This window comes from Peromyscus maniculatus, chromosome 5 (assembly GCF_049852395.1).
Source record: "Peromyscus maniculatus bairdii isolate BWxNUB_F1_BW_parent chromosome 5, HU_Pman_BW_mat_3.1, whole genome shotgun sequence".
Lineage (NCBI taxonomy): Eukaryota > Metazoa > Chordata > Mammalia > Rodentia > Cricetidae > Peromyscus > Peromyscus maniculatus.
The window spans coordinates 115,687,071-115,757,668 of record NC_134856.1 but is presented as its reverse complement, the minus strand read 5'-3'; the positions used below and the strand labels follow the sequence as shown (position 1 = coordinate 115,757,668).

Below are 70,598 nucleotides of genomic sequence, written 5' to 3'. Positions count from 1 at the left end.
AGTGCTCTGTATAAATAAAATGCTGATTGGCTAGTAGCCAGGCAGGAAGTATAGGCAGGACAAGCAGAGAAGAGAATTCTGAGAACAGGAAGGCTGAGTCAGGAGACGCTGCCAGCCACCGCAGCATGTAAGATACTGGTAAGCCACAAGTCATGTGGCAAGGTATAGATTAATAGAAATGGGTTAATTTAAGTTATAAGAACAGTTAGCAAGAAGCCTGCCATGGCCATACAATTTGTAAATAATATAAGTCTCTGTGTGTTTACTTAGTTGGGTTTGAACAACTGCAGGACTGGCAGGTAAGAGAGATTTGTCCTGACTGTGGCCCAGGCAGGACCAGGAAAACTATAGCTACAAGGTGTGGCAGTTACCTGCTGTCACACTAGGAGCAGTGTTTCAAAGTCAAAGCTGGAACAGCTACCCACTACAGGGAAGAACTGTAGAGAATAATGGAGACAGCAAGATAGCAATAGAGACCAGAGGATAACAAGTGAGCAAAAGAGGGCGGGAAGCGGGGGGGGGGGGGGTGGGTGGGGGGGGGTGGGGATAGACGAATCATCTGGATTATAAGGAGGATGAGTAGCTGAGGGGATGCTGAAGGGCCAGGATGCTAGCATAGACTTTGAAATGATGGTACTTGTGATACTGAAAGTGACTAGAGGCCTTGGGCTTTGATATGCTGACAGTGCCACAGGTATACCTCAATGGAGTACCAAGGAAAATGACTCCTTTAAAGGCCAGAACACCAGTTCCTAAGGAATTCTAGCTTTTATCTAACTGCTGGAAATCCTTCAATAGTACATATTCAGTTCATTTCTGGACATATGGATGTCCTAAGACCTAACCCTGGCAACTTACCTTGTCTTAACCAATAAGAACTCTGATCAAATTTTGATTAATTTAATTGAAAAGAATTGGAAAACTCATAGTAGTTGAGGTGAGAAACTGGCCCAAGCTTTTGCAGCTCTGAGGCCTCAGTCACCTGCAGTGTTAGTGAATTCAGAGACTGCCGACTCCTCCACCCTGTCTCAAGGCTGTCCTCTGCAGTTGTCTATATTTGCCTTTCCTTGAACTGAGGGTTAATCTTCCCAGGGTAAAGTGTCTTCTAGCTTTGTGTCCTCACCAGGGTGACACCACCTCCAAAGTAGGGAATGCTCATTCTTCTGCTCTATCCTGGAGCCCATTGTGTCTGCTGTCATGACTTTCTTAATGACCAGCCATTACTTTTAGCCTTATTTTGTATTAGAAAATAAAATGCTAGCTCACTCAACTTAGAAACCAAGAGAAGCATATTCCAGAAAACTAGCAGAAAAACAAAAATTGTTCTTCCCACTCAGAAAACATGTAGCTTATCTCCTAAAAAAAGAGACTCATCAGATATGTGAAGAACATTGCTTAGAAAAAACCAACAACTGAGTATGTGACTTTCTTAGTTAAAATGTCTATTGCTGTGGGATGAGCATGAACAACCTGAGGAGGAAAAGGTGTAATTTTGCCTTACAGGTTGTAGTCTAATATCCTGGGGAGTCAGTGAAGGAACATGGAGGCAGGACCCAATGCAAAGGCTATGGAAGACTGCTGCTTACTGGCTTGCTCCTCAGACTTGCTGCATATTGGCTCAGCTTTTCTTATAGCACACAGGACCACCACCTTAGCGGTGGTACCACCCCCAGAGAGCTGACCCTTCTCACATTACCAGTCAAGAAAATGCACCACAGACTTGCACATAGGCCAATCTGATAGAGGCATTTTCTCAGCTGAGGTTCCCTCTTAAATGACTCTCACTTGTGTCAAGTTGACATAAAACTAGCCTGTTGGTGATAGTGATGTCAAAAAGCAAAAGCTGGGATCACCAAATTATGGCCAGAGGGAGGGGAGAAGGAAATGGAAGTCACAGGTTCACAGGGACAGAGTTCTAGCATTGAAAAGACTTCTGGAGACAGGGTATGAACCAGTGTGAAGGATTCTAACGCTACTGAGCTATACATTTAAAATGGCCAAAAGGGTAACCTTTGTGTCGTGCTTGTTTTACCAAACAATAGCCATCAATACTCATTATTCATAAATGCTAAATTTTCCTTAAAACATCTCCACTTAGGGAAATCAGATGGACTTAAACTCAAGCTTAGTTTTCTGAGAGCTTTTCTATCACATCTCTTCAGTATGTGAAATTTACCATTTCTATCCCTGTTGCTTAATCTTGATTGTCAATGAGATTGGATATAGAATCAGCTAAGTGTCACATACTCTTCTTGACCAGTATTTCCAGGAAGGATTATCTGACAGGAGGCAGACCCACATCTAGAGCAGGCATTTTCTATCCAGGGGGGTTCAGGTATTAGAAGGAGAAAAACTTTCTTTACGGCTGCTCTCCTTTGGCCCTGATATGAAGAGTGTATCACTTTGTTGCTACAGCAGCTGTGGCTGCCATCCTCCACTTAGAGCAGAACTCGGTTTCTTGGGTCTTCCACTGAGGACTGAAGACCAGGGCTGTATGGGAATTCCCTTGGCCTTCCTTACTAGATAGATAGGACCTCTGAAGCATCCATGTCCTGAGCAGCTATGGAACTCTTAGTCTTGTGTCTTTGTATTGTGTCTGCCAAGCTAATGAACCCATTTTGTAATGTATGTTCTTTCTATCAATTCTGTTTTCTAGATGATCCAAATACGATATTATATTCTTCTATCTAAATTCAATTTTATATAGATTAGTTTGTTAGCATTAAAATAATAGGTGATTTGAGTTCTGACACTATATTTTCTAACATTTTAGAAAAAAAAAGTATTGCCTCCCAGAAACACCTCATGTTTTCATAGTAATTCTTGTTCTTGACTCTGTTTACTCATGATAACAGTCAGCAGGTAAATAACGATGGTCATGAGTCTGAGTCCTAGCTCTGGGGCCTTGATAATGCTGTTCAGACTCCATGCTTCAATTCCATGTCAGTAAATAGCAAAAAAAAAAAAATTCTGTAGCTCCAAGGTAATTGTAGACTAGACAACACTTGTGTGCTGTGGGATGGTCTGTATGTCAAATTGCTCTGATTGGTCAATAAATAAAACACTGATTGGCCAGTGGCCAGGCAGGAAGTAGGTGGGACAAGGAGAGAGGAGAATTCTGGGAAGCAGAGGGCAGAGGCAGAGAGACACTGCAGCCACTGCCAGGACAAGAAGCATGTAAAGATGCCGGTAAGCCACCAGCCACGTGGCAAGGTATAGATTTATAGAAATGGGTTAATTTAAGATATAAGAACAGTTAGCAAGAAGCCTGCCACGGTCATACAGTTTATAAGTAATATAAGTGTCTGAGTGATTATTTTATACATGGATTGTGGGGCTGCGGGGCTTGGTGGAACCTGGAGAGAAGCTCTCCAGCAACACTTGTGGACAATTGTGGCTCATTGACGATGCTGAGCTTAGCTTATTGAACTTCAGCATTATTATTATTTTTCAAGATTTATTTATTTATTATGTATACAGTGTTCTGCTTGCACGTGTCCCTGTAGGCCAGAAGAGGGCACCAGATCTCATTATAGGTGGTTGTGAGCCACCATGTGGTTGCTGGGAATTGAACTCAGGACCTCTGGAAGAGCAGTCAGTGCTCTTAACCTCTGAGTCATCTCTCCAGCCCGAACTTCAGCATCATCAACTCTTGCTAATGTTGCAGAGCAAAGATGTGGACCCACAAATGAGATCCTCTTGTGTGACTTCCTGGAACTGACACTGATGGTAACTTACTGTCCTACTTTGTATAGCAAAAGGAGCAGAGACCTGAAGTCCACAGCCAGCTCAAAGCCTGAGCTTTACTCCAGTGCCCTTTGCACCTGGCACCCAAGAGATGAACAATAAATACCAACCTTGCAAGTGATGCAACACTTGAAGTGATGCAACAATATGAAGCAGCCTATTGACCTATGGTTGAAAACAACCCTTTAATACATTAACTCCATCTGCCCCATGTAATTATGAAGTCTTTGTAAGGCATGCCATTAAAATTATGAAGATTATTTTCAGTAATAATTTGGCTTAAAATCTTGAAAGGTATGAAATGTGTGCTAACTTTCTCCCCATAGGACTCTACAGATACTTAGGATTAAAAATAAAGACATTATTTAAGAGAATAACCAGTAATAAAGTATAACATTAACTGGATGGGACTTGTGAATTTTCAACCAGTTAGTCCACCATTCTAACATGATTCAAGTCATGCGTCATAACTGAAGAAGACACTATTGGAGAAGTATCGGGGACTATAGGGGGTCCAGCCCCTCAATAGTCCCCTCCCAGGGTCCAGGAAGAATCTACAACCAGATGATAATTAATCTTTGATGAGAAGAAATGAATCTATGTACACAAAACTCCTTAGTTCATACACTTTATTATTCTGTGATAGTTCTCTCTCTGCACAGCTTCTATTCTGCTCTCATGTCTAGCTCCTTTCTTGTCTGATTTCTCTCTCTATTTATCTACTGTCCCCTCTAGGTTCTATTTTAATTCCTTCATCTAGTTCTGTCCCTTCTAGGTTCTTATCTGTCTAGTTCTTTCCCCTATCAGCTCCTCTCCCATCTCCTTCTCTCTCCTCATCTCGTTCTTCCTCATCTTGTTCTTCCCCATCTGGCTCTTCCTCATCTTCCATCTTGTTCCTCTAGACCTCTCTTCTAGCCCTTCAATCTAGTTCTTCCCCGTCTCAGTTTGTTCCTCTCAAGTTCTTACCCGTCTAGTTCTTTCATTCTCTTTTCTCTTCTCCGACCTGTGCCCTGGAAGTTCCGGTATATAAAGGGAGGGTCCGAGCTAAATTGTGTAAAGCTATTACTTAACGTCCACCTCTCCTAGGCGGTGTCTCCTTGTGGAATTTACCGTAAGTCAGGAGACTTACATGTGGGCTGTTATCATTGTTAGTCCTCGGAAGTTGGGCGGAAGTTGGGCGCCCACCTGGGTGCCGTTTCCTGTAGTCCTTGAAAGTGGCTAAGGGAGATAATCTGATTCCAGAGAAAGCCGTTCCTGAGGCTGTTCTCCAAATACCTGGAATGTGTATGTCCAGAGAGTGATCAGTCTATACTGTTAGTCCTTCTTAGGGGAAAGTCAATTGGAAAAACTATGAAGGCACACATGATTTTCATAACAGAATACAGCTGACATATAACAAGCCAAGTAACACCAAAAACTCCTTGGAATTTGGCTTCCTCTGGAGGAATTCCCTGATCCCTCCAGGTAGTGACTTTGCTATAACCAGCTGAGTTCTTATGATATATTCCTGCGGCCTGCAGCAGAGAAGATTCATAATTCAGCTGGGGACTCAGATCATGTCTCTGGTCTGACACTGTCAAGTGCAGAACTGCCCTGTGCAGGTTTGGGCAGTGCAAAAAAGGGAGTCCCAGTGCAGTCAGGAAAACCTGAGGAGTCAAGTACAAGAGACCAAATCTATCAGGTGCACGCACGCACGCACGCATGCACGCATGCATGCACGCACGCACACAAAACAAACAAAAAACATGATTGGATTCAGTAATATAAAACAGCCTGTTGTTTATTCTGTGGCGCTGCCCCTCATGGCTGGTCACTGCCCGTGGCGGCCATGCCAGCAAAGGAGCATGCTGATTGAAAGAATCAAAGCCATGGTTACCTTTTTAGAGCTTTATTGGGAGGAGAGGGAGAGAAAAAGAAAGAAAGAGAGAGAGACACGAGGGGGGGAGAGGGGGAGAGGGAGAGAGGGATGCCTATGGGAGGAAGGAGCGGAAAGGAGAGGAGACAGAGAGTGCACAGAGGGCCCACCCACTTTTTAGGCTGGGACACCGTTGAAGGTTGATGACGTAATTAAGGACTGAATCCTTACACAGCCATTTTCATTTTCCTGTACACAATGTAAGTGGGCACACTGAGCTGGAGAAACATTGAGGATGTTAGCTGAGAAACCGTTACCTTAAAAGAAAAAGGGGGTGTTGATGAGCAGGTGAGTGACCTGCCTGCCAGCTGGATTGCACCCACTCCCTGGATTCTGTTCCTCCAAGATGCACGCCACCACCCCAACCCCTCCCACCTTACCTTGACCAGATGTCTTCCCTATACTGATTCCCTGCGGGTTTCCTTCCACCTGAACACTCACCAGAGGTTCTTTGTTTGGGTATCCTGCATTTGGTGTAAACAGCTTGAATGCAAGAATGTAAAACATCTGCAGTGAACTTCTGCCCTTGGGGGTTCTCCCATTGTGTTGTAAGCCTGTATTTAAGGCCTCCTCCCTCCTTCAATAAATGGCATTCGGCATTCTGCTGAGACAATGGCACGCTGTCTTGTCTCTGTTCTTTAATCCACAGCCCCTGGCTCAGACATGGTGAATAGGTGGTGGTAGCTCAGGCATTGCTGATACACTTACCATCCTCTCCATGGCTACTCCTTCCCCACAACTCAGGCAGACTCCATAGACCTAGTTACAGTCCACACCAGTCAGAAGAACAAGTAAGTGACCTGTCCCCCAGCCAAGCTGCCCCACTACCCAGATCATGATCCCCAGGGCACATCCCATGGCCTTCCCCCTTGCCCACAGCCCTGGCAGCTTTACCAGCAGCCAAGCTAGTCCTGGGGACCCTGGGTAAGACAACAAACACTGCCCACTGACTGCTAACACTCCTTAAAGCCCGCCTAACAAACCTAGACTGCACCCCTTCTCCTGGGCTCCACATTCTGGTCTACAACTTTGGAAGAAGACTTCGGGTTTACCAGAGACTAGACTGGATTTAAGGGCCCCAAGGCCCTCCAAAAAAACCAGCAGAGACACCCTACTGGACCTGAAGACTCACCAGTCACCAGAACCCTTGGCCACTTAGGCCAGAAGATCAGAGAGGAAACAGAAACCAAGGAATAAAACACCCATTCAACAAAGACAAACACAGGAATCAACACCTAGACCTATAACCATCCCAAACCCAGAGCCTGAACACCAGTGTAAGAACACATTCAATAACAGAAAGGGCAATATGGCACCACCTGAACCCAGATATCCTATGACAGCAAGACCTGAACATTCTGATGCAGCTGAAGCATGAGAAAATGACCTTAAAAATAACTTGACGCAGGTGATAGAGGTCCTTAAAGAGGAAATGTAAAAAATCCCTTAAAGAAATTGAGGAAAAGACAAACAAAAAAATTGGAGGAAATCAATAAATCCCTTAAAGAATGTCAAGAAAGCCAAGAAAAAACAAACAAGTGAAGGAAATGATTCAAGACACAAAAATGGAAATAGAAACAATAAAGAAAAACACAAAGCAAGGGAATTCAGAAAATGGAAAATCTGGGTAAGTGAACAGGAATTACAGATGCAAGCATCACCAACAATAATACAAGAGATGGAAGAGAGAATCTTAGGCACTGAAGATACAATAGAGAAATTAGATTCATCAGTCAAAGAAAATGCTAAATCTAAAAAATTCCTAACATAAAATATCTAGGAAATATCTGAGACACTATGTAAAGGCCAAACCTAAGAACAATAGGATTAGAAGGAAAAGAATCCCAGCTCATAGGCCCATGTGATAGTTTGAACATAATGGGCCCCCATAATCTTATCGGTAGTGACACTATTCAGAGGTGTGGCTTTGTTGAAGTAGGTGTGGGGACAGGCTTTGAGCTTTCCTATGCTCAGGATACCGCTCAGTGTTTTAGTCGACTTCCTGTTGCCTGCAAGATGTAGGATTCTCAGCTATTCCTCCAGTGCCATATCTGCCTGTGTGCTGTCATGCTCCCCGCCATGATGATAATGGACTGAACCTCTGAAACTTAAGTGAGCCTCCTCAAATACAAGAGTTGCCATGATCATGATGTCTCTTCACAGCAATAAAAACCCTAACTAACAAAGCCCAGAAAATATATTCAACAAAATCATAGAAGAAAATTTTCCCAACCTAAAGAAGGACATTCTTATAAAGATTCAAAAAGCTTACAGAACACCAAGTAGACTGTAGACATCTAATAGACAAATTGAATGATAACTGGGTCAAGATAGAAATAAAGAAATTAAGACTCCTTAGAATTCAATGAAAATGAATGCACAACATACCCAAACTTATGGGACACAATGAAAGCAATGCTAAGCAGAAAGTTCATAGCATTAAGTGCCTGTATAGAGAATCTAAAGAAGTCTCATGCTAATGACTTAACAGTACACCTGAAAGCTCTAGAACAAAAAAGCAAACACACCCAGGAGATGCAGATGGCAGGAAATAAGCAAACTGAGGGCTGAAATCAATAAAATAGCAACAGAGAAGAATACAATACAGAGAATTCTCAACAAAAGATTATCAAATGGCAGAGAAACACTCACAAAAATGTTTAACATCCTTAGCCAACAGAGAAATGTAAATCAAAACAGCTCTGAGATTCTATCTTATACCTGTCAGTATGGCTAAAATCAAAACCACAAATGATAGCTCATGCTGGACAGGATGTAGAGCAAAGGGAACACTCCTCCACTGCTTGCAGAAATGCAAACTTGTGCAGTCACTTTGAAAATCAATATGGAAGTTTCTCAGGAAACTGAGAATCAATCTACCTCAAGACCCAGCTATACGCTCTTGGACATATACCCAAAGGATACTCAATCACACCACAAGGACACTTGCTCAGCTATGTTCATAACAGCTTTATTAGTAATAGTCAGAACCTGGAAACCCTAGATGCCCCTCAGCTGTTAAAAACAATGACATCATGAAATTTGAAGACAAATGACTGAAACTGGAAAAAAAAAAAAAATCACCCTGAATGAGGTAACCCAGACCCAGAAAGACAAACATGGTATGTACTTTCTTTTTTCTTTTCTTTTCTTTTCTTTTCTTTTTTTTTTTTTTTTTTTTTTTTTGGTTTTTCGAGACAGGGTTTCTCTGTGTAGCTTTGAGCCTTTCCTGGAACTTGCTTTGGAGACCAGCCTGGCCTCAAACTCACAGAGATCCACCTGCTTCTGCCTCCTGAGTGCTGGGATTAAAGGCGTGCGCCACCACCGCCCGGCAAGTATGTACTTTCTTTTAAGTCGATATTAGTTGTAAAGGATAACCAAGCTACAATCCACAGAGTCTAGGTAGCAAGGAGGGCCCAAGGGGGAATGCATGGATCTCCCCAGGAATGGGAAATTGAAGAAATTGTGGGTGGACTGGGGAAGGGTAGGGATGGGAACATGAGGTATCAGGTTGGTGGATGGGTGGAAGGGGAGAGTATTGAAAGAGATGACTGGAAAGGTAGGGGTGCATTTCAGGGTCAGATAGAAACCTTGTGTAAGGGAAATTCCCAGGAATCTACAAGGATGACCCCAGCTAAGACTCCTAGCAGTAGTAGATATGTAGCCTGAACTGGCCATCTCCTGTGACCTGGCAAGACTTCCAGTGAAGGAGTTTGTCCTGCCTATTGGATTTGCTGGGGTAAGGGTGGTGCAGAGATTGTGGGAGTGGCCAATATATGATTGGTCAGCCTGAGACCCATGCCATGAGAGTGAACCCACCGTTGACACTGCCTGGAGTGCCAGGACCCAGAGGCTAGATGGACCAAATACCTAGGATAGAACCAAGCGTGACTGGAGAAAAAAAAAATGTTAATATAATGATGTCTAATGATAGTCGGGTATACCCATAGATTGGTGACCACCCCAGTTGTCATCAGAGAGCCTTCATCTAGTAACTGATGGAAACAGGCTCAGAGACCCACAGCAAACATTTGACTGAGCTTGGGGAACCCTGATGGAAAGAGGGAAGAAGGGTTGTAGGAGCCAGAGAGGTCAAAGACGTCACCAGAAAACCCACAGAAGCAACTAACCTGGATCATAGGAACACACAAAATCTGAACCAGCAACTAGGGAGCCTGCATGGGACTGACATAAGCCCTCTACATACATGTAGCAGTTGTGTAGCTTGGTTTATTTGTGGTACTCCTAACAATGGGAGCAGGGCTGTCTCTAATGCTTTGGCTGGCTTTTGGGAACCTACTCCTCACACTGGGTTGACTTACCCAGCCTTAATACAAGGGGAGGTACTTAGTCTCACTGCAACCTGATATGCCATGCTTTGTTGATACCCATGGGAGGCCTGCCCCTTTCTGAACAGAAACAGAGGAGGAGTAGATTTGGGGGGGAGTAGGAGGAGGAAAGGGGAGGAAAGGAGGGAGGGGAAACTGAGGTCAGGATGTAAAATAAATAAATTAATTAAATTTAATAAAAAGCAAAAAGAAATTGAGAATTAAAAATGAGACTATCTCAAATTTAAATAGGCACAATGCAGGCACCACAGCAAGTGGAGAAAACAAAAGGTGTCATCAGTAAACTTGAAAATTGATCAGTAGAAGTTAGTTAATCAGAAAAAAAGACAACAAAATAATTTTAAAATGGGTGAACAGGCACAGGAACTGGAGGACATCTCATTATCATTGTACTCAGAGAGTCAAAAGAGGAGGACATTGAACAGACAAAATAATTAAAAATAGAGTGAGTAAACACTTCTCAAAACTGATGAAAGATATATAACTTCACAAATGTAAGTTTAGCAAACTCCAAGCAAGATAAACTTAAAGGAAATCATGCTTATATATATCAAAACCAACCTATGAAAAACTAAGAAAAAAAATCATGCCCAAGCTTTGTAAGGACACAACTGTAACTTCAGCACTTGGGAGGCTGAGGCAGGAGGATGGCAAGGTACCAACCAGCCTGGGTGACATAGATTCGGGCTGGAACAGAGAGATCTTAGAAGAAGAAGACACCAGAGGAAAGACTGCAGCAAGAAGATGCATGTGTCCAGGGAGTAACAACCCAAAATTAGACAGTAGAGTACACGGAGGAGTCATCCAAACTCAAGCCAGGAATTCGAAAAAGTCTTTCAAGTGATGAGAGAAAAGAAAGGTTGACGCCAAATTCTGCACATAGTGGAAATACTGTCTGGTGTGGTGTATGTGGTGTGGAACTCCCAGATGAAAGAAGACAAACAGAAACCACTGCCAGTGTGCTGGAGTCAGGCTAGACATCTAAAGGCTGACACAAAGGTAGAGCTACTTTCCAGTAGGTCCCAGCCTAGGATGATGATGATGCCTCATCAGAACCAAGTGATATCCTTATGACCTCTGACATGATTGCTAGCTGTCCTTTATATTATAATGACATGTCAATGGCTGTTCCCATCATGCACCTGAATGCTGATTATTGCCTCACTCTTTGGCTCATGCTCAGAGCTAGCTTTCTTATACAGCCAAGGTTCACCTGCCCAAGGATAGTGTCACCCACAGTGGGCTAAGCCCTCCCACATCAATCATCAAACAAGACAGTCTGTCAAAGACCGTATTGACTCAGGCCATTTTTCAATTGAGGTTCCTTCTTCCCAGGTAACTCTAGGTTTTATCAGGTTAATAATAAAAACTAACCAGAAAAGTATCTAGGAATAAACCTTACAAAGGAAATGAAAGACTTCTACAACAAAATCTTTAAGATGTTGAGAAAAGAAACCAAGGAAGATACTAGAGGATGGAAACACTTTTCATACTCCTGGATTGGCAGAATTAATATCATGAAAACAGCTATATTAGCAAAAGTAACCTACGATGAAGGTACCATCAAAATTCCCATGTCTGTCTTCTCAGAACTAGAAAAAAGAATGTAAGGATGTATATGGAAACACACAGGACCATGAATAGCCAAAGTGATCCAAAGTATAAAGAACACTGCTGTGTTAGCCAATTATGTAACCTTTTGGCAACAAAGACAGCCTGGTGCTGACCTAAAACCAGACATATGCACCAACAGAACTGAATAGAGGACCCAGAAATAACAGGCTACAGCTATGGCCACCAGCTGATTCTTTACAGTGGGTGAAAAACATACACTGGAGGTAGACGGTAAATCCCTATTGCTGAAGATAGAATGCAGTTCAGAAACACACCCAAATGCTCCTGAGCTGGCACTGATCTGAATGTCCCCTCCCTGAGGACTAGTGTAGTCCACACCTCTCATCAAGGAAACTTCTCTTTGGCACAGGTGGAGACCACTAGAGAAAACCACAGCCAATCAATAAGCAGAGTTGTAGAGCCCAGTCCCAATGGATCCATCCACACATCATCACCATACCTAAGTTAGGGGACATTGAGGAACAAGGGGCAGAAAGACTGTAAGAGCCAGAAGATCAGGGACTTTGCTGTGAGACTGTGTCTCCTAGTAACATAAGAAGCTGTAATTGTAAAGTATCACTAACATGACCACCCAATTGTAAGCTGAACAGGGACAGCATGTCAAACTGTACAGGGAGAAGCCCATGAGGCCTCAACCCTACACAAAGAACAGGCAACTATGTAAAAAGCTGGCTTGGGAGAAGCGGCCCTCCTCAGGGAAAAGCACACCAATTGGCTGCCCATTGCCAAACAGTCAGTCCTGAAAACAGGCATACAAATAGCATTATACAGACTCAACTGGTTATATTTGGGAATATGTATGTCTACACAAATACAAATATTGGGCCGGGGTGGTGGTGGTGGGGTGGTGGTGGTGGTGGTGGTGGTGGTGGTGGTGGTGGTGATGGTGGTGGTGGTGGATGCCTTTAATCCCAGCACTTGGGAGGCAGAGCCAGGTGGATCTCTGTGAGTTGGAGGCCAGCCTGGTCTACAGAGTGAGTTCTAGGACAGACAGAGCTACATAGTGAGGCCTTGTCTTGAAAACAAAAAAACAACAACAAAAAATTCAAAAATGAATAAATAATAACCACATGACAATGAACTATACAAATGAAAATCAGTGCTATGAGAACCATTAATATAACATTTATATTGAGTTATTTATTGCAGTGGATCTACAGCTTTAAAGTATAGTGGAAGAGATGCCTACATTTTGGGAAATGCTATGCCACTCTATATAGAGGGCTTGAGTATCTTCGGATTTCAGTTTTTATAAGGGGCCCTGGAGCCAATCCCCTGAGTTACAACTGTATTGAAAAACTGTTCCTTAGGGAAATATAGGGCAGTTTCCTTTGAGCCTTTGCTTACCTGTACCTTTACATTTACATAGACTTTAATGTACAGTTCCTGTGAGTCAAATTTTCATGGGCATTTTTAAATAGCCATTAAAGCCCTGTGACTATGGATTTGGGAGATTATATGTTAGAATAAATGTCACAAAGTAGAAAAATTCATGAATGCAGAACTCATAAGTAATAAGGAATTACCATGCCTTTACTGAATTACCAAAAAAAATGCCTCTTTTATAATTTTTAAAACTTCATCTGGTGATCTATAAACAAAAATTTTGAGGCTGGGATGATCTTATTATGCAGCCCAGGCTAGCCTGGAATTTACTATGTAGTACAGCTAACATCCAACTCAAAATCCTTGTGCATTGGCCTCCTGATTGTTGGTATTGACAGCATGGGTCCCTGCGGGTGAATTTCCAGTTTAGGTCTGTTTAGCACAGGAGGAGGGTGGCCAGGTCACCCTTGCTTACACATGGAGATCCCACCTGCTTTTGCTACCCATGGTGCCTTTTACCATCCTTCTTATCCCTTGAATGAGAGTAAATTATATAACACTGTGCTTAATATAGATGATTGTCCTTGTAGTTCTCCTAGGCTGACTACAGTGTAGTGATGACTCTCATTTTAATTACACTTTGGGGGCAGACTACAGATTAAACTTTGGATAAATGCAAAAAAAAATATGATTAGAGGTTTAGGGGGGAAAAAAACTACCTATTTCTTACACAGTAATGACTACCAATTGTGATTTTTTTTTTCAGAGAGAAATACATGAGGGCTATTTCTTTGCTCCAGGAAAGTAGTTGAGGGTAATGACAGAGCCTAAGTTGGGCTAATACTCATGCAATATACACACACCAAAAAAAAAAAAAAAAAAAAAAAAAAAAAAAAAAAAGAATGAAAGAGCCTTGGGTGAGTAGACCATGGATCTGTGAGGAATTTAGGCAGAAGTAGAGAAATGGAGCAAATGTTTGTTTCTGAAATGATTTTCTTTTCTAAACTATAAACATTTGAAAATTGGAAATGAGAGGATCCCAGAAGTGGGCAAGATTCAGCATGTTATTTTTAGCATCTTTGAATGAACCAATGCGGTGATGTGAGACTTGGATGCACAGCCTAACTAGAAAAAAAAAAAATTAGAGACAATGAGAAAGCAAGTTGATTCTGTAAAGAATATCTAGTAATTGTGTTACTGGAATTTCAGATTCTGGGCTGCTGGCTGCTGTCCTGAAAACCAGGGAGACAGACACAATCAGAAGGAAACAGATTTCTTCCTGGTGGCCTGAGGCAGGACAGGTAGTTAGGAAACGGACGGCTGAGAAAGGGAAGCCTCTGGAAGCCTCCTCTCACTCTGCTGGTTCTACTTTCCATCTCACTGACTGACACCCTGGAGCTTCTACATAATGGGCTCCACACCTGGAAAAGGAGCTGTGCTGGCCTTGCCCAGGGCATCTCAAACAAGACTGTTTAACAAGGCTGATGACCTAAGCCTTAGTCCACCCTCCCTGTGATCTAGGTGTTAGTAAGGACCCCACAGATCAACATTTTCTCTTTACTACTGCTCCCTTCTCAAGGTTCCATCATGCACAGAGCACCTTCAAAACAGTCTCTTCTTCAAGGGCAGAATTCTGTAGATAAGACAAGAATTACAGCGACACACACTGTCCCTGACATCTGAACTCGGTTACAGCTTATTAGCCACAGCCCCGGGGTCACACACAGTTACTGCTGAGGCACAAACAGACTTCCCTCTCCTTGATGGAGGCTCTTGACTCCATTCAAGTCTTCTTGTCTTTCTGCTTCATCAATAAACTCACTTGCTGCTTCATTCTCACTCATCCTGCCAGTGAGTCTGGGGGACACTCTTCTGTCTCTTGAGTAGAGGCCCCTGAGTCCTGAAGGAGTTCCTCTGTCTCTCAAGTAAATGAGAACTCCTGTATTCTTGAGGATAACCATCAGGCTACCCAGCTAGCTGCATCAAGTTCATTCCTGCTGCCAGTGACAGGCCCTGGAGAAAACAGCAGAGTCTTTCCTGCTCAGATCTCCATCTTCAGGGGCTTAAGGGCATGAAAGGAGATTATGGGGCACATAGGGGTTACAGTAAGACAATGATCAACATACCTTCCACAACAGGGGTCAGGTGTGATATCCCTTTCAATAACTCTTGTCTCTGTTTTCTTCCTCATAAAAAATCAATCAGTCTTTGACCTCTGGGTACTAGTGTTAGAGACACATTCATTTTTTGCAGCTGAATCCATATGAGATGAGAAAGGAAGAGATCATTACCAAGGTCCCTCCTTAGACTTAGAACACCCTGTGGAGGGGGGCAGGTTGTTAAAAGATGAAGCAAAAGCAAAGCATATTGTCTACACCAGCAATCCCAGAAAGACTGATCCTTATTTAGAACCCAAGCCGGGCTACATGGCAGGAGCCTGACTTAAAGAAAGATGGGAAGAGTGAGGAGAGGGGGAGGAGAGGGGAGGGGAGGGGACGACAGGCTTGGCTTGGTGTACACCTGCAATTCCAGCTCTAGTGATTCTAAGACAGGAAGATGACTACAGCCTGGGCTACACAATTAAATAAATAAATAAATAAATAAATAAATAAATAAATAAATAAATAAATAAATAAAAGTGGGAAAGGTATCTGGGGACATGGTCTGGCTTGTAGAATGCTTGCCTATGGAACATGAAACCCTAGATTCGAACCCCTTGTTGTACATAATCCAGCACTTGCAGATGGAGGAAGAGTGATCAAAAGTTCCAGGTCATCCTCAGCTAAGCAGAAACTTTGAACTAAGCCTGAGATACACGAGACCTTGTCTCTAAACAACAACAGCATAAAGATGAAAGATGGGGGAGGGCTGGAAAGAGACAGGAGCACAGCTCCAGCCTGTTCTGTCACAGTTACACAGCTTTAATTCATCTCAAGCAGCATCCTGAAACTGAAGCAGGAAACACAAGGGAGAGGAAGAGGGCAAAAAAATCCTTGGTGACTAATCAAGCCATACTAGGTGCCTCCCCCTGCAATTACACAGGTGAATATCACAATTTCCTTGGTACTACTTTCCCTGGAGCTTTGCTTAAGCTGTGACTCACTGAAAAGAAATACCTGTAAGCATAGAGTCTTGCCAGTTACCGCCACCTGACAGCTCACTGAAAAGGTGGCAGGTGACCCCAACATTGTCATCACATGTGGAACACACAGACTAGACAGCTACTGTCAGCAGTTCACTGACGTTCAAGAAACAGCCAGTGTTTCCTGTCAAGCAAGGTGCCCAGAGATGAGAAATGGCGTTTAATACAGGGCAGGTGAGGGCTGAACAAATTGCTAGTCTGAAATAAACTAGCCAGCTCTGGAGAGAGAGGATCACAGGAGGAGACTGGAGCCAATGAGAGGCTCAGATTTCTCACACAAAACAGTGTCTGGACTGAGAAAGCATGGGCAGCCAAGACCCAGAGAGGCTGAGCACCCCATTTCCAAAGGGAAAGAACAGGCAGGGATGGCTACCTGTAATCCAAGGCTGAGGCAGGAGGATCAGCACAAGGTCAACCAAGGCCCTTATTGTGAGATTTTTGCCTCAAAAGAAAGTTTTTAAATAAAAAAACAAAGAGCTGAACACCATGGTGCAAGCCTATAATCCTAGTACTCAAGAGGCAGAGGGAGAAGGATCACTGTATGTTTGAGACCAGCCTGGGATACATAGTGAGACTATCTCAAAAAAGCTAACATAATGAATAAATGAGTGAGTGAATGAATGAAATGGAAAGGGCAAGCATGAGAGATGATTAGACATTGTGGGCCAATCTCAGAGGTCTAATGTGTTACACTAAGGGATTTGGTTTACTTATTAGGCAAAGGGACCCACACAAGGTTCCAGTGACAGAGGAAGGATCAAGAGAATGTTGTGAGTCATGTCAGTGTCTTGATCCATTTTATGTTTCTACAACCCAATGCCACCAACTAACAGCAATGCAGAAACAGACCTGAGGGACCCAATGGGGTGGGGGAGGGGAGATAAAGCCAGGAAACAGCTACGGAAGGACAACAGGTCCACAGGGGGGAGCCAGCAGGGAGACAGGGGATTCAGGCTTCTTTCAGATTTCTAGCTTTCACTGTTGGTTGGGCAATGCCGTCAGAATCATTCCTCACTCTCTCTGGGTTTCTCTGGCAGCCTAGAGAAGTGTTTTTCCCTCACAAGGCAACTGTCCTCCAGCATTGAACCGATCTAGAAGGAACCGTAAGAGTCCTCATCTCCCATGTAGCATTCCCTCACTGAACCATTGCCCTGGGTTCAGTGAGGCCAAGCTCCCTGCCCTCTGCCCCCTGCACCTAGAACCCCGCCAGCAAGCCCAGCACCCCCTGCGCCCGGCGCCCTCCCCTCTCTACCTAGCACCAGGTTCTCTGCCTCCTGCGCCAAAGCCCAGCACCCTGCCTTCTGCATCTAATTCCCTGGGGCCTGTTCTGTGAACCCAGTTCCAAGATCTCGGCCACAGTACCCTACACCCTTAGGCCCTTCCCTGCTCAAAGCGCCCGGTCCTCCTTGGCCAGAGCCAAGCGCCTGCCTCCACTCTTCGATGTCCTGCTTCTTTACATTCAGCCCAGCGCCCATTCCGGAAATCTGCTCTTACCCAACTCAGACCACGCCCCCAACCCCATCTGAGCCCAGACCTCACTTACTGGCTCCGCCTTGCTCTGTTCCCTGAGCCCTTAGTTACACGTACAGAATCCGCCCCTGCCCAGCCCGTCCCACCGGTTCCAGCCTTTCTTAAGTGTCAGGGCTCAGTGTTCCTTCAAGGCTGCCTTTAGCTTCCGTGACCTGGAGACCGGCGCGGTGCTGGTGTCCGAGGTAAGCTTGCAGCCTCAGCTTCTGGCCCAAAGTTGCCAGCGGAGGTTGTCGCCCTCCCGTGAAGCCGTCCACTCTGTCACCTGGTCTGGCTAGCAGGACAGCAGGATACTCCTATGGAGGTGTCCCAGCACGAGAGCTCTAAAGAGTGACCTCGCGTATCCGGAAGGGTAAGGACGGACATGCACAGGCCGTCCGGCAAGCCTGGATGAGACCTGAGCTTTGGTCTTGTGAGCTCTGGTCCCCGCGGCGCCCATGCCTGCAGGCCCAGCCCGGAGCTTCCTAGGGCGCTCAGTGGCTTGGCTAAGGCGACACTACATCCAAGAGTGCTAGTTAGCTGAGTGCCGCCGCACACTTGCAGCCCGTTATCAGCAGCGTGGGTTTCAATCAATCGGTTCGCTATACTGAGAGAAGTGGCTGGAGAGAGCGACCCATATGTAACAGCCCAGAGAACCTGCTCATCAGGAGCAAAGCCTGGAACCTGGTGCTTGCAGTGAAGAGGTGCCATGAGTGACTTCCTCAAAAGGCAGAACCTACCTTCATTTGAATAAGTGTTTCCCAGTCTGTGGAAAGTTGCTTGCAAGAGCCTTTCCTGAACATTTGAAATCTCCCTTTCTTTTCTTCTTGAAAAATGGCCCTTGTCAGATTTTTCTTTTTCGGAGGGGGAAAAAAAATCTGTAGACAGATTTTATTCAGGAAACATTTGAAGCTAGCTTGTTGGGACAGCAGAAAGAAATAGAGATAAACATGGCATTTTGCTCTGTAGGGTTTGGGACAAATCAGCAATCCTGCTTCAATGAAGGGCGAGGAACAAAAAGAAACCACTGTTTGCCGTCTCCTGCAGGTCTCTAGGTTCCCAGTGGCTCAGGTGCACTTTGGCAGACCAACGATGAGAGCCAGTCAGCTAGTCAGAGCTAGACTTTGAAATGCCATGAACCAAGTAAAACTCTTGACTAAGGAGAATAAGTGAAACTAAAACTCTGTGTATACACTGTCTAAGCAGTGTCCCCCTGAGATCTGATGTTGCTTACAGACATTTTGAGTGGGCTAGAGAGACAGCTCAGCTGTTCAGAGCACTTGCTGCTTCTCTCAGAGGATCCAGGCGGCTCTCAGCACCCACATCTCCTTCCACAACCATCTCTAAATCCAGTTCCAGACCTCTGTGGACACAAGGCAGGCCCCTGGTGCACACACATACCAACAAAACACTCATATACATAAAAATAAAAATAGCTTTAAGATTTTTGAGCTCCTTTTAACATGCAGCTTGAATGTTTGGATTGCATGGTGACCACTTTTGAGTGCATTATATGCAGGCTTTGTGTGCGTATATGCAGGCTTTGTTTTTGTTTTTTGTTTTGTTTGGTTTTGGTTTTGGTTTTTCGAGACAGGGTTTCTCTGTGTAGCTTTCCTGGATCTCACTCTGTAGACCAGGCTGGCCTCGAACTCACAAAGATCCACCTGCCTCTGCCTCCCAAGTGCTGGGATTAAGATTAGGCCTTGAAATACCATTCAGGCACAGAGTAGCCCTGCGCATCTCTCCTAATAAAGAGATGTAAAAGATATAACAGTCAGATGTTTGGTCCTTGTTTGATTCCCTCCAATTTGAATAAATCCACAGAAAAGATATTTTGGGAAACTGGGGAAATTTGAATCTGGACTGAGTTTTAGCAACTATTATCTAGTGAGGTCCTGGTTATTGTTAATGGTGCCATTGGTTACATAATAAAATATGCTTTGAGAAATGCATAGTAAATATTCAAGGCAGAATTAGAGTGGTATGTGGGATGTTTTAGATTTCTTGTAATAATCACAAAAGAAAGAAAATAGGTAAAGTACATGATATAAATTTTAATAAGTGTTCAGTTAGATTAATTGCCTATTGTAACTCATCCTTTTGTGAATGTTTGGAAACTGTTATAATGATACTGAGAAAGCTTTTAAATTGTAGTGGTAAAGACATCCTTGGTGTAACTACTGCTCTGAACTACTGTTATTGTTTCATTATCTTCTAGATGATTTATCATGAGTATGTACAGTGAAGAATTTTAGTTGTCCAAAAAGCCTCTGCCCTCAGCTGCTGAGAGGTATTCCTAACCCCGTGACCTGTCATGTTTGTCCTGTACCTTTGTGTGTCTGGAGTGTCTGGCAGTGGCTTTCGGGTACAGGGTAGCTGTAGTACGAATCTTAAATGGTCTTATTAAGAAAAACCCAGAGCCAGGTATTGGGGTGAAAAACTGAGAGATCAGAGAAATAGGACAAACCACAGACAACCTTACCTCACCGACACCTCGTTCTCCAAAAAGAGCTACTTCCTTTATACCCATGCCTATGTGCCTTTCTGTTCTGCCATCTCATTTCCTCTCTCTGCCCAGCTACATCACTTCCTGTCTGTCTGTACAGACCTCCAGACCTTTGTGATTAACTAGTGTTGGAATTCAAGGCATGTGCCACCACAACTGGCTCTGTTCCCAGTGTGGCCTTGAACTCACAGAGATCCAGATGGATCTCTGCCTCCCAAGTGATAGGATTAAAGGCGTGTGCTACCATTGCTGGACCTCTATGTTTACTATAGTGGCTGGGTTTTTCCTCTGATCCTCAGATAAACTTTATTAGGGTGCACAATATTTGGGGGGAACACAATATATCATCACAGGTGGCCTAAGGTTAGGGAGGTTTGCCTGTAAAGAGTCCTGGCAAAGACTTTCCTGACTCTCCATGGGAGGCCTTACCCTCTCTGAGGAGTGGATGGGGGTTAGGGGTGGGGGAGAAGAGGGAAGCTGGAGAAGGGGAGGAAGGGGGAACTGTGGTTGGTATGTAAAATGGAAAAAAAAACTTAAAAAAAAAAAAAAGAGTCCTGGCAAAAACTGGACACTGAACTGGTAGAGAGCTTCTTTGCTGGCAAGCCTCTGTGCATACTATCATGTACCCATCAGTCTGGGGCAATCTCTTTCCTAACTCTTCTGGACAGAACAGGAGTGTCACATTGGCTTCTGCTCTGAACTATCCTTTGAGCTTTTGCCCTTGGCTTATTTGTTTTGTATTCTTTCCCTGTGAGGAATTATAAGCATGAATAGCTCAGCTTGCAGGGGTGCCATGAATCTTTCTAATGGGTTATTGAAGTGAGGCTCCAGGACACCCTAGCCCAGCCTTGCAATCAACGTCAGAAGTGGGAGCAGTTGGAAGAGAAGGACAACACTGTGGACTGGGTTCCCTGTAACTCCCCAGATGGCTGACTCCATTGAGTGACTTGGTGTGTAGGAGTCAGAGCCTCCACTGCCTGTGACTTTCAAGCCCTCTGTCCTTTCCTAAGTCACTCTATTACAAAATTTAAAATTTTTAAATTGCTTAAAAATCACTTCAGAGAAGGAGCGTGTAGGGTATTTTATTCATCTCAGGATACCCATTCCCCCTACCCTCAAACAAAATTAGTTTTCTATTTACTGGCATGACCCTCAGATGAACTTCCTGGAGACCAGGAACTGAAGACCTCATCCCTGCCTACACCAGCTGCACAACCCTTTGAGTAGTTAGTTCCCAGAAGTTTATCACTAACATTCTGGTTCTGTCCCCAGAGATGGGACTTTAGAATACGGTGTGGACTTCCAAATGTTCTGTGACTTTGGAAAATTGGCTCAATGTTTTCACTTCCTGTGAAAAGTGTGATAACAAATGCTAAATCATTGAATTCGGGATTTGAGAGCCACTCTCTCAAAAGCTTTCTCTCGCATATTGCATATTAATCATCCCTGTGCTCTTTACAGGCCACAGAAAGACCCTGTAATATGCCTAAACCAGTTCAGTTTGATGTTGACAATAATGCCAAGCAGGATAGATGGAAGGTAAACTTAACTTATTCTTACTGACAAGACAATAGGCTTAGTTTCTTGGTGAATGGCTATCCAGTTTTTTGAAGTTTTTTTTCTCATTATTGTTGCCAAGATTGGCACTGTACTCACCACAATCATGCCTCAGCCTCCCAGTGGCTGGAATTATACATATGGGTCACCTGTCCCACGATCTTTGAAATCGTGATGTACCTCTATTGAATCAAAGGCTCTGTTCTTTATTGCTAAGTGGTGTTTATTAGCATAGTATGTTTCTCAAATTACTTATTTTAAAAGCCGAAGGTCTTGTCATCCACAGGAAACTGCCAGGCAGAGCCATGTGAATCTGGTGTCCAGTCTGAGTCCCTCATCTGAAGCTTCTAGCCAGGAAAAGTATGGAGCTGATGAGAAAGTCCAGGGGTCTAAGGACATTGTGGTGATCTCTGAAGATGGCATCACGAAGATTGTGTTCAATCGACCCACCAAAAAGAATGCCATAACTTTACAGGTGATGCTGCTGCCCAGGACACGGACACATTTTTCTTTTTCTTCTATTTCTTTCACTTACGCAACTGTAGAATTTCAGCCTTATTCCTATTTTTGTGGAAGGGGATTAAAGTGTTTGCTTAACTCAGTGGAGTTGGGAATTGTTTAGAAGGTGAGAGTTTCCAGTAGATTCTACATATCCAGAAGACTATGAAGCTTTGCTATGAATGGAAGCAGAAAACAGTTAAATCAGTCTAAATGAAACAGCACTGAAAGGAGATGCACAGTCTGGGAAGTGATAACTAACGCAGAGGCTGGATTTCTGAGACTCTGTGCTGGGATCCAAGGGCACTGGCCCTGAACATTTCTGAAAATCTTGCTGTAGTTTTAGTGTGTTTTCAAAATTGGTATAGATTTTACTTTAATAAGATTCAGTGTGGGTTAGAGTTATGAGGAGGGTGGGTATTTCTAAAGACACTGGAAAAATAGAAGCATGTACTTAATATGTGAATAATGATGTGACTGTTCCCCTCAAGGCAGGGGACAGGAAATAATTCCTGAGAATTACAGCAAGTGAGACATGGCAGCCAGGTGACTAGCTAGAGCCAGGGCCAGGAGAGAGATGGGTCAATTTAGATTCTCCTGCTTATCAGCTGTAAGAACTTACCAAGTGACTTCTCAACCTGCTCAGACTATTTTGTTAAATAATGGTGATAAGGTCCTTGCAAACAAATATAAATCTCTGTGCAGGAAATCCTGATTCTTGCATATTGTAGTGTGTGGCTATAACTACCCTGCCTACACAGAAGTATCTCAGGGCAAAGATGCAGGAAGTTCTCAGAATTAGGTGCCTTATCCATTGGAAAGCACATGAACAACACTTCCTAAGATTCTTAAGGCTACAAATGAGCATGCTGTCCCACACTGCAGATGGCAGCCTTGACCCCCAGTTCACTTCCAAGCATCTGATAAACTCCCTATAGTCAGGGGGAGGGGCTCAAGTGATTAACTTATTATCAATGTAGTTCTAGGAGAAATTTCAAATTGTCCTGAGAAGCAGTTCATTAAAATACGGCTATTATTGCTCTGCTGAAGACAACCCCTTCCATCTCCTCCCTGCCCCTCCTCTCTTCTCCCTTCCCCTCCCCTCTCTACTCCCTCTTTTTGTATAAAATTTTCTCTTCTTTCCCCACTTCTTGTACAAAATTAGGCTTCACAAGCATAGAAAAGCACAGAAGGCCGCAACATGAAGACACTTTGGGGGGGGGGTAATCTCCCTTTAGGGGGACTTCCTGCACAGAGATTTCTATTTGTTTGCAAAGACCTTATCACCATTATTTAACAAAAGAGGAGAGAAAGTTGAGAAGTCACTTGGTAAGTTCTTACAGCTGGTAAGCAGGAGAATCTAAATTGACCCATCTCTCTCCTGGCCCTGGCTCTAGCTAGTCACCTGGCTGCCATGTCTCACTTGCTGTAATTCTCAGGAATTATTTCCTGTCCCCTGCCTTGAGGGGAACAGTCACATCATTATTCACATATTAAGTACATGCTTCTATTTTTCCAGTGTCTTTAGAAATACCCACCCTCCTCATAACTCTAACCCACACTGAATCTTATTAAAGTAAAATCTATACCAGTTTTGAAAACACACTAAAACTACAGCAAGATTTTCAGAAATGTTCAGGGCCAGTGCCCTTGGATCCCAGCACAGAGTCTCAGAAATCCAGCCTCTGCGTTAGTTAACGCTTCCCAGACTGCGCAGGACACTTCTCCTTCCTTGAAGCCCCAGCTGAGATGCTGTTTCAGGGACAGTTCTCTCATCCACCTCCCCTCTCACCTGCTGCAGCCACCTCAACAGTTCCTGCAAGCTGTGTGCTATCTCTTCCCTTCCCCCACTCCATCCCTGCTGGACACAGTAGCTGTCCAGCTGCGTGGCTCCAGGTCTGTGTCTCTCTTGTTCACTTTTGGACACAGTGGCTATTTGGTGCATCTGCCACAGCACCTGTACATCATGTGCATCCAGCCGTTGTCAGAGGAGCAGAAATCCTCTCAGGCTGCCTCTTTTTTGGTATCAAAATATAATCTTTATAGAATGCTTAGCACTGTGTTGAGAGAAGTCTTTCAAAATCTCATTTTCATTTTTTTTTAATCTGCCTTTTCATTCACATAGATGTACCAAGAGATCATGCTTGCACTTAAAAATGCCAGCACTGATAACTCAGCCATCACTGTTTTCACAGGTAAGACTTTCGCAGACACAATTTCTGTTTAGAGAATCTCTTAGTATATAGGGAATTGAGTGATAATGCTTGAAGGTCTTTTCCAGTAGAAGTGGACTAATTTATAAATATACCATAATATCATGGACATAAGACAATATTTCTTTGATAATTAATTACTCATGATCAATCGTATGTCCCAACCTGACTGGTACAGTAAAGTTTATGTGTCTGTCACAAGAGTCAGGGCAGAAAACAACTCGGCAGACCAAAAATGGATGAATAGAAAGCTTTTGTCTATCCACAGAGTCTGCTCAACAATGAAAAGAAAAAGTGTCTGACACACAAACACGTAGAGGAGTCTTTAAAACAAGATTTGGCAAAAATCAATAAAATAAGAGTACATGATGTTTGGTCCAACTCGAGAGTTCTACAGTATTGGACAGAAGTCCTACTCTGTTGATGGAGTCTGAAAGTAACTTTGTTAGGTCAGCTGGGATGGCAAGCTAGAAAGAGCATCTGGAACATTCTGAGGTGTCAGTACCGTAGCCCCTCTTAACTGAATGCTCCTTCCTGTGGTTTTGCCCCTCAAACTTTCAGTTACATGTCATCACTTTTGGTCTAGAAATAAGTAAAAGTTTCTAGAAAAATAACAGTATATTTTAAATAACTCTTATATAGTACAATGTTGTTATTAAAGTTTGTTACTGTAAATACCTTACCTGATCTATATATTGAACTTAGTCACAGGTATGTACATACAGTCACCCTCAGCATCCTCTGGGAATTAGTTCCATGACTCCCATCAACATAGAGCTTTTCACACTCATGTTCCCTATGTAAAATCATATGCTACTTGCATAGAAGGCCCACACATCTCAAGGAACTTGAATCCCCTCTGGATGTCTTATTATGCCTAACACAGAGTGATGCTATGTCAGTATTCATTACGTTGTTTAGGAATGAACAGTTACAAGAGAGAAAAAAAACCTGTGAATATTCAGTACAGATGATTTTTTTTCCTCAAATATTTTCTGTTGGTTGAATCCACAGATGTAAAACCTGAGGGTATGGAGGATCAAGTGGAAAGGAGAAAACACAATACATATTGTAGAGCCTGGTACCATCCCCATGTTTCAGGGATTTTTGGACCATCTTGGAATGTATTCCCTGAACATAAGGGGGAAACACTGTGTCTTCTTTTGACCTGGGATCACTCCTGTATTTACAGTTATCAAAACTATTTAAGGGTACTAGGGAAGTAGCCTGAGATAGAGTGCTTGCCTATCATTCAGGAAGCCCTGAGTTTGATCCCCAGCATGGACATTGTGACACAGGACTTCAATACTGACAATCAATGGGTAGGGGCAGGAAATCAGCAGCTCAGGGTCATCCTCAGCTACATGGGGATTTTTGAGGCCAACCTGGGCTACTTCAAATCCTGTCTCAAAACAAAACTCATTAAGAAGTAACTGTTTCGGGCTGGTGAGATGGCTCAGCGGTTAAGAGCACTGGCTGTTCTTCCAGAGGTCCTGAGTTCAATTCCCAGCAATCACATGGTGGCTCACAACCATCTGTAATGAGATCTGGTGCCCTCTTCTGGCCTACAGACATATGTGCAGGCAGAACACTATACATAATAATAAAAAAAAAAAGAATAAAATTTAAAAAAAAAGAACTTTATAAAATAAAAAAAAAGAAGTAACTGTTTCATTGTAGGCAAACTATACTTTAATAAACACATACCTTCAGTGGCTCTTCACATAGAGACAATGGTTCTTATTGTAATCTAGACAGTCCCACACAGTCTGGCTTCTCATCTTGACTATACCAGCTTCCCCTGCACCCTGTCCTTTCTCTGCTTCAGCCCTGGGGTTTCTTCTTACAGTCTAACAGTTGTACAGACCCTGGAGACCTCAGACACAGAACCTCATTTGTCCTGTTGCATCTCTGCTAGTCTTGCCTGCTCTTCAGCTCTCAGTCCAGCTGTCCCTTCCTGAGTGAGCTCCACCCTAAACACCCCAATAGACCAACCCTGTTCTGTAGTCAGACCACATGTCCATCTGTCACGTTGTAGTCACACCATCTGCATTTAGTTATGTTCTTTAACACCCATGTCTTGCTAGTCCCTAGTGTATAAATGAGGCTCCCCAGTGTTCTACTAGTGCCTGGCTGAGCTCTGCACACAGCAGATACACAGCAGCCCTGGAATGAGTAGATACATGGAGGAACCATGGCTCTGTTGATTGACTGTTCACAGGAACTGGTGACTACTACTGCAGTGGGAATGACCTCACTAACTTGATTAATGCCACCGGTGAAATACAGGAGGTAGCTATAAAGACTGCTATGGCACTGAGGTAAGAGTGACATGTGTCTGATCCCAAGGGATTCATTTTTTCCCCACTTTCCCATATGTGTTCATGGTGTGCTTGTTAGTATACATGTTTTGCATGTGTGTAGGCCCAGGTGTTTGTGGGTATGTATATGTATATGGATGCTGAGTCCTAGGTAGACATTGGAATCGGAATCATCTTTGGTTGCTTTTCCTATTTATTTAGACACATTCTCTCAAAATACAGAGCTCACTCACATGACTAGTCTTGCTAGCCAGCTTGCTCTAGGTTCCCACCTCTACCTTCTGGGGCCAGAATTACAAGCAGGCCTCCACACCCATCCAGCACTTGTGCGGGTTCTGGGGATCCCAACGTCACTCCAGTTCTCATACTTGATTTACAGATGTTTTAAATGATGAGTCATTTCCTCATCCTCCCAAGTGGGTTCATTTTTTTTTTTTGGTTTTTTTTTTTTTTTTTTTTTTTTTTTTTTTTTGGTTTTTCGAGACAGGGTTTCTCTGTGTAGCTTTGCGCCTGTCCTGGAACTCACTTGGTAGCCCAGGCTGGCCTCGAACTCACAGAGATCCGCCTGGCTCTGCCTCCCGAGTGCTGGGATTAAAGGCGTGCACCACCACCGCCCGGCTAAGAGGGTTCATTCTTAACACATCTGTAAAATGCCCACTTGTCTGTGTTGATGCACTTACTTGTGATTCCCTGTCAGATCCCCCTCCTGCCCTCTACATGAGGTTGACTGGAAAGTGTAAGGTGAGAAAGAGGCAGAGGGAGTCTCATGCAGCGGGGTGAATAGACAGTGGCTGTGAGTGCTGGCTGTTCGCGGGAAGTAGTCTTGAAAGGCTGAAGGAGGTTTGAGGCTTCGGCTTCCTATCCCAGTTCTGCCGAGTCTCTCCGTCCCCCTGTGCTGTGATATGCAGTCACGCACGTAGTCCCCCACCATGGTCTCTCAGGTCACAGCTGGCCCACACTCCTGAACTCACTGCTCAGAAAAGAGTGTGAATCAGGCTCAGCTTGTAGAAGTCCTGGTCTGACCTTCCATTAGGCCCCATATACAAGGACCTTGGTTTAGTCTGGGAAGGTGACCCTTTAGGGTGGTGTCAGCTTTAATTTATATAATCCTTTCCATGGTCAGGTAGTGCTACTTTGAAATGTGTAATGCTTTCCTGTTTCCACTTCTGTAGGGAATTTGTAAGCTGTTTTATAGACTTTCCCAAGCCTCTGGTTGCAGTAGTAAACGGCCCAGCTATAGGAATTGCTGTCACCCTTCTGGGACTGTTTGATGCTGTCTATGCATCTGACAAGGTAAGTCTATTCTCGGCTAATCAGTAAGCTCCTGTGATTCTCCTTTATAGTGACTAGAACTAAACATATTATGGGCTAATGAGTTAATGGTTGTGCTCGTGAGTTTTTATCAACTTGACACAAACTGGAGTCACGTGAAAAGAGGGAAACAACTGGGGAATTGCCTCCATCGGATTGTTCTGTGGGCTTGTCTACAGGGTATTTTCTTTTCTTCTTCTTTTTCTTTTTTTTAAAGATTTATTTTATTTATTATGTATACAGTTTTCTGTCTGCTTGTATGCTTGCAGGCCAGAAGAGGGCACCAGATCTCTTTATAGATGGTTGTGAGCCACCATGTGGTGCTGGGAATTGAACACAAGACCTCTGGAAGAACAGTCAGTGCTCTTAACCCCTGAGCCATCTCTCCAGCCCTTACAGGGTATTTTCTTGATTAAGGATTGAAGTGGGAGGTATCAGGCCGCTATAGATGGTGCCACCCATCAAATGTGGCTCTGGGTTGTATTAGAAAGCAGGCCAAGCAAGTCATAGTGAGCCAGCCAGCCAGCACTGTTCCCCCGAGGTGCCTGCCTCAGCTTCCCTCAAGAATGGACTGTAACCTGTAAGCCACGCAATCCCTTCTCTCCATGTGGCTTCTGGTCAGTCAGTGTCTTATCACAGCAACAGAAAGCAAGCCAAGACAGTGGTAGGATGCAGTGGTTTAGATCGTTCATAAAGACTTAGTCTCACTTGACAGATTATGTTTTTCCTTGATGGTTCATTGATTTTCTTAAACATATGCATTATTGTAAACATTACCCCAACTCTGGTGGTTCTGTATTTTAACCAGAGTTTAATATTTATTTAATTTTTACTTTCAATAATACCTCCAAATGCTCAGGACATGATTGAAAACTTGAAGGAGAGGTGGTAACCTCTGTGGAGGTTGTTTGATCCTCTTTTCTTAGTTCAGGGAGTCTAGTATTTAGGCTTCAAAAATGAGAAGCGACTGTGATCACTCACTACCCTCCCTCCATTGCATACTAGAAAACTAAAGCCTCTAGCAGTCTTGAGTCCACAACATGGTTCAGACTTGTGTTCACCACTGTATTTAATACTTTTAATTTTTATTCTTACTGCAATGTCTCTCTGTGGTGGCCAAAAATGAAATAACTTGATCAGATGCAAAATACAAAGAAGAAGATTTAAGTTTTTAAAACTGAGAGTAAGGTTGTGATCAGTAATAGAGCATTTATTACCTAATGTGAGCAAGGCTCTGCATTGGCTCCCCAGCAACATCAGGAGGGAAGGAGGGAGGGAGGGAGGGGAGGAAGGAGGGAAGGAGGAAAGGAGGAAGAAAAGGAACAAGGAAGGAACCATTTTGTTGGGTGGGGTGATGTGACTGAAGGGTTATGTAGCAGATACATAGGGCTAAAGGATCTAATGTACACTATATAGATTATAGTTAATAATAGTGGGCTACACCCAGAAAGTTTGCCAACTGAGTAGATGTATTATAGCTGCCCCTGGCTGGGGTGTGACTATGTGAGTTAAGTTAAAGCAACTGTTTGACTATATGTATCTCATAGTAACATGTCTAGCCTTAAATACATATTGTGAAATTTATTATTTGGGGAAAAAAATCACTCAGATGGAAACCAGTGCCAGCATTTGGTTTCTATAACTTAGCAAATCTCACCAGTCCCTGGCTGCTGAAACCTAGGCTGTTTCTGAGTTTGTTATTGTAAACACAGATGTGATGACAGCTACTTAGGGATTACCCCAGAATTATAGGCCAGTAGCAGGTTAATCTGGTGTCTTCTCCTTAGGAGGTGCCAAAGTTTCCTGGTGAGCCACAGAAGAGATTCCCTGGGTTTTTATTGACTTCATAAACAAATACTGTATTAAACCAGGGGCTCACATTCAACCCTATTAAAACACCCATCACTGTGCTGTGGTCTGTGATGGATACCGGTCTTAAATACTAGTGACTAAAAATGCTAGTAGCATCTCTGTCAGCAAATGCACCATTTTCATGTGAATTTTAAATTTGTTCAAATAAATGTTTGCATGCTAACAGTGTGCTGGTACTCTGTTAGTACACATTATACATATACACATTTCACACAATACACACAGCAGTCCTTTGAGGTCATACTAGGTTTACAGATAGAGGAAACTGTCATAGGGAGGGTAAGGGACTGTCCCAAAGCCTTTCCATTGCTAGACCCTCAACCCTTAACTGCATCCACCATTCCATCTCTGGAAATGAGCAATGTAATAACTGCTCCTTGCCAAGTTTGTATGTACCTGTTTATGGTTCCTTAATTGTGGCTGCTTTTCTGATTATATTCTTGAAGCTATGTTGACTGATTATATTCTTAAAGGACGTTTTCTTGTCCAAGGTCTCTGGGATGAAAAGAAATGTGACATTAATGAGAGTATTTTATGTTTTTATTTATATGCGGCATATATCATATATTCTCACAAATATGCTTCAGTATAACTACTATGTCTTACTATTGGAAATTAAGCATTTGTCTACTTATATCAGTGATTCTCTTTATAAGTATTTATTATTCATCAAAACATATATAAATAGATGAGTGTGATGGCTTATACCTATAATCCCAGCACTTGGAAAGCTGAGGTAGGAAGATTATCATGAGTTCAAGGCCAGCCTATCTGAGTTATAGAGTAAGACCCTGTCTCACAAAAATTTTTTCTTAAGTATAGAAAAAAATGAACATACGAGCATACTTATAAATTGATCAAGAATCTAGTGTAAAAATTGGCAGTGAGGAGAAATAAATAACACACAAGAAATGAAACATAATGGCTCTTCAAACCATGAGAGAGTATTAGAGAGAGAGAGAGAGGGAGAGAGAGAGAGAGAGAGAGAGAGAGAGAGAGAGAGAGAGAGAGAGAGAGAGAGCTCTGAGGAGCGGGCAAAACAGCTTATCAAGCGAAGGCGTTTGTCGCTGAGTATGATGGCCTAAGTTCAAAACCTGGGTGAGGGAGAAAACCAACTCCAACCAACTGTCCTCTGGTCTTCATACAGAGAGAGAGAGAGAGAGAGAGAGAGAGAGAGAGAGAGAGAGAGAGAGAGAGAGAGAGAGAGCGAGCAAGCTCTGAGGAGCGGGCAAAACAGCTTATCAAGCGAAGGCGTTTGTCGCTGAGTATGATGACCTAAGTTCAAAACCTGGGTGAGGGAGAAAACCAACTCCAACCAACTGTCCTCTGGTCTTCATACAGAGAGAGAGAGAGAGAGAGAGAGAGAGAGAGAGAGAGAGAGAGAGAGAGAGAGAGAGAAGAGGACAGAAACAATACAAGAAAGATGCTACCAGTATGCAGTGCATGGGTGACTCCCAAACCTGACACTAAGTGATGGGGAGCAGCATTGTATATCTAGGATTCCATGTGTGTGATGTTCTAAAAGAGGCAAGACACCAGGGACAGAGAGCAGATAGTGATGCACAGGGGTGACAGAAGGAAGGGATTACCCACAGGGACCATAAGGGAACTTTGAGGATCATAGGTATGTATTGGAGTTGATGATGGCTATATAATTTTCTATTTTAAAAAAATCCATTGATAACACACTATAAGTGAATTGTATATGTATAGAATAACACATAATACTAGTTTAAATATCTTCATTCACAATAGTGAACTACCACAGATAAGAGTATTGGCTGTTCTTCTAGAGGATCTAGGTTCGATTCTTAACACTCACATGGTACCTCACAACTATCTATAACTCCAGTCACAGGGAATATGACACCATTTGCCTCCATGGTCACTACATATATGTGGTGCACAGACGTACATGCAGGCAAAACAGCCATGAACATAAATAAAAATAAAATGAAGGGTAAAAAAAAAGAACAGTGAGATGGACATAGTAATACATATCTGTCATTTTAGTACTTAAGAGGCTAAGGTAAGAATAAATAGTGAGATCTAGGCCAGCCTGAGCTACATAGCAAGACTATCTGAAACACACACAGAGAGAGAGAGAGAGAGAGAGAGAGAGAGAGAGAGAGAGAGAGAGAGAGAGAGAGAGTTAAAATAGTAACTCAAAAATGCTTTTCTTTTTTTTCCCCATCCCAACCAGGCAACATTTCATACTCCGTTCAGCCACCTCGGCCACAGCCCAGAAGGATGCTCCTCCTACACTTTCCCAAAGATAATGGGTTCAGCAAAGGTAACTTGGAAAAAACTTAAAGTGTAGTGTGTCTGTCATCTTTGTTGCCAAGGCAATCCTGTACTCTGTCTTTTTTCCCTTGGGCAAAGCCTGCAGGGTGACTATTTGCTCAGCAACATGGAGGAACCCGGGTAAGGGGAGAGCTGATGTAAGGCAGGGGTCAGGATATTTTCTCTGCAGTTCCTAATGCAGGGACAGAGTCTGACACCTGGTGGCCTAGAGCTGGAGCACTGGTGGCTGCACAAGACCTTGTCCTCCACAGCCGTGTGACATTCCATGAAGGCCCAAGACTAGGAAGCCTTTACAGATGCGATCGGCTCAGAGCCACCTAACTGTGTGAATGAGCAGCATCCCCTGAGATGACATGGTGACATCCTCTCTTTGGGGCCATGTGAAGTGGCAGAAGTTGCCGGCTCTTGGCAGCCCCATGAAGTCATAGTCCCCGTGACTCCCAGTCAGAGCTGTCTTCTGCCAGTTGTTCTGCCGTGTGCTGAGACTCCCAAGGTGGCCTGCGGGCTGCTCAGGGTTAGCTCTGTGTTTGTGTGAACCCAGTTGTCTGTCCTTCAAGGAGTGGCTCCAAGGACACTGAGACAAGACTGGAGACGGGGGACCGAGGAAGGGCTTAGCAGGCATTGGTTGCCCTCTCCAAGTGTATGGGGGGAGATACTGCCTTGCTGACTATTAGACTTTTTTTGTAATTGCCCCCCATGTGCACACATGTACAATGTATATCCATACATTACATTTTTAAGATTTATTTCTAATGTCATGTCTATGAGTGCTTTGCCTATGTATATGCCTGTGCACTGCTTCATGCATGGCCCACAGAGGCTAGAAGACAATATTGGATCTCCTGGAACTAGAATTCGGTATGGTGTGAGCCACCATATGGGTTCTGGGAGTCTAACCCGGATCCTTTTCAAGAGCAGCCACTGCTGTTAACGGCTGAGCTATGTCTCCAGCACTGACATACACTTCCTGAACCTCATCACGCTGTCGTCACAGAGCCCAACTTATTAATCAGTTAAGCTCTGAAAAGTTGAGCAGAAGCCGCTCTTCAGACTGTGATTGTTTAGAATGTATTTACTTTTCTAAAAGAGAAATTGCAAGGGTAGAGCAAACATTTGCTCATTACCCTCAGTTTTTATAGAAATGCAATATAAGTCCTTCCTGTGTCCCTTCAGTCACATGAAAGTAACTTGAGTATCTGTGCAGAAAAGGAAGACACTCAGAGCTCGTCCCTAGGGCAACCAGACAGACAAGGAAATTTTGAATGTTTCAAAAGGTTGACCCTATGGCCATAGTTTTTCGATGCCCCCCCCCACCTTGTTATCATTTACATACAAACAGGAAACCACAGTTACCAGGGGTTCAAGTCATTTCTACCCTGGGATTCCCATTCTTGCCTCTCCAAGGCAGACCCTCACAATAGCAGCTGGCCTTCCAGCCCCTCATAAGACAGAACCAGTTATGGCCTCAGCTGTTTGAACGCCCTCGCCCAGCAAGGCCATCAGCTTCCCTGGTCTGTGAGAGACAGGCGACCTTAAGAGCCATGAGTGCATCTGTGTCTCCCCGAGGCTGACTGTCCCAAAGTCAACTGAAGCCCTGCTTTAGTAAGCTAGGGTCACATCTTGCTTTGCATTGCAGGCAACTGAGATGCTTGTCTTTGGCAAGAAGCTCACAGCAAGAGAGGCTTGGGCTCAAGGCCTTGTCACTGAAGTTTTTCCAGAAAGCACCTTTGAAAACGAAGTCTGGACCAGGCTGAAAGCCTATGCGAAGCTCCCGCCAAACGTTAGTATTTGTTTTTCACTGTGGGGACATGGAAATCATTTCCCAAGGGGGAAATGTGCCTTAGGAGGACACATCCTAAAAAGACAAGGCATGTGTTCAGTTGCTTTGAGCACCTCTGGATTTTGTATTAAAAGTTACTTTACTGTTGGGAATAGTAATTTTTTTTACAAAGAACTTAGCAGATAGACATTGCATTTCTGTGCTACAGGGCAAATAGGAGATCCTTCATGGGGTAACTCCAGGAGGATGCCAGTAGACACCCAGCTCTTTGACTTTGAATTCAGGTGGGAGGTGAGGAGGCTGGCTATATTTAGTATCCTCACTCTATAGCACTTCTGTTTGTGTATGTGGTGGCCGATTGCTCCTCCATCCTTGCTGGTGAGTGTGTGATCTTGGAACCAGAAGCTTTGTATGCATCTAGGGCTGTTTGGAAATGTACAGAAACAGACCTGCCTCACACTCACTATATTGATCCCTGCACATTCAGGGTTGGGGAGCACTGTGTCCTATTATACACGTCTGAGAAAGATTTAACAGGAGCAGTTCATTAAAGGAGAAGAAGTCAATAGTAGAGTATATCTTGAGGGCTGGAGACACGGCTCAGCAGCCAAGAGTACTTGCTGCTATTCTAACAAACCCAGGCTTAATTTCTCGCACCCACATAGTGGCTCACCGCAGTCCCCAGGGGATCCAGCGCCTTCTTCTGGCCACTGTAGGCACTGCATGCACATGGTACATAGCCACAAGCAGACAAACCACACATACACACAAATAACAAAAGTTTAAAAATAGAAACAGCCAGGAATAGTAGTATACTCCTTTTATCCCAGCACTCAAGAAGCAGAGGAAGGTGGATATCTGTAAGTTTGGAGCCAGCCTGGTCTATATAGTGTGTCCCAGACCAGCCAAGGCCATAATAGTGAGACCCTGCCTCAAAGAAACAAACAAACAAAAATAGTGTAACATTATTCCTGTTTGAATAACTTTTATTCTTGGTTTCATTTCATCAGGCGATGAAAATTTCCAAAGAGCTAATGAGAAAAAATGAGAAACAAAATCTCCATGCTGCTAATGCTAAAGAGAGCGCTGTGATCCAGGAAAGGCTGACATCAGAAGAATCCTCAAATGCACTCATGAACTTCATGTCCAGAAAAGCAAAGCTGTGAAGACCACCACAGCAGTTAGACCTCTCAGAGAAAGGATGTGCTGCAATTCTGGTTTGGGGTCCTTGAACTACACACACTTCACTGTGTCTTTTTCTTTACTAACATAGCAGTTATGGGAATGCTCCAGTCATGACAAATAAAAACTTGCATAAAACAAGCCTTAAGAGTTTCTGTAGGATATCTAGGAATAAACCTAACAAAGGAGGTCATGGACCTCTACAATGGGAAACTTTCAATGTCTGAACAAAGAAAAAGAGAAAAACACTAGAAAATGGAAGGTAACCTATGATCATGAATTGGTAGAATTAATATTTTAAAAATGACTATTCTACCAAAATCCATTTATAGATTCAATGTTATCCCAGTCAAAATCCCCATTAATTATTCATAGAATTAGAAAAGAAACTATTCTAAAATTCATATGGAGGCACAACTCAGTATAGCTAAAATGAGCCTTAGCAAAAAGAGAAATGCTATAGGAATTACTATTTCAGACCTCAAAATAGATCACAAAGCCAAAGGAATAAAAGCAATATGATGCCGGCACAAAAAGAACATGTATGCCAATAGAACAAAGTCAAAGATCTAAACATGAGGATAGATAATGTTAGCCATCTATTCTTTGAAAAAGGTGCCAACAATATATTCTGGAGAAAAGACAGCATCTTCAACAAACGGTGCTGGAAAAACTGAATGTCCACTTGTAGAAGAAAGAAATTAGACCTGTACCCATCACTCTGCACAAAAACTAACTCCAAATGGACCAAAGACTTAAATGTGGGACCCAAAACACTGAAACCACTAGAAGAAAATGTAAGCCGTGCCATACAAGATATAAGTGTAGCAAAGGACAGTTTAAATAGGACCCCATTTGCCCGGGAATTGAGGTCAACAATTGACAAGTGAGACCTCATAAATCTAGTTCAAACAGTCTGGAAATCAGTGTGGAGAGCCCTCAAAAGGCTAAAAATAAATCTACCATATGACTCAGCTTTACCATTCCTCAGTGTATGCCCAAAGGACTCAACATCCTACTCCACAGATACTCAGCCATGTTTATGGCTGCTCTGTTCACAATGTCTAGGAAATGGGAACAACTTGTCTTAGTTACTTTTTCAGTTACTAGGAAGAGACACCATGACTAGGACAACTTACAAAAGAGTTTAATTGGGGGCTTGCTTACAGTTTCAGAGGGTGGGTCAATGATCATCATGGTGGGTCGCATGACAACAGACAGGCTGGCAGTACGCTGTAGATGTAGCTAAGAGGCTATATCTTGATCTGCAAGTTGGAGAGGTGGCGGGAAGAGAGAGAATGGACCTGTCATGGGCATTTGAAATCTCAAAGCCCATCCTCCAACCAGGCCACACTTCCTAATCTTCCAAAACAGTTCTACCAAATGTGAACCAGTTATTCAAGTATATGAGCCCTTGGGAGCCTTTCTCATTGAAGTCACAAAACAATCTAAATATCTGTTAACTAGCAGTGGATAATGAAAATGTGGTACACACATACTATGGAATACTATTCATCCATAAGGAAAAAATGAAACCATGAACTTTTTAGACAAATTAATGGAACTAGAAAAGGTCATTTAGTGAGGTAAAAACAGACCTAGAGAGACAAACATCTTATGTTCTCTCTAATATGTAGTTCCTAGCTCCAAGTCTTCAGCTGTGAGTATACAGCCTAGAGTAACCATAGAAACCAGGAGAGTAAAAGGGGACCACTGGGGGAACAATAGGAACATATTAGGGTACAAGTGATTTGAATAGGGGAATGAAAAGACAGGAGTCTTTAATTAGGGAGGGGGAGGAAAATAAATACCAAAGAAGGAGAGAAGAGTAAAATAACAAAGGATGTCTGAAAAAGTCATAAGGAATCATACTATTATGTGGCTACCTAAAAATACCTATAATACATGTAAGTCTAGGTATAGATACATAGTTTAAATGAAATTTTCCCAATTGAGCTGGCAATGCATACTCCACCAAAGAGTCATAAACTATTTAACAAACCCCCCAAAAGCAAGCATGAGGAACCTCCTTTTGAGATGTCCAAGAGACTCACAAAACATTATACACTATTGCGGTTGCCCTCGGTAGTTTCCCAGAAGTGGAGGGTGAGTCCCTATTGATGAAGACACCATGCACTTCAGACACAGGGCACAGAGGATGCAAGCTGCATGTGACCTGAAGGCTGCCTCCCTTGAGGACCAGCTATCATGGTACCAAAAGGTGCCATGAAAGCTTCCAAGAGAGGTGAGCAAACAGTATTCCCACCCAGCTGTGATACCTGTGAACCATAATAATGACTGGCATGGCATGATAACCCTAAAAGTACAGTAGTTGTAGAGATACCTGGCAGTAATTAACAGCTCTCTGATTGGACTTAGGGTCCATTCAAACAAGAGAAAAAAACATGCCTGGTACTGGAAACCTAGCCATCTACCCAGGGCTAGTGCAGTCATAGACATTGAAGGTGACTATGAACCTACAACGGCCAACTTACTAACCAATATAACTCCTGAGAACATTCTAAATATTTACCCTTACACTCATCGATATGTGGAGTTCTCACCCCTCATCAAAGAAAGGTGTCTTTGCAACAGACACCACCACAGAAAATCGCCACTGATCAAAATGCAGAGAACAAGAGGTCATGTGGTACTCAGTAGGTAATACTCCCCATTGCGGACATGAGCATCCACAAAACAATTCCTGTACTTCAAGCTCAGGGAGAGTTGCAGAAGAGGGGGTGGAAGGATTGTAAAAGGCAGAAGAAAAGGAAGTTTGTTGTGAGACTGTGCCTCCTAGAATTGTCAGAGAGGCTACACCCAGGAAGTCTCATCAGCCAGGCTGCCTAAACGAGACATGAACACCAATGGACATGCTAAGGTAGAAGGGGAAAAGCTTATGGAGCCTCATCCCTGGATAGGACTATAGGGAGCTGGGGAGTGTTGAGAGTGGGAGAAGAAATGGTCCTCCCTTTCCAATTGGCTATCCGTTATCAAGTGGTCAGCCCTGATATCATACACATACGGGGTAACATATGTGACTGAGCACGTGGTATTTATACATTCACACACACACACACACACACACACACACACACACACACACACTGAGAGAGAGAGAGAGAGAGAGAGAGAGAGAGAGAACAAGTAAAGAAAGAAGTCACAAATTTGAGAGACATGAGGAGCAGTGTGAGGCAGGGATTGAATGGAGGAAAGGGGGGAAATTATGTAATTATAATTTCAAAACATTTTTAAATTATTTTAAAATTAAATCATGTTTTTGGCAGTAGAAAGTCTTACCCTTTTTGACATGAATCGATGCTGCCATGAGCACTGGAACATCGTGCCTGCGGATATTTTCTGAAAAGCACTCACAGCCTTGCAAGCCGAGGTCGTATCTTTGTACACCACGACAGCACTTTGTCGTCCACAAGGAGTGACTGAGATAATTGGGCCTAGTGCAGACAGTCTTTGCATCACCGACTTGAGGTCCTCTGAGGGTTGCAAGTTCTTTTTTGCCCACCTGACAAGGAGAAAAATGTGAGGAAAACAAATAAGAATATTCATTGTCACTTCTCCAACACATACCTACACAAGACGGGACAACAAGGGGACAGTGGGTCATTTCACTGGAAAAGCAATGTTCCTCCTTGGCTTTACAATCCTCATTCTTTAGTATGGTGTTTTGTGAGGCACCTGTAAGCTGCCTAACCTTCTAACTTGGCAAGGCCTTTGATGAGCTATGTGAAGCCCACAAAATTGGCATGGAGTATTTTGCTTTTTAGAATATTTCTGATGGAGACCATTACAGAAAATCACAACTGATAAAAATGCAGTGTTGTGGGACACAGTCCCAATGGATACGTCTACAATACAACTCCTGCACCTGAGGCTCAAGGTCATTTCGGAAGAGGGGGCAGAAAGATTGTAAGAACCAGAGAATCAGGAAATTTGCTATGAGGTTGTCTCTCCTTAAAATGTCAGAAGATACATACACCCATGAAGTTTCACCAATGTGTCTGCCTAAACATCTGAACAGGGACACCACCATAGACATCTCAACCCTGGACAATTATTACAGGAACCAGGAATGTCAAACACACAGGGTTGCCTTTTCAAAGGGAGATGTGTATGATCTGTTTTCTGCCCAGAGGCTGGGAGTTGACATATCTAATGCCTGGTGACCCTTGTGACATCCTGTGGCCTAGGCCACACCAGAGCCTCCCTAGACTTTTACCTTGAGCCTGATTGTCTCAGTCAGTTTATAGAACTTACCTTTATGGAAGACTTCATTTGTGCTTTACAAAGAGTTTCTAGGCAGTCATGGCTTAAGCTTTGTTGTGCACACAGGATTGCAATAATTATCCCTGGAAAATGTTTTTCCATATTGTGCTATGCTTAAATATGCCTAAAATAAACTATGTGGCATCAGGCTCCTGAAGTTTGACCCAACACCCGCTACTTAGCCATGTCGCACCGAACTGTCTCCCCACCTCCTCTTGACTCTTCACCCGGGGCCTGTTGCTCTTTGTGTGTGTGTGTGTGTGTGTGTGTGTGTGTGTGTGTGTGTGTGTGTGTGTGTGTGTACTGCTTCTTTGCAGTGTGTTCTGACCTATTCTATAGCTTTTCTCTGAATAAAATCTATGTGAGCCAAGAACTTAGGAACACATGACCCAGACCTCAACTCCTGTAACAGTCTACCAGGGCTTTAGCTACTCCTCATCCCAGCATCGTACCTGGGAACTATTTACAGTGAGATAAAGACAGCATGGGAACAAATTCTTGCCTTCTTTATTTAAGCAATGCTCAGTTCCCACTCATTAGACAATTCTGCTTAATCTATTAATTTCCATGGTGAGACCATTCTTCTTAGATTATAAAATTAACTCCACTTAAGCACAGTTGTAATTATACAAATGCTGAGTTTATAGACTGGGATAGGGTTTCCTATAGAAATAGAGAATGGCATCCATCTATATCTGTATCTAGTACCTGTACATGGATACATACACACAGTCATTAATTAATAACAGTCCATCATGGACTGCAGGTACAATGATGCTAGATCACTATGGAGCTGAAAAGTTCCTAGTGAGACTTTTTTTTAATTAATTAATTTTTTATTTTATGATTTAATTTAATTTTACATATCAGCCAGGGATTCCCCTGTCCTCCCTCCTCCCACCCTCCCTGCCCTCTTCCTAACCCACCCCCCATTCCCATCTCCCCAGGGCAAGGACTCCCCTGAGGATTCAGCTCGGCCTGGTAGAGTCAGTCGAGGCAGGTCCAGTCCCCTCCTCCCTTCACCCAGGCTGAGCAAAGTGTCCCTGCACAGGCCCCAGGTACCAAACAGCCAGCTCATACACTAAGGACAGGTCCCAGTCCCACTGCCTGGGGGCCTCCCAAACAGTTCAAGTTAATCAACTGTCTCACTTATCCAGAAGACTACTGGCAATGTTCGAGAGAAAGCCCGAACTGACCTACACTTGTGATTGGATGGCCAAACACCCTAATTGTCATGCTAGAACTCTCATCCAATGACTGATGGAAGCAGATCCATGGCCAGGCCCCAGGTGGAGCTCCGGGAGTCCAATCGGTGAGAAAGAGGAGGGATTGTATGATCGAGAATTACTGAGACCATGATTGGAAAAAGCACAGGGACAAATGGCCAAACTAGTGGAGATTTTTTTTTTAACCATTCTAAAGTTGTAATGAAAAGCACCATGAGTTTGTGTTAAGGTGTCAACAAGCCTACTCTGTAACCAGTGATACATAGCACAAAAAATTATGTGCAGTACATAAAATCTCACAATGATACGTTGTTAGTTTATGTATTTACAATACTATTATCATTATGCTGGAGTGTACTTCTACTTACTAAAAAGCATTATTGTAGATCTGCTGCTATGTAACACCAGTAGCAGCCTCATAATATTGTGTTTACCACGTCTTTCTGGGTAGGGTGCTTAATTAATTGCATACTAAGTATAGTACCTACTTTGTGGTATTTTCATATGAGCATATAATCACTTTGATCATGTTCACTTTCTTTTTGTCTTTTGAGACAGGCTCTCACTATGTAACCCTGACTTCCCTGGAACTTGCTATGTAGACCAAGCTGTCCTCAAACTCACAGAGATTCACCTGTCTCTGTCTCCCAAGTAATGGGAATAAAGATGTGCGCCACCACACCTGGCAATATTCACCTCCTATATGTCTTTTTTTTTTTTAATCCCTTGCCTTAGATTCTTTTATAATCATTATAGTCCCCCTTTTACTTTTGCACCTCTTCCTGGCCTATTTCACATGTACAAGAAAATATGTATGCTGGTTAGTTTTATTGTCAACTCAACTTGACACAACTTAGAATCACCTGGGAAGAGAGAACCTCAATCACCTAGATCAGACTGGCCTGTGGGCATGCCTATGGGTCGTTGTCTTATTATTGATGTAGGAGGGTACAGGCCACTGTGGGCAGCATCATTCCTTAGGCTGATAGACCTGGTCTTTATAAGAATGATCCCTAAATATGAGCCTGAGAGGGAGCAAACCAGAGATCAAAACAGCAAGCTGCATATCTCTATAATTTTTGTCTCTAGATTTCTGCCTTGAATTCCTGCCTGACCTCACTCAGTGATTGATAATGACCTGGAAGTATAAGTCAAATAAACCCTTCCCTTTCCAAGTTGCTTGTTGTCAGAATGTTTTATCACAGCAACAAAACAACATAAAATTCATGTGTTTTGGCATCTGGCTTATATTGCTTAATATGATGATCCCCAGTTCCATTTACATAACTGCAGACAACATAATTTCAACCTTTACAACTGAGTAAAAGTCTATTGTATATATTCAACACACTTTCACACTTTCATCCATGGGTGGGCCCCTGGCCACTATGAATCATTCTATGATAAACATGAGTGTGTAGTAGACACTTGTATGCAGACTGTGATTCATTTGCTACCATCTCTTTGATTGCATCAAGCGGCCACATCCAGAGGTTGACACACCATCTAGCTTTGTATAACTGTGGTATTTGCACAATAACGAGATCGATTACCTGCGACCCACTGCATTTCTCAGAATGTATCCAGAGGGTTTAGCAGCAAGTGACCATAAATGAGAATGGAATTGGTTTGTGAGATTATTGGGACTGACATGGGGTGTTATTGAGCATGCTAGAAAATCCAGTGGGAGTGTGCCTTGCAGTCAAGAAACCAAAGGTTAACGAGGCTGGAACTCCTCACCCTTTATGGAATCTTCGCCTTTTCTATTCATGTTTTAAACTGACTGGATGACGGAAGGCCATCTATCTGTTTTACTCAGAGACAACTGACCGAAATGTAAATCTCATCTGAAAAATATCATCATAGCAACACCTGGACAGGTGTTCAGACGACTGGTACCATGGACCCGCCAAGCTGATGTGTGTATTTAGTCATCCCGTAACCTGGCTACAGTACCTATAGTCTCCCTTGGGATGCTGAGAAAGGAGCATTGTTGAGGCCAGGAGTTTGAGGCTAGCCTGGGCAGCATAGTAAGACTGTATCTCAAATAACTAATAACCAGCAGGTAGCCTGAAAGTGAGGTCTCTGTGTCGACGAACTCGGGGACCTTGATGAATCAACATTGATGAATGGAGTAGATGGTAAATGCAACCTGTTCAGGTTTGACCCTAATCCTGGCTCTACTATATCAGCAGAGTTGTTGGAAGACACTCTCCTGGACCCGGGGTTCTGCCAAGAGCTTTCACTGCTCTGAGTGGCCTACGGGTCCTGCCTCATTTGGAGGGATAACCACTGAAAAAGAGAAGTAAAGAGACATGGGAGCCTTTCATTTGACTACACTTCATCACTTTCATTTTTTATTTGTCTTGAGTCCATTTGTAGTAAAAACATAAATACTTTTCTTGAATGCCCACCCAGCAACCAGGTAGAGAGCATAGATTGGTGTGGAAAACAATCATGTCCTTACAGTACAACACAGTAAATATGACATGTGGATGGGGTGCCCACGGCCTTTCTGGGCATGGAAGTTTAACTACAAATGTCTACAGCAGAGGCGGAGCAGAATCAATCCTACTGACTGCTACCAGGCTCCTGTCTCTGCTTATTACTGTGTTGTTTTAATAAAATAAAAAAAAAATACTTCGGAATCTATACTAAAGTCCCTGTGTGGATCATTCAGCCATCTTCTGTTCAAGACTGCTTTGCCACACTTCCCAACAGAAAAAGAAAAATGAGCCCCAGAGCCCATGAATATGATATATTGAGCCAATGAATGCAGTTTACAATTATAATTTGCATGCAGTTTCCAGAAAGGATTTATAATATTATAAAAAGTGGGGTCTGGCATCCTGCCAAGTTCTCCAACAGGGATAATACACCACCATCTGTGACTCTAGATGCTTGGAAAATCTGTTTTTCAGCATGATATGGCTTTGGGAACTACTGATTTATTTACAGAACAGAATGGAAGAATTTTTGTCAAAAGCCAATGTGATGTAGCATCTGACCCCGTGACAATCATCGCTGTGTGCTATGGCTTGACTGTGTTCCCCAGAAATTCATAAATTAGAGCCTTGATTCTCCATGCCATGGTGGTGGGGGCTTCAATAAGAGGGATGAATAACCATCTGGTGGGACTATGTTAACTCTCATTCTAACAGGATGAAATTAGTTTCATTACAGGTTGGGAAGATGTCTCCATCATAAAGCCTTTGCTGTGCAAGCATGGAGACCCAAGTTCAATCCCTAGCACCCACATAAAAGCTGAGTGTAGCAAACATGTATAATCCCAGTGCTGGGGAGGTGGAGACAGGTCCCTGGACTCACTGGCCAGCCGGTCTAGTTAATGTAGTGAGTTACAGGTTTATGAGAGACTCTATATTAAATGTAAGCCACACACAGGAACACACACACAAATAGGAGCTTGTTTCAAAGAAAGACTACCCACCCTGCTTGCTCTCTCCCTCTCTTCCATACTTGCCCTTCCAACATTTGCCGTGCTTTAAAGCAATGCCGGGCCCTTACCGGAAGTAAGGGTCTTATCTTGGACTTTCTATCATCTAGAACCATGAGCCTAAGTGGAGTTCTTTTCTTTATAAGTTACCCAATCTCAAGTACTCTGCAATAGCAATAGAAAATGGATTAAGTGCTGTGGGATGGTCTGTATGTTAAGTTGCTCTGATTGGTCAATAAATAAAACACTGATTGGCCAGTGGCCAGGCAGGAAGTATAGGCAGGACTAACAGAGAGAAGAATTGGAACAGGAAGACAGAGGGAGACACTGCCAGCTGCCACCAGGACGAGCCACATGTGAAGACACCGGTAAGCCACGAGCCAAGTGGCAAGGTATAGATTTATAGAAATGGATTAATTTAAGCTATAAGAACAGTTAGCAAGAAGCCTGCCATGGCCATACAGTTTGTAAGCAATATAAGTCTCTGTGTTTACTTGGTTGGGTCTGAGCAGCTGTGGGACTGGCGGGTGACAGAGATTTGTCCTGACTGTGGGCAAGGCAGGAAAACTAGCTACAATTAAGTCCTTGTTAGGGAAAGGTCTTGCCCTCTCTGTGCAAGTGAGATACAGATTCTAAACACTAAACACATTTGCCAGTGTTAAGTTCAAGGTTCCCATAGTTGGCTCAATCTAAAATTTACACACATTAAAGTACACATTCTCACTGTAAGTTATACCTGCCATTTTTTCCCAGCATAGGGCCACCACATGAGATCTTACCAATCTCATTTTACAGATGAGCAAGGGCAGGAGAAGCAACAGTGCTACAGGCAACTTTTAGACAAGGATGTTGTTCTTCTCGATAATATTCTTCAGGGGCATCTAGGCTTGCCTTCAAGAACAGGTACTCTCAGGGGCACCAGTTCAGTCACAAGAGAGTAAGAATGATAGAGTTGTCAAGTGTCTAGACGGTCATGTTACTAGAGATAGGGTAAGAATCACGGGCAATACAGCAGATTCCCTCTGGCATCCAGAGTCACGGCAGCCAGAAAATGATTCAGGATTGAATCCTTGTGAAGCAGCCCCCACCGCTTGGGAGGCTTTCTTGGATCCCTTGTAAGTTAATTTGCATCCCAAACAGGTTCTTTTTCTACTTCTCCCGATGCTACCCTCTCATCCCCTTTGATGAATGCTACCCTCAGGCCCCTTTTATGTACCCCATCACCAGCCAGGTTCTGTTTTGACTTCTCCCAATGCTACCCTCAGGCCCCCTTTGAAGTTTCCTGTCACCAGCTGATCTTCCGTGCTCTTATATCTGTATGAGCTTCTCAGAGACCCTAAACAAACAAACCAAACCTACAAATGAACAAAACAGACTGCACTGTTACGGAGAGCAGATGTATGTTTGTAGAAGGAAATGTGTGTGAGGATAGATGTCCACCCTTGGTGCTGGTATTCAAGCTGTATTTTCATAGGCCATGCTAGGATGTTAAATAAGATAGGTCAGTCCATCTGAAGGCATCATACCCCAAACAGCCTTCTATGATGTGGAAATCTGATTTAAAAAATAGGCCTCCAAACACAGTCACGTAATCTTAATTTGAATATCTTAAAATAACTTTTACCCTTTAAACATTCAGTGTCGCTGGGCCACGGCGGTGCATGCCAGGTGGATCTCTGTGAGTTCAAGGCCAGCCTGGGCTACAGAGTGAGTTCCAGGAAAGGTGCAAAGCTACACAGAGAAACCCTGTCTCAAAAAACCAAAATAAAATAAAATAAAATAAAAATTCAGTGTCACTTCATTATCCTGAAAATGCCATGGTTCTAATGACTGCTGTCCCCTTATAACATAACTTTGCTTTCTTTAGCTATGGGGCTTTTTTGTTGTTGTTGTTGAGATTATAATTTAATTAATTACATTATTTCTCTCTTGCTTTTCCTTCCTCCAAACCCTCCTAGCCACCTCTTCCCACTCTCCTTTAAACTCACGACCTCTTTTTTCACTAATTGTCATCGCATACATATATGTAAATGTATGTACATATATATTTCTCAATGTAACCTGCTCCGTCTGTATAATGTTACTTGTATGTCTGTCTTCAGGACTGACCATTTGGCATTGGACAACCAATTGGTGGGCTCTTCCCTGGAGAAGGCCACCTCTCCCGCTCCCAGCTTCCCTCAGTTGTCTATAATTCTTTGCATAGGGTTGAGGCCTTGTATGCTTTTCTCTGTCCACTTTGGCATGTCCATTTAGGTCATCCTTATTCAGCTCACATTTGGACAGCCATGCTGGTGAGACTTTATGGGGATAGCTTCTGATATTACTAGGAGACACAATTTCACAAGCTATGGGTTTTAAAACCCAGCTGGCAAGGTCTGACACTGGAGACACTAGGGGAGGGGTAGACGAGGAGATTGTTAACTAGGATGATGAGCCCAGAGGAAGTTTGTAGTACAGGCAACTTCATGAGCTAGACCTCTGTATGTTATCATCTTAAGATCAGAGAGGGCTCTGCTTTTATCCTGTCAACCCGCTAACACTCTTTGAATATCTACAATGTGCAAAGCATGGGTGTCATCTTGTAGTACAGTCAGCGATAGGAAAGCAGCAAATGGGAACATGCCATCTGACACGCACAGGGAAATGTACAGAATAAGGTAGCTTGCTGAGCAACCAAAGCTTCAGACTTGGAGCACCCCATCCCCTTTCTCAGCTAGCCTGAGGCCAGCTATTCCTCACTTGTGTGCACTACAAAAGCTCCCCAGCAGGTCTCCCGCTGCTCCCTCTTTCCATGAAGACCAGAGAGGACCAGAGAGGACTTGAATCTATTTTGTCCACCCTTGCAATGGCTCTCTCTTCCTTTCTCAGCGTAAAAATCTGGCAGACTAGGGATAAAGCCAAAGTCCTTGCTCGTGCTAATGATGGTGCTTAGTGGATGGGTCCTTCTCCAGCAATCCCTGCAGTGCTGTGGATATCGCTCTATATAACTAAAACACTGGCCAGTGACCAGGCAGGAAGTATAGGCGGGACAAGGAGAGAGGAGAATTGAGGGAACAGGAAGAAGGAGGGGGAGACACTGCAAGCCACCGCCAGGACAAGCAGCATGTAAAGATGCCGGTAAGCCACAAGCCACGTGGCAAGGTATAGATTTATAGAAATGGGTTAATTTAAGATATAAGAACAGTTGGCAAGAAGCCTGCCACGGCCATACAGTTTATAAGTAATATAAGCATCTGAGTGATTATTTTATACGTGGATTGTGGGACTGTGGGACTTGGTGGAACCTGGAGAGAAGCCCTCCAGCAACACTGCAGATCTTTGCTCATTAGAGTAGAAGGCGGTAGGTAGAGGTGACACACCACCCTTCCCGTCTCCATAAATTTTCTTGCACTGAAGGCTTCTTCAGTTACTTGGGGTGTGTGAAGTAAAGGCTGTGTGCTCTTATACAAGGCAAGGCCTGTTTCCATGTCCTCCATGTTTCACAAAGACCACATTAAATCATCGTTTTTTTTGCCGGGGTGGGGACAGGGGAGCGGAAGGGGCGGTGTGGTGAAGAGTTTCTGTTTGTGACCATTCTGTGTTTCTTTAACATGAGCATGAGACGAAAAGTCCAAGAACCTACCTAACAATGATCGTGCACATGGGCGGCTCATATGTGTTTTTCTTCCACATGTGACATTTCCTCCAGTTGCCGCTTATATTGTTGATAGTTTTTCTTTTCCATGAGGGCATTTTGCTGGGCTTTGGAGTCAGACTAACCTCTTTCGGCAACTGGTGTCTTGCTAAGATCTTTTCCAAGCCCGAGAATTCGGAATTCTCACCTGGTGGAATAATAAGTATTAACATAATTCAGTGTTCATTTCCAACCTCTGCATAGCAAGATTCTTTCCAGTCTTTGTGCATGTACCTGGTGCTGAGGATGGAACCCTTCACGTGTGTTAGGTATACCGCCCAACTGTGTTTGTGCAATCTAGTAAATCCTTCTCAGCCCTGCCGTCCCTTTCTCTAAGCAATACTTCTTAAATCTTAGTCTAAGGGATGCACTGGCTATAAATGCATGCATTAAGTGTGCTAAGACCACTGTAAATATTGTTGGTTCCTTATGTAAAGTTTGTAAACTAATAATAAGTTAAAATACAATTATTATTTTAATTATGCATTTTTAAACTTCTCAGAGGAAATGGAATGAGTAGAGATTAATGTCTTGCTCTTAATTTGGAACGCCATCTTCCTGATACTTTGCCTAAGAACTATTCTGCATTTGGAGATCGAACAACTGAGACTTCTGATTTGGACCTTTGTCTCTAACTGCTGGAACTCTCTTAGTGGTCAGCAGCAGGCAGGATGTTCGAATGAGGATGAGGCGATTCCAGAGGTTCACAGCCTGTTATCAGAACTGACAGACACACACAACTGAAGAAGGAAGGATTATTTTGGCACATGGTTTAGAGGGTTCGACATGATCACTTGATCCCACAAGCTTGGGCAGAATATCATGACTGTAGGAACAAGTGACATAAGAGAACTGTCCCCTTCATTGCTAACCAGGAACCAAAAAGCACAACAGAAAGTTGCCAGTAATAATGTGTCCCCAAGTAACCTACTTCTTCCAATTTGATTCCACTTGCTAAGTCTCTGGAGTCACTCAAAATAGTACCACCATCTGGGGCCAAGCATTCAAATCATCAACCTGCGGAGGACTTTAAATCCACAGACTATAATATACAGAAAAATCCAGAACCTCTTACATATGTCCGCCTTTCACGTTAGCAGTTCCTCTTTACCCAAGGGAAGAGCTGAGATAGAGACAGAAACTCAGCACACCACCACGTCTTCCCCTGGCTTCTCAGTCTCAACACACCAGAGCAGAGTGGGGCGGGAAGAATTTCAACATGCTGAGAGCGACTTTAGAGTGCTGATATTAGAATTGATATTTCATTCGCAGTACAACTCCCCAAAGCTAGGCAATTTGCTTGTAATTCACCTAAAGTCAGCAACAAAAGTCAATAAAACAGATCAAAAGGAAGGGCTAAGGCGGGGGCAGAGTGACAGAGTAGCTGGTTTGTGCAGTTTTGTACAGAGCTACTTAAATTCTGTGTGTGCTCACGATGTAATACATACTGTAACCTGGATGTATGGGTTTGATCATAACACTCTGCATTAGGAAGCGGAGATGAACTTGACTATAACCAACTTTGTCCCGACAGTTTAAAAGTCTTTGTGCCAGTTGCCACCTTTGTTTTAACTGGTGTGGAAGCTTCAATTTTGTCTTCTAAGTTTATGGGTACAGGTGGCTGCCATCTACCAGTATCTTGCAGTTAATCCCAAATAATTCAAGGCTGGGGTCCATTAAGTTCACAAATCAAGTTCTCCACCATCCTGACCCAATTTTAGGACCACCAGACCACTCCAAACTGCAAAAACTAGCGACTACTCGCTATAAGGAATGGCACATGCCTATGGTCTCAGCTACCCAGGAGACTGAAACAAGAAGATGGCTTGAGCCCAGAAATTTCAGACCAGTTTGGGCAACCTATCAAGACTCCATCTCAAAATCGTAATACTAACCACTAAAAAAATATTTAAAAATTACTTTCAGGGGAAATAACCAAGTTCTTCCTAGCAGAAGGAGAAGGGAGCAGTAGAGAGTCAAAAGGAGTGAAGTTTCTAATCTGACCCTCACCTTGAAAGTTCTCCCACTGATCTCAAAATCAAAGATTACATCTTAATTTGTAACTTGTGTACATTTGTACATGGCTCGTTTCCATCTTTCCATGGGTGTGTTATGCCTAGAGATGAGTGATACCTTACCTTGGCTCATGAAAGACTACACAAAAAAAAAGAGATAATGACCTCTCCCCATGGGCAAATTCACAGTCCATTCTGAGAACGCAGACCTATGGAGCCACGATGTGGCATGGGTCTCATGAACTGACGTCACGGGCAGTGTGACGAAGTTGATGCCCACAGCTGAAAGAAGAGGCTCACACCAGCATGAAAGCACAAACATTCTCCTCCGCCCTCCACCCACTTACATTTAATTTTGTCGTCTTCACTTCTGTAGGAATGAAGCACTTCCACCAGATGGTTTGGGAGCAACTTGTGAAGGTTAGAGAGGAGGTCAAACGTGTGACACAGGACGTCAGGCTGGGTATAATTTTTCATCTCCTCAAAGAGGTTTATGGCTGATGGACTGTTGTTGGCTGTTCCCATGATGGCTTGCTTGTTAAGTTACAGAGAAAAGCAAATAGAGCATATGAAACGTACCAGCGTGTCGCGCGCGACTGTACCTGCCTCAGTTTGCTGCCATCTCCGGGAGGAGATGGTGGAACCCGCTTTCTGGCCCCTGCTTTGCATTCTGAGTGTCATAATGGCCCAGGTTATTGGCCTGGAACCCTCAGAGCTTGTTCTGCATCTTCAAAGCAGAGAAAAGCCGCCCATGGAAGGTATCCTGTCAAATAATTCAGAGATTTTCCACAGAAATTCCAGTTTCCTGTCGGGATATGGATGAGTTCTGAGGAGAAAAAGCGAGTTTTTCCTAAAAGAAAATCAATTGATGTGCACATAGACCCCGCTGTCTCACCATTCTAGAGGCCTTGTACCTGGTGTGTGCATAATTAAGACTCCATAGACCTAGGAGATCCCAAAGAGAGTGTTACATCAGCACTGCCCCTGTAGACACGAGGAAGAACTCTATGGTCCTAAACTAAGGAGATGTCCAGATTAATACAGGTAAGGGGACTGTCTGCTTTTTACTCTTTTTTTCTCCAGATTGCCAAAGGAAACAAATAAAACCTCTTTAGTACTAGTTTTTCTCCACTGTAGACCAAGGAGCAGAGGAAAATACAAACACCAAATAACAATAAAGTCCCACACTTCATAGACCAGCTGGAGCAATTGAGAAGCAACCAAGAACCATCCTCAGTTTGCGATAAAATGCAAATAGCAACATGGTTAAACTGCCCCCTTGATTTTCAATCCAACAGCCAGTCAGGACACCAGGGTTCCCTTATTTCCAAAGCAGTGTCCCCAAGAGCAAAACAAAACAGAACACGTGGATTTCACTGGAAAAGCAGATGCATGTTCATATAGGGAAACACTTTAAGAATGGGCACATTCTTGAGCATGCTCTGTTTAAGGTTATAATCTAGGAAGGAAAGATGACAGGCACATTTGCTCAGTTCAAGGTTGTAGAACACATGCTTGAAAGGTTAAAATAGTGAACAGGAATGCATCTGGGCATGTTCACTTTGCCTCATAAAGTTTGGGCTGAAAATAAAGAAAACGGCATATTGAAGTTGTATTAAATATAGGAATTCATTCTTAAAGGTTGCCTGCCTTTAGTGACTAACAGTGCTTTGTTTATTTGTTTTTTTTTTTTTAGTCAGGGTTTAATTATGTAGCCTTGGCTGACCTGGAACTCCATATGTAGACCAGGAAGAATGGCCTCAAACTTGCAGAGGTCTGCTTGCCTCTTCCCCATGAGTACTAGGATTAAAGGTGTGCACAATTCTGCCTGACTGACAATATGCTCTGAGTTGTTACTCTAAGTAGCACTCGATGGAATGTTCATAGTTAACTGAAGCTACGGACATTGGCTGAAACCAGAAGTAGGTCATGATTGTTAAAAGTTATCCCTGAAAAAAAAATTGACTATTACCAAGAAGAGAAAACAGGAGCTGGAAAACTGACGATGTAGTTGAGAGCACGTCATTTGCTGCTTTTGCAGAGGACCCAGGTTTGGTTCTCAGCACTCACATGGCAGCTTACAACCATTTGTAATTCCCATTCTGGGAGTTCCAACACCCTTTTCGAGCTTCTGCAGGCACCAGGTACATGTGGTGAACATACATACATGCAGGCAAAACACTCATCCATATAAAATAATACAAATTTTAAAATAAAATAAAACTCTAATAACAGAAGACAATATAAAATGCTGACAAGGGGGCAGAGAGATGGGAACTTTAAAACCCCCTTTGTTAGTTAGTGAAAATGGAAATTAGGACAACAGCCATTGAGAAAAGCAGTGCTGGGTTCATCCAAAACTTTAAAAACAGAACTAGTGCAGAGTCAGCCATCCCACTTCTAGGTAACCCAAAGGAAATCAGATTCTTAGGTCAAAGAGACACCTGCCTACCTGTGTTCTTCAGAGCACTGCAACAAGAGCCAGCATGTGGGGACTAAGCCTAGCTCGCTGTCCATCAACAGATAAATGGATAAAGTGTTCATAGGCTGAGCCTGGTGGCCTTTAATCCCTGCGCTCAGGAAGCAGAGGCAGAGGCAGGCAGACCTCTGTGAGTTCAAGGCCAACCTAGTCTACAGCCTGTCAAAAAGGAAAAGGACTGTCCACATACACATTAGAATACAATTCCTTCCACTTTACTGTGAAACAAATCATCTAATGACGTTTTTCTCTTGGGCCCGGTTTTGATGTTTTTACAATATGAAGGACTTGTGGGAGCCATTGTCGTTTGCTTTGTTTCCAAGCATACTGTGGTGGAAAGAACTTGGGGCCGGGAGCTCGGTGAGGCAGGAAGACTGGCCATAGGAAGTTGACTACACCTGATGGTCTTGGTCCAAAGCTCCTAGGTAGGGCCCAGCCTGCAATTCAGAGTCTAGATGCAACAAACGCTTGTGTTTTTAGTCTTATTTCCAATCTTTTTCTCCAATGACCAATACCTTCTCAAACCATGTATTTGATGAGAGAATTCTGCTGTGCCCAGTACCCTTGCCTTGCTGCAGGAGAGGGTGAGTTGCTATGCCAGCCAAGTGGCTGCTTAGGCCCTGCCACCAGCCTTATTAACTAAATTGATCCCGCAGCGCAGCGCAGAGCAGCGCAGGGCAGGGCAGCACCCAGGGTTCTTGTTCTTCACTGACAGCTAGCTCTTAGGTAACAGGCACTTCCCTTTCTTTCTTGTTGTTGTTGCAAAGAGGGCTCCCGTGTCTCCGGAGCACCTTCCGCTGCCTGCAAGCTACAGCTGTGCGTCTGACAAGGCCAGCTGGCTCCCAGAAGGCAGAGTGTTCAGCAACGTCCAGAGAGAGAAGATCATCTCCAAGTTTCTCAAAGGAAGCCTCCTAAAGAGAGTGTTTGGCTCGCAGCAGCTGAGATGGGAGAGCCCCAACTCCCAGAAAGAGGATCCCAGCCCAGCATGTCCTAGCACCAGAAAGTAAGTCCGTATTGCAAAGTAGACCCAAACTCAAAATAAGCTCATCCCAGATGGCCAGGAAAACAGCTCTGTACCGGCATCCAGAGAACCAGAAGGCTTAGGAGGGACCGCAAACTCAGGGGCCAGGTCCAGCGCTAAGAGGAAAATTAAATAGGAAACACGTAACTGAGAACGTTTTCAAAGCACCACCTGTAACACCGGCATAGGATGTGGGATTCACTGATGCGTGTCCTTCTCTTGTTTGGGGAAATTTTTTTAAATACATCACTGCCATCCACGGTAGGAATAAGTAGATTTGAAACAGAATTCCTTGTGTTTTTTGGAATAAAATGGTAGCTTCACAAATAAGATAGTATTGTTAAGGAGACACACACACTACAGGTTAATGTTGTTTGTTTGTTTGTTTGTTTTTCCAAGACAGAGTCTCACTATGTGGCTCTGGCTGTTCTAGAACTCACTCTGTAGACCAGACTGACCTCCGACAACACAGATATCCACCTGCCTCTGCCTCCCAAGTGCTGGGATTAAAGGCATGCATCACTACTCCAGGCAAAGACTGAGTTTTAAAAATAAAACTTTAAAGTAGAAAATGAAAAAAGAAATCCTTCAAAGTAAAAACATTTTACTCATGTTTCTTTAAAAGTAATTATTCAAACACAAGAAAGCTAGGATACTCATGATTAATGATCATGAAAAAATAAAACCTTAAGTTGGAAAGAAGAGAATCAGCTACTAATGAAAGGTACAAATGGGGGAGAGGGATAAAATCAAGTTATTAATCTAAAGCATATGCTAAGTATCATCTGTCTACCAGTGAATGATTTGAGATGTTTTCCACTGATCGAATGTATGTATTTTTAAAGTATTTGTTCATATTTTTGTGTATGGGTGTTTTTCCTCCAAGCATGTCTGGGCATGCATGCCTGGTGCCAAAGAAGAGGGCATCAGATCCCCTGGGACCATAGTTACAGACAGTTGTGAGCTGTCACGTGGGTGCTGGGAATCAAACCTGGGTCCTCTAGAAAGGTAGCCAGTGCTTTTAACTGCTGAGCCATCTCTCTAACCCCTGATGGAGTATCTCATTTAAGTACCACAGAAAAGGCATTTTTTTTTTTTTTTCCGAGACAGGGTTTCTCTGTGTAGCTTTGTGCCTTTCCTGGAACTTGCTTTGGAGACCAGCCCGGCCTCGAACTCACAGAGATCCACCTGGCTCTGCCTCCCAAGTGCTGGGATTAAAGGCGTGCGCCACCACTGCCCGGCTCATATTGTTAATTAGAAAATGTTGACCAACTCTGTGAAAATGTTTACATAATCCTACTGAAGGAGATTCTGAGGTCATGCATCCCTGAAAGGTGAGTATTGAAATATGAAAGGCATTGAGAGATAGGCAGAAATGGAAGTCTTTTTCCCTGAAGAATAACTAAGAAATGATGTTCTTGGCATTTCTTTGCGTAACCCAGGGCAATAAAGAGACACGTAAGTTGGGGTGCTTTCCACAATAGTATCTTTCTGTCTTCATTGTCCTCTCTGCCACAAGAGGAGAAGCGAAGGTGGGCTCACTGAACCCTCTTAAGATCCTGGCCAAGGGAAGGTGGGCTCACTGAACCCTCTTAAGATCCTGGCCAAGGGAAGGTGGGCTCACTGAACCCTCTTAAGATCTGGGCCAAGCAAAGGTGGGCTCACTGAACCCTCTTAAGATCCGGGCCAAGCGAAGGTGGCCTCACTGAACCCTCTAAGATCCTGGCCAAGGGAAGGTGGGCTCACTGAACCCTCTTAAGATCTGGGCCAAGTGAAGGTGGGCTCACTGAACCCTCTTAAGATCTGGGCCAAGCAAAGGTGGCCTCACTGAACCCTCTTAAGATCCTGGCCAAGGGAAGGTGGGCTCACTGAACCCTCTTAAGATCCTGGCCAAGGGAAGGTGGGCTCACTGAACCCTCTTAAGATCCTGGCCAAGGGAAGGAGGGTTCACTCAACCCTCTTAAGTTCCTGGCCCAGGATTTGTTCTCATTTCCTCTGATTCAAACCTTCTGGCTCAGTGGTTAAGAGCGTGCACTGTTCTTGAAGAGGACCTCAGTTCTAGTCCCAGCGCCCACATCAGGAAGCTCACAACAACCTGTAACTCCAACTACAGGGGATCTGACAGTCCTTTGACCGCCTCAGACACATAAGTAAATTAATAACAAAACTTCTCTGTTGTAGTTTGTAGAAAAGACTGGTAAGTACTACCAGACAGACAACATTCACCTTATTCTAGCTCTGTTTTGGAAAAAAAAAAATTGGTTTCCCTCTGTATTAGCTAAAGAGGAACAGATTTAAAGTAAGGCCATCTTGAGACTACTCCTAAGACCTGAATGCTGGGCATGGCCTTGAAGGCAGGTGCATTCTCTTTGGCCAATGGCTGACACTAATGTTAGGTCTAATCTACTAAGAAAATGACCTGCTGTCTTACTTCCCCAGTGGACTAGAACCAAAGCAGAACCAAGGGATTGGAGAAGTACTACTGTTTTAGCTGTATTTGTATACTTAACTACGGCCTTTCACATTTCGGGACGAAGGGAAAGACAGCCGAGATTTGGGTGCCATGAAAGCATGGAAGGAACGTTCGAGTAGGGATGATAATCAGAAAGAGAGGCCTTTGAGATTAGGCTGTGACAAAGAGGATAAAAGAGTACCTTAGAGGATGTACAAACTTCAGAGTGATTCTTAGGAACCTGGAATTAGTTCTAAGACAAAAGGAAAAGGCAGAATCAGAGACGTTAAACAAGGAAGATGAGACCATGCAAGCCAGATACATGAATGTTGCACACGCACCACACACACCTGTGCACATATAACTTCTGTTTCCAGAGGACATAGAAGAAAAATTCCCAGCTACATATACTCTAGAAATGATTGGCTGGGAGTACGTGGTCCCCAGTTCACCATTTTTCAAGTAATTGTAAATTGAAAACAGTCACTTAATATATTTACAGCTCAGCTTTCTCAGTTACAAATTAGGGACAACTAGTAGTAACTGCTTCATTGGATTGAATATCAAATAGGTAATTCATATAAAATGTTCAGCAGTATGGCTGGCACCCTTCAGATACCATGCATTCTGGCAATTATTTTTTGGCAGTAATTAAATTAATTCAAGCATTTTCTGAATGCCTACTGTATGCCAGACATTCTGCTGGATTGGATAAGGTAGATTTTGTCTTCAAAGTGTAGAAAAGATATATGTTATATATTACATTAATAAATGACTTATGCAAGTCACTATAATACAACCCAAAGTAGCAGTCTTGGAGTGAGCGGACAGCTGTTCATTCTTCCTCAGCAGTCAGGAAGGATGAGAAGTGAGCTGGAACAATTTGACTCCAGTTTAATCCTGCAGGTTAAAAACAAAACAGAAGAACCGATAAAAGGGAGAGTTCAGCAAAACTGTGGAATTATCTAACGTGATTGACATGTATAAGAAGTTAGAGAGGAAAGATGAAAGCAATCTCTTCAAGCTGGACTGAAGAATTAAGATTTCCTTCTTCAGGCCTTGGGAGAGCATCTGGCAGAGCTATATGTCAGAGCTACTAGACAGAACACCGCCCAGTGGAGGGAAGAGCCTAGGCCTCCAAGAAGCCTGCGGGGAATGAGGCCTCCAGAGTCTTTAGTCTTTCTTTTCATTGACTGAGTGTGCCCCCACTATGGGTTCCACCCAGTTTTAAGTAAGGTGGGTAGCATAATGGATGGAGCAGACAAGGCCCTTCCCTTATTACTGTGGATAAACAGATGATTTTTAAGGATAACAAGTAAACAGGGCTCATAAACAAGACTGTGAGCTGTACAAGGAGTAAACATACAGGGTTATAATATAGGGTAAGGTAGGCGGGAAGGGCTTCTTTAAACCTTTGGTGGGGGGAAACAGACTAAATGCAGAGGAAGAAGACAGACATCTGTTGGGTGAGGTTGGGGAGTCAATCAAAGATCTTTGAAACTCTTGAAATCATGTTCAGTGTTTGTTATGTACATGTGTACGTATTTTTCTAGAAGATAAAAGGAGAGGACTCCCATTCCTTCAGACATTAAAGAGTCAATGTATTTCAATACTTATAGAGCCTTTTGGAAATGAGTCTAGAGCCTGGTGTTCAATTAGACAACGTATTATCAACAAGCAATTTAAAAAAAAAAAATCTCTCCTCAAAGCTGGACATGGTGACACATCTCCTTAATCCAAGCACTTGGCAGCTCCAGAGGCAGAGATCTCTGAATTTGGCCAGCCTGGTCTATACAGCGGGTTCCGGACTAGCCAGGGCTACAGAGAGAAACCCTGTCTCAAAACCAAATCAAACAAACCCCCTCAAATGTCATTAGTTTATTATACTGACTTTTTGTTTGTTTTTTCGAGACAGAGTTTCTCTGTGTAGTTTTGGTGCCTGTCCTGGATCTACACCAGGCTGGCCTCGAACTCATCGAGCTCTACCTGGCTCTGCCTTCCGAGTGCTGGGATTAAAGGCGTGTGCCACCACCGCCCGGCTTATACTGACATTTTTAGTAGTCATTTACTTATCTATAGAGAGTGGCTCTTAAAATTTTTCCTTATACCCAGCTGTTCTGGGAAAAGGCATTTATATGTATATAAGTTCAATTATAGTGTATATAATATATATTCTTTTTCTTTTTTCCACTTAATTTGTGGAGGTGGCAAGAGATGCTCATTTTGGGTTACAAAACTGGTCTCTTACAATATAAATGTATCCTAGACTGGAAGAAAAAAAAAAAAAAGAGGTGGGCTTGGGATATTTGAACAGATGTTGGAATGGAGGTCCGTGGGCCTGGACCTGGGTACCACAGGCCTACTGGCCACTGCAAGAGTCCTCATCCCCACCCCGAGAAGGCCTGTGGAGCCTCACTAGGGCCAAGAAGGCTCACGGGCCGCTAGGAAGCCCAGAACCTTGGGAAGGAAAGCAATGGAGGAAGGCCCAGGGAAGCCCTCTTTACAAAGGGCCTAAAAAGTCCCAGAAATTTTAAGGAGGCCTGAGAAGGACCAGGAGTGATCTAATAGACCCCAGAAGTTTCCCAGAGGGCTAAGAAGGACTAGCAAAGCCCGGGAGGATCTTGGGGAAGAAACAGGGGCCCCACAGGGGTGGGGCACTGAGGATGTCAGGTTGGCTGGACCATTGGCAGGGCTGATGGGCCTTGGGGCAGCGCCACCGCAGGCTGGCGGCGTCCCGGCGACCCCAAGAGGCTCGGGCCTGGGTGGAACGTGGAGCTCCGAGGTAGTTGCCGGGCGACGCGTCCTCCCGCGGCCCGGCCCGGCCTGGCCTGGCCCGGGTGCGACCCCGCCGGGGGCGCCCGCGGCTCGCAGCCGCCGCTCTCCCTGTCCTCCCGCCGCAGGAAGGCCGAGGCGCAGCCGGCGCCTGCTGAGCTCTTCGCGCAGCACAAGGAGGCACCTGCACCCGGGGCTGGAGGCGAGGAAGACAACGGCGGCCAGGACACGTGGGTCTTCGAGGTGAACAAGTAAGAGCCCAACCCCCGCCCCCCCCCAAAGGACTCCCCGATGTCCTGGGCCACGAAGCCCCGCGGAGGGAAGGGTGACCTTCCCTGCCCACAGGAAGCTAAGGCTGCAGACAGAAGGTCTCCTCCAGCCCTTCCTCCCGGTGTGGTGCCTTACTGGGGGACACACATCTGAGTGATCTCAATGGCGTCCCTACTTCTTAGGAGCCTGCTGCTTTCTGCATTTTTCAGCCCCAGAGTCCCGCATGTATAGTGCAGTGGATCAGGTAGTTTGTTGGTTCATAAGCTACCTGAACTATACGTATTTCCCGGAGACAACACTTTGTTAAACCGTTAGCAGATCTATTGGCTACTACAGTGGTTTTTAACTTTTCTGATTATCCAGACCTTAGTTTAAAGCGACTGCAGTAACATATAGCTCTCTGTCTAATATGTTTACCTTCAATACTACTGGGGCATTTTAGACACCAAATAGTTTGGTATTGGAAAACGCCTGGCCCTCTGAGCCTGTTAGTGAAATATGCATGGGATTCTCGCCCTGCCTATGTGGAAAGGTTAGTTTGCTTTCAGGCGTGGCACATTTTGTTTTGAATGACTAAAAGCAGGCTTGGAATCTGTTTTTAAATTTGAGATAACTCACTGTATTTGTTTTTTTCCCCAAATTGTCTTATATTTTCTTATCTGATATCTAACCTTTGGATCTCGTTTCCTAATATCCGGTCATCTAGATGTTGCCATTTATTTTGTCTACCTGGTCCAGTTGGCCACTGTTTCTAATGTTACACCTTCCCTTCTCTGCTTTCTAAGCTTTTTGTGGGTGGTAGGGTGGTGATGCTGCTGGGATTAGAACCCAAGGTCTTTGACATTGAGCTGCACTTCCAGCCCTTCTAAGCATTTTTCTTAACAAAACAGGCTTCTTTATATATGAATGAAAAACCTTCCCCTAAGTCTGCCTGTTCTACAAACGTACAGGACTTCAAGGGGACAGAAGAACAGCTCCAACAAAATGGGAAGGAAAAACGACGAGATCTGTGGCACCAACCTTCTTGTGTCGAGCGTCTCTCAGGAGGTATGGCAGTGCTGTTGAATTCGAGACTTTGGATGGCAGGGGCAGGGCTCCAGAGTCCTACCGTGGTGATAACTCTGCTTTTGCTCTTTGAGCAGTTTCTGCTGAGCTTTCCCCTTATCGAATTTTTGATCATCAAGCGGAAAAACAAAACAACCAACCAACCAAAAACCCAGTTTAAACAAATGGAAATAATCTCATTAAGGATGGGACTTGTTGTTAATTAGGCAATGCCCTCCCTATTTTATCCCATGTATTTTTGTTACACATCAGTAAAGGTGTTTGGGATACCAAAAACAGAGCCAAGCCCCAACCCTAGAGAAATTGGCAGTCTAGTCTTCTTTACCATTTGGTATGTTGGTTCCATATACAAACAGCTCAGTTGCCTCAATATCTCTTTCCCATTTCAACATAAGGATATGGTTTTCTCACGTGAGATATTCCAGACACCACTGTTCCAGGAATATGTAGCCCAAAGAAGCTTGAGCATCCACTGTGCTCTTTTCAAAATGCCAATAGCTGGTTCTCACCTTCATCTTTTTAAAGGGAAATGATATTCTTTATTTTTATGGATATATGTGTTTCGCCTGCATGTATGTCTGTTCACATGCATCCATTGCCTAGGGAGGTCAGAAGAGGGTGTCAGATCCCCAGGACTAGGGTGACAGACAATTGTGAGTTAGGAGTTAAACTCAGGTCCTCAGGAAGGGCAGTCAGTTCTCTTAACCCGGAGTCACCTTACAGGTCTCTTGCTCTCATCTTCTTGAATTAGAATTTGTAGTGGTTTTTGTTTGTTTGTTTTTGTTTTTTTTTTCCAGTGCTTAAGACAAAATACAAACCTTAAGCATGTTACTCAAGTGCTCCGAAACCCTCAATTGCTTTTTTGAAAGCCCCCTGTTCTGGTGATTCTCATGGAGACTGGCCTTATTTAGATTACTCAAGACAGTAGAAAACTATTAATGTTGTTTTCAGAATCCTTAAAGATGGATAATCTACAGCCTCCTTTACACACCCACGTACCCACCCTATCAGGAGAAACCTCTCTGGGGGTAAATTAAATCTTCACACTGCAGTGAAGCGAGTTTCTTCTTCCACAGTACAAAGATGCTACCTAGTAACGCCTAACATGTCATTTGCTTAGAGACTCACCAACAAAAGTTTTTCTCAGCTAAAGCGCCTCCCCACTCTTTTCCAGAAGGAAGTATTGGAATCACCTTCTACACTCACCCCAGTTTTCTCCCAGAATATCTGCCCAATAGTAGATATTGGTACTTTCCACTTATTTTTGGCTTTCTTTGTAATATTTTCTATGTGTTTCCTAATACCTGAAATCCAGAATAAGCCGTGAGCTGCTTAGTATTGAGTGTAACCCAGGATTGGAGCTTTTCTGTGGTTGATGGAAGAAGCTGTGGGCTGTCAGGTCTGGCACTCAGTACACAATGCTTGATTGATGAGCCATCGCATACTGATGAGCCAGAGACACACTGATGAGGATGTTTCACTGTATTTTAAAAATCAGTATTGAAAACCCATGAACCACTCTTTCGAACAAAACCACATATTGTAGATGCCTTTCCATTTCCCGCCAAACAAGCTGGTGATGGTTCGGTAAGAGGAGGCCGCACACTCCCCGGAGATGTGCTTGCCGACCACCTACCTCTGCAGAGGAGGCAGAGGGAGCCCTCTGTCAGCCTTTCCCCAGAGAAGATGTAAAGTGGTAAACCCGGGCTTTTCAACGCCAATGCAAACTTTATCCTTTAAAATGAATATTGTTTTAGAATCTCTCTCCATGGAACTTGGATTCAGAAGAACCCCTTGCTGACAATGAAAACCTTCCGCTTGGAAAGGATGGTCCGGCAGGTAGTGAGAAGCCCTGCATGTGTATATTATACCACGAGAATTGCACAGATTAAAGGATTTAAGATTTTAACCTATTTCGTAGAACTATTAATTGACATTTTTCATATACATTCTTTCAGGCAAAACTAACAAGGTAAGGATGTTTGGCTTAAAGTAACTCATAAAACATTCTACTTAAAAATTATTTGCATGCTCTTTTGAATTTTTCTCTTTCTTAAGGCTAAACTTGAAATTGTATTTCCAGAGAGTTCTTTAAACAAGTCAAGACCTTTGCCATTTTACAGAGTTATACATTGGTCATTAAGTTACTATTTTGGATGGTCTGGTAATACAGGCCTGTAATCCCATCTACTTGGGAGGTGAAGATGCAGATGGATGTCTATGGTACAGTTGGTTCAGGATTTGCTTGGGCAACTTAGTGAAATGAAAAGGTAGCTGAAGCTACAGCTTAGTGGGAGAGTGCTTGCTTAGCATGTATGTGCAGGGCCCCTTTCATTCCCCAGTATCACAAAAGAAAGAAAACTAAGATTTTTTACATTCACTTTTTTCAATATAACAATGTTGTAAATTGGACTTGGCAGCAATAAATACAGTTTTCTAGTCGTTATCAAAAGGAAAGTCATGTGTGCTCTTAGAATGTCTTGAAGCATTTGAAATGGTCAATATCCTCTTTTGTGGTGGAAATAATCTTTCCCTGTACCCTTTATATCAACGTGTGAAACATTTAACTGTAAAAGTAATATTAGTGGTATCTAAGTCTCATTAATTAACAGTGCCCAAAACAACAGAAAGTTGGGAGTACATTGGACTTTACTTAGAACGTGAATAGTAAACAGGGCTGTGTTGTATTCAAGTCTCCTGCTGCCTTGTAGAACCATCTGGAAACTCCGGCAGAACAGCTGGTATTGCAGCTGACCGTCTCGGAGCATGCTCACAGTAGAGTACAGGTGCGATTTCTTCCTCACACTCTTCAGTTGCTGCTGCTGAAATTCTCAAAGCTTTTAAACACCATGTGTACTTTTTGTATTAGCAGAACAGTAACCAAGGGGTGTTTCAGCTATGGAATTCTCCTGTCAATAAAGGAAGTACCTTGGACAGCAGGTAAGAAAAATATCTCCATGTTTTTTTGTTTGTTTGTTTGTTTGTTTGTTTGTTTTTAGATAGGGTCTAACTGTGTAGGCCTGGCTGCCCTGGAACTCTCAGAGGATTAACCCCAAGTACTGGGATTAAAGGCGTCTTCCACCAAACCTAGCAGGAAATAGATTTTTAATATTTCACTGAAATAAATTTAAATATACTCATTAACTACTTGAGATACAAAGATCAAATACTTCCAGGGAGAAAGATATCCTGTGCAAATAATAGGAAATTATAGAAATTCACTCTAAAATAGCAAGTGGCTACAGACAGTAAAGACTGCCAGTGTATGTGTACTGAATGAACCCTTCCAGTGAGACTTGAATGGATGGAGCTGGGCTTCTTATTGGAGGGAAAGGAGATGTGGCACAAAAGTACAATTCTCTATTCTAGGAACTACTTAGTTCCATACATATAACCTCATCTACCTCACCCAGAAGTCTGACAGGGTAGCTCGCTGCCGGCATTCCTCTTTTACAGGACACTGGGCGAAGGTGAAAGTTAAGAAACTTGTCAAACTCGCACGTTAATGGTGGTAGATCAGGGAGTGGACATAGCTTAATTCGAGCTCACAGTTATGACAGCATATCCTCTCAGACCCTTGCTGGGTCTGAATTCTTGTTTTCAGGTTCATTTTATTGTGTGTTAGCAGCCAGACTGCTTCTTAACGATTCAGACTAGTAACATGTGATTGAGACCTTTCACTGGGCACTGCTTTGTGTCACTTTACACATGGGGTATTCCTGGTTAATGGCTATCTTGAGTTCTGCTCCTCTTTACTACAAGTGTAACAATAGAGTGGCTCACCAGGGAGTGAGCATCATCCCCTGGTCAGAATACTTCCTGCATGAACCCCAGTGTAGAGCTTGCCTAATGTCCAAGCTTGAAGGGACAACCAAGACACAGGGAATTGGAGGGACTAGTCCTAATGGAATGGCGGAGCTGAAGGAGATAGGAAAGCCTACTTTTACCAGAAAGAACTCTGCTGGGAACAAGGATTTCAGGCTAGAGGTCAAATGAAGGGCACTGCATTTTATCAGAGCAAGCACAAATGTGGCAGCATGGTGCAATGGTTAAGACATAGCATGAAGTTCCACATCTCACAGATGTGTGAGTTAGCTACTCTCTATCAGTGAATGCGGAAATTAAAGAATGTGGTGAGGAGTAACCAGAAGAATGTGTTTATTACATTCTTAGGAGTTTGGTATCAATGAAGTGGGTTACTAGTCTTTCTCCTCAGTCTATTATCAATAAGTAAAGAAAGTGGTGAGGTAACAATAACTTACCTTCAGTTTGGAGAAGCGTTTACAGTTCAGCCTGAAGAAAGTCCTGCTTCTCGGAGCAGCCCTGGCTGAGATGCGCTCTGGGAAGATGCCCTCCCCATGCTGCTCTCTCCCTAGCGCCAAGGCTTCCCCTCTGATGTTCTTCTCTCCTACTGTACTACCCGGGCTCCTTCCTCCCTGTTAATAATCATAGATTTCAAATGATTTTCCTGTGGTGTTTCAAAGGCAAGGTAGCTTTTCCAGTATTCCCAGCTAAGTGACCATTTTAATCACTTTTTCTACAAGTGAAAGTATTTTTCAGAGACTTAGATTGATATTTTTATTAAATGTTGAACCTAAAAGAACTAAGAAGGCTTTGAGACTGTCAAGAAGGTGCATGAAATCTTTCAATGTTAGTATTTCTAACTATCCCCCCACCCCGTGTGTGTGTGTGTGTGTGTGTGTGTCTGTCTGTCTGTCTGTCTGTCTGTCACTGCTGTCCAGGCTAGACTCAAACACTTAGGCTCAAGCTGTCTGAATGCCTTCATTTCCCAAGTAGCTAGGTCTGCAGGTGGGGGTTGCTGCTTCCTGCTCTCCAGCTGTCTTTAAAATAAGCAAACATACAAACAACAAAACCAAACCTAACTAAAAACTCAGTGTTCTGTGGTTTGGCTCCACCCACCCCCGTTTAATTGTGGGCTTAATTATGCTTGCACAAAGAGTTGCCCACCAGTTTTTTAATGTATACCTTAAGACATTTATGTAGTTGCATCTAATTCAAGTATACTTGGAAACTAACATTTTAGAGGTAGCTACATACATGAATGCTATTGGGAACTAAACATTAACCTGTCTTTGATAAAGGTTACTAATATTATTTTTAACATCTATGAGTATTTTGCCTGCGTGTATGTACGTGTGCCATATGAATGCCTAGTGTCCATGAAGAGGGCATTGGATCCACTGGAACTAGAATTATCAATGATTGTGAGCCACTGTGTGGGAGCTGGGAACTGAGAACCCAGTGCTCTTAATTGCCCAGTCATCTCTCCAACCTCATCATTTAATAGCATTTTAATTCTAGTCAACAAGCCTCTAGTTAATGAAGTTTCTTTTTAAGGGAATTTAAAAACTCTTCAGTGGAAACTGGCTTCAGTGCATCCAACAGTCCCAGGCTCTTCACCCTAAACCACTCATTAACAAATATTCCGGGTTTGACAGCCAGCAAGCAAGTCAGTCCTTATCCTGGCCAGTCAGTGCCAGCAGGGCTCTGCTGGCCCTATGCCGATGGAGACTTTCTTAAGGATAGAAATGAGTTTCGTCTTAACTCATGCTCAACTATGGAAAACAACAATGGTGACTCTTTATCCGTTTCAAATTGGAATTTCAAATACAGAAACAGCAGTGTGGAAGAAAATGTCACAGATGAAAGTGACTTATCAGAAAATGAGAAAATGAACGACTCTTTGCTCAGCTATTTTAAAAAGATGGACCTGAACTTAAAGCCAGAAACAATAGACCACGTGGAGAGATCTTTCCCAGAGGAAGCAAACGGAATGTCTGCATATGCTGACTTTCTCCCTGCTCCTTTCAACACTCTGGACTTACACAAATTTGCCCTCTCAAAGTGTGAAAACTGGAAGGCAGTCATCGACCCTCCAGAAAGCTCCATTGAGCGGTTAATAATTCGTTTATTGGAACTGGAAAGATTACAACATATGACCATCCAAAAAGAGAAGCCGAGGCTACAGAGCACTTTCTACAGCTCCATGTTTTCAATGGCAGAACGGCCTGCTTCCTCTAAAGCCATTGCGCTGAAAGGCAGGCCCCCGAAGTTTCCTGACACACTGATTCTACAGACCTCGAGTGTAGAGAAAAGTCGAGACAAGAGAAAAAACAGTTCCGGTTCTGGCAAGTCAGAACAAAATGTTTCCAAATGGAACTGGAGCAGTGCTGGCAAATGTAAATTGAACTCTAGACCGTTGCTAAGATGTTCATCCACTGCAAAACAGTGTGTTGCTGCTCACGAGGACTTGAAGAATTCCAAAAGCTCCATTTTAAATCCTTGCCAGGAACTCCCACCCAAGCCTACTACTACCCAAGCGGCTCAACCACTGGCTAAAGTAGTCTCAGCAAAATGTCTCCCACCAAGGTCCCCGGTGCCAGTGTCTCCCATACCCCTGTCTTTTCCTGAAAATCCAAAGGAAGAAATTAAGGTGCCAAAGACCAAAAGGAAACTTCACCGAAAAAGCATACTACTGAATAGGCCTTTCTACATTCAGAAGCAAAACTGCTTATCGCCTTCACTTATAGCCAGGGGTAAGTGCTCACCCACTGACCAAAAATAGCTTCCATACATCTCAATGTAAGTAAACCTATTCCATGAAACCCAGCAAAAATATGGTTTATCATTGAGAAACAGGTATTAGAAATAAAAACCACCTCACCCATAAAAACATAAATCCTTGATATGATATGGGGTAGAGCTCATGACATCACTGCTATATCTAGACAGTCAAGGGCTTCCTCACTGACGTATTGACAATCTTTTGTATGTTGTACTTCAAAAAAATGTCTCACTTAGTAAAGCAAATTATTCAGAAGACCGTTTTATTGTGATTGTTTTCTAATATGATTCCATTATCAATAAATGGTACAGTTAACTCCGTTGCAGTCATGACTGTCTTATTCTAATATGTAGTCAGGTAAGAGTTGCAGCTCCCTGAAGTGATTTTTCTTAGTTCTTCCTGTAAGTGTTACAGATCTGAAGAGGAAGGTATCCTGGCAACTGGGAGCCAAGGAATATCACAAAGTCACACTGCACAACAAACCTCACCTAAGAGATTTATTGGGGAAGACACAAGAGGGTGGCTGCCTCTGCTCGAGAGAAGCATCCCAGAACTGAGCAGGAGGCAGGCTTTATATAGGGTTTCTTGGGAGAAGAACTTTCTAGGGTGACCTAGGATTGGTGGGATTTTATTGCCTGACCTTGGGACAAGCTCAGGGGTTGGGATTTTGTAGCCTGATCTTGGGCTTTTTACTCTGTAGGGTGGAGCTTTGCCACCCGCATCTCAAGGGGCTGGGTCCAGCCATCATAGTGCTTAGAGTGTTCTGTGGGCAGAGCCTGGTGGTTGGAGGTCCTCAGAGGTGAGGAATGTAGGCCACTTGAGTGGCCAGGTCCCACCTCCTACGCCACCTCTGTTTTTGTTTACTGTTGATAAATAATCAGGAGTTGGAAAAGGGTGTGACATTAGACTACTTCCTGCTGAATGGGGACATTAAAGACCTTGGGCAGCTGGATCTTCACCATCAGGGTAATATCAGGGAGTTGCAGGCCTCTGGCTCCACAGGTAAGGGCCAGTAATCCGATAATAGCAACTGATTAAAAGTCTGGTTAGAAATCTTTTGGATCTGTTGTTGAAAAAAATCTAGAGAAGAAGTTTGGAAGGCAGGGTGTGACTAGTAGGATTAAGAAAAGGGGTAGGAGCGGGGGTTAAGAAGGGAAGCATCCAATTCCATATTAGATTGTCAATGATCCACCGGCCAGAAGCACTGAACTGTTTCTTACAGTTTTTGGAGATCTGTCTGGAGTTGTCAGATGTTGTCTTTTACTATACCTGACTGACTGACATAGAAGCAACATTCCTTGCTGAGGAAGAGACAAAGACCACCTTTCTATGTTATTAGTATATCTAATCCTTGCCATTTTGGTAGTTTGGCCGTGAGTCTATTTGGCCCTGGAGGGTAAGGACGGTCTGAGCCACCCACTGGAGATCCTGGATGAACTTAGAGGAAACCGGAGGTAAACAGCTAGGGAAGGCGTCAGTCCTGCTGTTCCAGTGGTGACACCCAGGACTTCTAGAAAGGGTAGGACTTGAACCACTCATTTGTCATTCTGTGCCACTGTAACCCTGTGATGGAGTCAGCAAGGGTTCTTCACCAGGTACCATCCCTAGTTTTGGAAAAAGGAACACCAGCGCACACGTCCCAGACCACCCACGGGGAAGGCAGTGGTAAACTTGAAGCATTGTAAATGTTTGGGCATAGAGGCTGTGTGGTAGATTAAGGGTTAAAGTATTATTGCAATCTGCGGGATCCAGTGTGCCCACAAAGCATGTTCCTGAGGAGTTAAAGCAGACTGTGATACCAAAGAGAGGGGTGTGGGACCCCCATCCCGATGGGGATACAGCAACTCAGATGGTGGCTAGCCACATGTGTCCTTAAGATTACCTATGTATAGATTTTGTTTGTTTGCTTTTTGTTTTTTGGAGACAGGGTTTCTCTGTGTAGTTTTGGTGCCTGTCCTGGATCTCGCTCTGTAGACCAGGCTGATCTTGAACTCACAGAGATCCGCCTGGCTCAGCCTCTTGAGTGCTGGGATTAAAGGCATGTGCCACCACTGCCCAGCCTATGTATAGATTTTTAAGTATCAACCCTGGTGTTATGAATTTTAAGTTAATTCTTGCTAAAGACTTTACAGATTTTTAATTATACACAGTACGCTTACAAATCTTGAGGTACAGAAAGTTTACATAAGAGTCTTACAAATCTTGAGATAAAATTTATATGTTAGCAAAAATTAAGAGTTAAACCAAAACCAAGAGTATGAGATGAGTAGCAACAGTCCCCACTGGGAGTAGTTTATCCCTTTATTTTTTTTTGCTCTCCTTTCTCTGTCACACAGTCAAGTGGCTCACTTGACATGGGACAGAGACTTTGGAGGAAACCTTTTAACAAGCATGCTTGGGTCTAGAGGAGAGAAGCCATACCCCAATTCCAGAGTCAGCTTTTAACTGAAATGGGACAGCATAAAACAGTCTAATGCCACTCATATCTAAGACACCTGAATCCCTGTAAAACTGAATCCAGTAAGCTGAGAACAAAGAAGGCTTAGAGATAGGAAGTTTCTGACCCGACTATAGAGGGCAGATGCCGCAGGAAACCACCAGTCAGCGAGGAGTAAGGAGTATGTACTGGGTGTGTCCAAGCCGCAGGGGGCCTACTCCTTTGCTTTCTCCTCCTCCTGATCAGTCAGGCTCACGGCTTTCTCTTTGAACAAACTTGCGGATCCATCAATGGTAAGTTATAAGACATAACGTTTAAAATGGGGGGTGGGGGACCAGACAAAAACAAACAAGGCTTGGAGTGGAGAAAAGAGAATGTTTGACCTTATGGATGGGGAATCTCTTTCCATTTCCCCAATTGCTTGATGTGCGTGTAAAGGTCCGAGTAATATTGGAATCTATAGTGCTGTCTCAGTGCGGCTCAGACCACGTGGGATGGGGGGCGGGGAGGGGGCACAGGCACCAGGAGCGCCTATCTGAGTCACAGTACCAATGTGTTACAGCTCTGAAGGGAAGGAAAGGTATCCTGGCAGTCAGAAGCCAGGGAATACCACACACCAAAACCCACGCAAATTTTTTTTTTTTTTTTTTTTGGGAAAAACCGCAGGATGGCTGCCTATGCTCCAGAGAGAAGCAGCCCAGAGCTAAGCAGGAGGCAGGCCTTATATAGGGTTTCTTGGGGTTGGATGGGGGGTGGAGCTTTCCAGGGTAGCCTGGGATTGGTGGGATTTTGTGGCCTGATCTTGGGGCAAGCTCAGGGATTGGTGGGATTTCCAGCTCCACTTGGCTGCCTGCATCTGGAGGGGCTGGATCCAGCTGTTCTGGACACTCGAGAATTCTGAGGGGTGAGGCCTGACAGTTGGAGGTCCTCTGGTCTCTCACTTGCACCTTGAAGGGCTTACACTTCCTAACCTCAGCACCATTCCCCTTTCCTTCCTCATCTCCACGAACCTCTCTCTCCAGCCTTCCAGCATTTGTTTGGCTCTACAGAGCTGTTATTTGGGGGCTAAGACGGCCTGATGACTTCAGTTTGATTCCTGGAACCCCCATTTGAAGGCGAGAACCTGGAAGTCCTCTGACGCCACATGGGCATTCCAACATAGCAACAACAGCAATGATAGAAGTCATTTGCTTAGTCAACATGCCAGATCCTCAACAGGCACAGTGGTCCAGCATTTTGACACTGACACCTACCCTTGGCTGCAGCCTGCAGGCCATATATTGTACTTGCTGGAAAGTTCCCACTTCCCTGGCCCTTCTGTCATAGACACGATAGTAGTATCACTTTTCTTTCAAGCCCAAGTACAGGCCTATGTGTGAAATAACCCTTTTCTACATAGACCTTATAGCTTTAAAATACTGCAGGAAAATTGACGATCACGGTCCACAGAGCAACCAAAAATACTTCGTTGCTAAACTCCTCCCCCAGCTCTGGGTGCTTGTATTAGTGCTGATGCATAGAAACTGCACTGCTAAAACGTAACTCATGAACTGTCAAGAGACATGATATTTATTCAATCTAAGAATAAGGAAAATAAGTCCTGGCTTCAGCAGCAAGCTTCCTGAAGTAGAGAAGTTTGGGGAGTGGGATCCATGAAGATGTCCTATTATTATCCAAGCAACTTGAGAAATGTGAAT

General features: G+C 43.6%; 3 protein-coding genes across 12 annotated transcripts; 2 read left to right on the top strand and 1 right to left on the bottom strand.

Moving 5' to 3' along the window:
• Positions 1 to 17,669: 17,669 nt before the first annotated feature.
• Positions 17,670 to 35,305, top strand: LOC143273458 (enoyl-CoA delta isomerase 2-like). 6 transcript variants are annotated; one of them, XM_076573170.1, is made up of 10 exons: positions 17,696 to 17,826; positions 19,839 to 19,910; positions 21,588 to 21,665; positions 21,970 to 22,158; positions 24,307 to 24,376; positions 26,616 to 26,715; positions 27,888 to 28,008; positions 32,102 to 32,191; positions 33,839 to 33,982; positions 34,993 to 35,305. In XM_076573170.1, exons 3-10 carry the CDS (start codon positions 21,609 to 21,611, stop codon positions 35,146 to 35,148), a joined length of 927 nt encoding a protein of 308 aa, XP_076429285.1. In that variant the 5' UTR covers positions 17,696 to 17,826; positions 19,839 to 19,910; positions 21,588 to 21,608; the 3' UTR covers positions 35,149 to 35,305. The 6 variants fall into 6 exon arrangements, with proteins under 6 accessions (XP_076429284.1, XP_076429289.1, XP_076429285.1 ...); XM_076573171.1 differs by lacking the exon at positions 17,696 to 17,826 and adding an exon at positions 17,842 to 17,993; XM_076573169.1 differs by lacking the exon at positions 19,839 to 19,910 and having other exon boundaries at positions 17,670 to 17,826.
• LOC102922707 (testis expressed protein 56) lies at positions 21,886 to 53,098 on the bottom strand. Of its 2 annotated transcripts, XM_042278346.2 has the most exons (6): positions 50,167 to 50,488; positions 47,754 to 47,952; positions 38,465 to 38,687; positions 36,332 to 36,429; positions 30,295 to 30,393; positions 21,886 to 22,357 (listed from the first exon to the last, which is right to left on the bottom strand). In XM_042278346.2, exons 1-4 carry the CDS (start codon positions 50,342 to 50,344, stop codon positions 36,418 to 36,420), a joined length of 612 nt encoding a protein of 203 aa, XP_042134280.1. In that variant the 5' UTR covers positions 50,345 to 50,488; the 3' UTR covers positions 21,886 to 22,357; positions 30,295 to 30,393; positions 36,332 to 36,417. The 2 variants fall into 2 exon arrangements, with proteins under 2 accessions (XP_042134280.1, XP_042134279.1); XM_042278345.2 differs by lacking the exon at positions 36,332 to 36,429 and having other exon boundaries at positions 50,167 to 53,098.
• Fam217a (family with sequence similarity 217 member A) lies at positions 50,536 to 66,783 on the top strand. Of its 4 annotated transcripts, none has more exons than XM_016002058.3 (9): positions 50,536 to 50,863; positions 53,066 to 53,301; positions 58,672 to 58,794; positions 59,764 to 59,860; positions 61,636 to 61,717; positions 61,837 to 61,850; positions 62,590 to 62,664; positions 62,751 to 62,818; positions 65,237 to 66,783. In XM_016002058.3, the coding sequence occupies exons 1-9, from the start codon at positions 50,846 to 50,848 to the stop codon at positions 66,462 to 66,464; spliced, it is 1,941 nt and encodes a 646-aa protein (XP_015857544.3). In that variant the 5' UTR covers positions 50,536 to 50,845; the 3' UTR covers positions 66,465 to 66,783. The 4 variants fall into 4 exon arrangements, with proteins under 4 accessions (XP_015857544.3, XP_042134270.2, XP_042134271.2 ...); XM_042278336.2 differs by having other exon boundaries at positions 62,748 to 62,818; XM_042278337.2 differs by lacking the exons at positions 61,636 to 61,717; positions 61,837 to 61,850 and having other exon boundaries at positions 50,549 to 50,863; positions 62,748 to 62,818.
• Positions 66,784 to 70,598: the final 3,815 nt, after the last annotated feature.

What these genes read in the sequence shown, in the direction of transcription:
- LOC143273458 (XM_076573169.1), top strand. Translation starts at nt 21,609, where the DNA reads ATGCCTAAACCAGTTCAGTTTGATGTTGACAATAATGCCAAGCAGGAT. An exon ending in AGCCATCACTGTTTTCACAG is followed by an intron (nt 24,377 to 26,615) that starts GTAAGACTTTCG and finishes GACTGTTCACAG; the next exon opens with GAACTGGTGACTACTACTGC. An exon ending in AAGACTGCTATGGCACTGAG is followed by an intron (nt 26,716 to 27,887) that starts GTAAGAGTGACA and finishes CCACTTCTGTAG; the next exon opens with GGAATTTGTAAGCTGTTTTA.
- LOC102922707 (XM_042278345.2), bottom strand. Translation starts at nt 50,344, where the DNA reads ATGGGAACAGCCAACAACAGTCCATCAGCCATAAACCTCTTTGAGGAG. An exon ending in ATGTGCACGATCATTGTTAG is followed by an intron (nt 38,688 to 47,753) that starts GTAGGTTCTTGG and finishes TCTCCTTGTCAG; the next exon opens with GTGGGCAAAAAAGAACTTGC. An exon ending in ATCGATTCATGTCAAAAAGG is followed by an intron (nt 30,394 to 38,464) that starts GTAAGACTTTCT and finishes TTTTCATCCCAG; the next exon opens with AGACCTTGGACAAGAAAACG.
- Fam217a (XM_042278336.2), top strand. An exon ending in GCATGTCCTAGCACCAGAAA is followed by an intron (nt 53,302 to 58,671) that starts GTAAGTCCGTAT and finishes CTCCCGCCGCAG; the next exon opens with GAAGGCCGAGGCGCAGCCGG. An exon ending in TGTCGAGCGTCTCTCAGGAG is followed by an intron (nt 59,861 to 61,635) that starts GTATGGCAGTGC and finishes ATATTGTTTTAG; the next exon opens with AATCTCTCTCCATGGAACTT.